Source organism: Glandiceps talaboti, chromosome 2 (genome assembly GCF_964340395.1).
Source record: "Glandiceps talaboti chromosome 2, keGlaTala1.1, whole genome shotgun sequence".
Classification (NCBI taxonomy): domain Eukaryota; kingdom Metazoa; phylum Hemichordata; class Enteropneusta; family Spengelidae; genus Glandiceps; species Glandiceps talaboti.
The window spans coordinates 7,762,013-7,834,101 of record NC_135550.1 but is presented as its reverse complement, the minus strand read 5'-3'; the positions used below and the strand labels follow the sequence as shown (position 1 = coordinate 7,834,101).

The 72,089-nt window shown below is 35.6% G+C and overlaps 3 protein-coding genes across 3 annotated transcripts in view; 2 read left to right on the top strand and 1 right to left on the bottom strand.

Moving 5' to 3' along the window:
- Nucleotides 1-1,640, top strand: part of LOC144453758 (ergosterol biosynthetic protein 28 homolog) — a 3,700-nt gene extending 2,060 nt beyond the window's left edge. The window contains exons 4-5 of the mRNA XM_078145100.1: nt 612-730; nt 1,051-1,640. Of these exons, the coding sequence (XP_078001226.1) occupies nt 612-730; nt 1,051-1,142 (211 nt within the window). The 3' untranslated portion in view covers nt 1,143-1,640. The remainder of the gene's footprint in view (nt 1-611; nt 731-1,050) is intronic.
- Nucleotides 1,641-45,288: 43,648 nt separating this feature from the next.
- Nucleotides 45,289-58,917, bottom strand: LOC144447263 (DNA polymerase epsilon subunit 2-like). Its single transcript, XM_078137180.1, has 11 exons — nt 58,847-58,917; nt 55,056-55,156; nt 53,536-53,689; nt 53,447-53,452; nt 52,841-52,994; nt 52,434-52,696; nt 50,844-51,106; nt 48,815-48,929; nt 48,355-48,541; nt 47,099-47,275; nt 45,289-45,360 (listed from the first exon to the last, which is right to left on the bottom strand). Exons 1-11 carry the CDS (start codon nt 58,909-58,911, stop codon nt 45,289-45,291), a joined length of 1,557 nt encoding a protein of 518 aa, XP_077993306.1. The 5' UTR covers nt 58,912-58,917.
- A 359-nt stretch (nt 58,918-59,276) lies between these two features.
- LOC144447272 (copper chaperone for superoxide dismutase-like) lies at nt 59,277-66,759 on the top strand. The gene is made up of 8 exons (XM_078137192.1): nt 59,277-59,590; nt 60,517-60,589; nt 61,579-61,716; nt 62,509-62,689; nt 62,975-63,035; nt 63,707-63,784; nt 64,235-64,302; nt 65,286-66,759. The coding sequence occupies exons 1-8, from the start codon at nt 59,573-59,575 to the stop codon at nt 65,428-65,430; spliced, it is 762 nt and encodes a 253-aa protein (XP_077993318.1). The 5' UTR covers nt 59,277-59,572; the 3' UTR covers nt 65,431-66,759.
- Nucleotides 66,760-72,089: the final 5,330 nt, after the last annotated feature.

Genomic DNA, 72,089 nt, shown 5'->3' with positions numbered 1-72,089 from the left:
CATACCTGTATACAGATGAACACACAAGCATTCCATGCAGTTCATAAAATCATGATAATGCACAATGTATTTTTTACAAAAATTGTTAATTCAGATCAACGTTTTGGGGGAACCCCCGGTAGCAGAAAGGGGGAATATGGTAAAACTGGCATAGTTTCCAATACATTGTGCTGTAATTTTGGTTGGGAACTCTGGTAAAATGACAGGGGAACTCAGGTAGATTTTACCTATTGACCACCCTTAATATGAAAAATATCAGAGCCTCATGATGCTTGAGATTCTGTGTGGATACTGAAGGTATTTGCACTCATGGTTGTTATGTTTTCGGGTGCAAGTTACTCACTTGGTTCATAAAAATGTAACTGAGAACATCAAAAGCATTTGTTCAGATGTTTAGAGTAATGCTTGGCATACTGCATTCTCACAAGCCAGAGCACATATTTCTGCTGAAGCAACAAGACTCTGGTACGTCTTGTATGATGCCATAAAAGAGGCTGTGGTTGGTGACAATGGCCATACTTCCACTCATGAGTTTTGGGGCTCTGTCATATTACAACATTTTGAAAACTTAACTCCTGCACACACATTCTTTTTTCTGTTTGTTTCTCCAGGATGTACAACCTAACATTGTGTTCGTTTGTTTTGGCACTTGTACACTTCCCAGTGGAAACATTTATCTATGGTAGTTGTACAGTATCTATAGGAGTAATCACACCAATATTGGTATCAGGTAAGGGCACTGACATACAAAAATAGAGGGGGTGGGTGGGGGTGATTTCTCATTATTTTGTTATGTAGCAGAGTGGCATGGGGTGGTAATTTGCTTTTAAATTGAGGACAAAGGTAAAAGAACACCCGTGATGACCATTGGAATGTGTTAGTAGATTCAGTCAGTAATTATTGCATTAAAAAAATAACAAAAAAAACACACACAAAAATCAAGAAAAACTACCAAAAATCGACTGACTAAGGTAGGAGGCTAAAGTGGGAATACAAAGATGGGAAATACTCTGAATATTTTTAAATAATTTTACATACATTATATTACAGGTATTTCTGTGATACTTATGATAATTGGTTATGGCTTTGTGGATTTTGATGACGAGGGCTCAAGGCAAGCAAGGAGAAAAAAAACAGCCTAAACAATCTAAAAATCTGTCACCTACACAGGGAAAGAATCCAAAGAAAATATTTACTTGATAACTTGTCAAGAAAAGACATCTTTTTTTAAAATAGATACTTAATATTATTCATGTTGCTGAAATGAACTTGAAAGATTTTAATTCAAACCAAATGATGAGAAAATTCTTCTTTTTACCACATCAGATGACTGGAACTGTCAATGTAATGGTTATAGTGAACTACAGAATTTTATGTTAGGTCATGCTAGGTCAAAGGTCATGCTAGGTCAACCTAAAACAAGAGGCTGTGGCAATCTTTCTTTAGTAGCAACTGTCAAATATAAATGTACAACCTCACAGTGGTACTCAATACTTGTAAAATCATGAAAATGTTAACCGAACTTGTTCCTGCTAGCCTGTAAGATTGTTGTTCAGCCCATGTTGTTCAACCCTATACAGGCTTCTGTGAGTGCTGGCTGATAGCATGGCATGAAGGTCGTATCTTAAAGACTAGTTTAATGTTATCTTGGAATGTATACCTTTTTACAGTATACTGTCATGGCTAAATGAGCTGAGTGAGTAAATGATATAACTTATAAGCACATTTACACCATATTCTGGTTCAAGTTCCAAAAATTTACATTATTTAAAATGAAATAAGCAGAACTATTTGGATGGACTGAGAATATCATTGAAGCACTCAGAAATTATACTTTTTGTCAACAACCAATTTAGAAGGAAGCAGCCTCAGTATTCAACAGTCATGCCATTGCCCACACTTCACCGTAGTCCAAAATCTGTTTTGAAACAGCACTCCTAGTGGTCATACTAGATGATCTTTCGTTTTCGTGATACCTGGTCTATTGGAAATACTAGTACCTTCTCCTCCATTGTAATGTATGACCAGAGTTCTGTGCAGGCCATGTTCCACCCACATTTCAGACTGATAGGGATATGAAATGATGAATTCTTGCAATTGACATTTATTGTGGTTATGTCATTAACCTATACACTCTTCATATGTTTATCATCATTATGTGTTTCATAACGGATTAAAATATACCCCTTGATCAGGAGCACATTCCACAATAACCATTCCATGGAAAGTAATGAAATTCACTGTAGTGAGTATCACATAATGCTAGATTAATACATGTGCTAGTTTTCAGCTATTGGCAGACTGGGGGCAGTGTTCTACCCCAAAGTAACAAGAATGGGGTGTGGGTAGGGGTTGGGGTGAAAAGGGGAGACAAAATATATTTTTGAAATATTCCAATTTTTTTGTGAGGTACCAAGCTGTAATTAATCAGTTGTGTCAATTATTAGCAACATTTTGAATAAAATACTTGAGAAAGGCTTAGAAAATATACATGCAGTGTGTTATATATAGCTATATTTATATAGTGGTACAAGGTTATTAGCATATATAGCTAGCTCCTTTGCACTGGTGGATTTCGACTAAACGTCCCACTGTAGTCTGGACTCTGTAGTAGTTTGCAGAGGGATGCTAGTCAAAATCTGTCAGTGTGAGGTATCTAGGCTACCAATTATAAAATTGGTTTGTTTAAACATTGAAAGGAAAATTAAGCCATCTCACTACCAGACAGCATAGATATAAACGGATAACTTTCCCCGCTGAACTGAGATGTCCTATACCTTTACTAAACTCTGTACCACATACATTCTTATTCTTATGGACTGTGATTACGTGCTCCACAGTTGAACATGCATATTGGTCTGTTAGGTGAATGTTGTTGCATTTGAGCAAAGAGGATCATCACAGACAATTAATCTGTAGCTTTTGTGTTTGAACGCCCCTCCCCCACATGCACATGCATACAAGAACGTAAAACTTTTCTTAGTGTTAGGGAGCCTTCAGTAATTACGGGGGGAGGGGAATTAGGCTCGTAAAATGTGACCCTCCCCCAACTCTGTCGGTCGTGCTAAAAAGTGGCCCTCCCTAAACTTTTTTTTTCTCTAAAACATGACCCTCCCCCTATTTAAAACATGAGTTAGTCCCAGAATCAATGATAAGGACTTCATCCCACTGCTGCCACCAATGTTGAAAGTTATAAAGGCATTGGATATTTTCCCACTACTACTGCCATGTGGATGTGTGTGTGTGTGTGTGTGTGTGTGTGTGTGTGTGTGTGTGTGTGTGTGTGTGTGTGTGTGTGTGTGTGTGTGTGTGTGTGTGTGTGTGTGTGTGTGTGTGAAGGCACTGCATTAATAAATACCTGCATCCTAACATTGTCAGGAGTGAGGTCAAACATCTCCACAACATTATCTCTAGTATTTTACCCAGCAATGTTCGGCACAATACAAAGAGTTAAAGTAAAAATGAAACCCTGCCTCTAATCCCATTTTCTAAAATATGGCCCTTCCCCGAGAGCCAATTTGTAAAAAGTGCCACCCCACCCCCTGTAAATACTGAAGGCTCCCTAACAGACAAACAACTCTGACGACTTTCCTGTAGAGAGTTAATTTTGTATCGTACAGCAACCTATGGTCATGGACTATATATGTACGTAGAGTGCGCCATCTAGCAAATGATCAATGCAATGACACTGAATATAATTACGAGGAGCCGGGGAAAATTAAGCCCAGTCGCGGTTCCGTAAAAAGTGGCTCTCCCCCGATTCCGTTTATAAAAAGTGGCCAGCCTCCACATTTGATGTGAAAAGGGACTGATAATCAATGGTAAGGAGTCAATCCCATCGCTGCCATCATAATGATGAATTTAAAGAGAAAGAGAGAGAGAGAGAGAGAGAGAGAGAGAGAGAGAGAGAGAGAGAGAGAGAGAGAGAGAGAGAGAGAGAGAGAGAGAGAGAGAGAGAGAGAGAGAGAGAGAGAGAGAGAGAATTCAGATATAGGTGGTCGTATCTTGAGGGTTAGGAGGTGTATCTCAACAGCGCAGTGACCAGGCTATAGCCTTTCAAAAACAAAAAAAAAAGTAATCAAGTCAAATCAAATTTAAATAAAAAGATAACCTTGCAAGTACGTCATTGTCACAAACGCAGAAAGATATACATGTACAATTTAATAACTGCAATAAATATAGCTTTGTTTTATTTGCAACTCTTTCTTATTTATATTATTTTATTTTGTGTACATTACTCAACATTTTTCCTTATTTTACTTTTTTTTCTTATTGGGTTTACATAGCGGAAGACCAAGAGTGACGGAGCGAAACCGCTATATAGTTTATACTGCAGTTATTGTACAATAATACACAGGGGACTGGTAAAAGAGACAGTGTCGGGCATATAAAATGTATTAGACCATGGTCCAAAAAATATACGTCAGGCAATTCATAGCTTACAACGAAATTTCGATTTCCAGAATTTTACTTTTATATTCTTCTAGTAAGAAATTTAAAAGTTGAGTCCTATCTCTTATATATCATGTTATATAAATTCACGTTTTGGTGACGTGCGGCACAAGTGAAGCTTCACGACTACAAGAAGGCCACAATGCTGCCAATTATCACTCCCACCACTCATCTTGCTACTCTTCATTTTCGGCCTACTTAATTGTCTCCGCTCTCTCCGCTCTCGTCACACTTCACACTTCACATTTCACATTTCACATTTCACATTTCACACTTCACATTTCACATTTCACACTGTGCACGTTCATGTTGTGTGACATTTACAGCATCATCATATCATGACCGATAACGACAGCTTTCTATTTTCTATATACATGTAGTAAAACTATCTATGAAGATTACCATTACGAAACTTTCAAGTTCACTTTTGCCCCAAAGTGCAATATAAGCGAAGCACTGATTGTGAAACAGCCAAGCATTTACTCTACATGTACATGTGTGGTAGCTAGGTAATACATGTATATGTAATATGTATATGTATGTATATGTATACATGTATATGTATATGTATGTGTATATTATATTATATTATGTAAAGTTATGTTTGAACTAATATATTAGAGAATTCATGTAAGAAACAGGGATAAGAACAAATATTTACATGTACCACATTTCAGACAAGGCTATATGCCATTGTAGAAAAAGGATTTTTTTCTTCCCTCACAATCCAAAACACAATGACACCCCCCCCCCCCATTCACAATACATGACTGTGGGAAAAAGCTGTTGTACATGGATGTTGTAAAAGCCTATGTTGCACTGCTATTTTTCACATCCATGTTACATTCATGTTGGCATACCAGCTACACATCCGGTCAAATCGAGAACTACACCTAGTGTGTTGGCCAGAGCTGTTACAGGGATATTGTACACATTGCTGGTACAGATCTAGACCCCGTGGCTCCACTGAGATGGTACAGCTATGTGCACAACCCTGTCCTAGGTATGTGAATGTTACAGGGGTGTGCAAGGTTCCCTGTACATACAGGAAGGAGTTTCCCACCTCCCACCTCCCACTCCTGGAATTTCATTTTAAAAGAGTGCTGTGTTGTTTTAACATGCCAAGGTGGTAACACTAACAATACACTCTCCTGAATACAACTGAATTTGAATTCAGTCAGCAAATTTAAATTTACATCGAGAAAAATTCTCAAACTCTATTTGTTGCATGCCATACCATTTAAAATTATTTTATCATCATGAAAAGTTACAGTATTCAAGGTACTAAATCAGGGCAGTATTCGTAGTACTTTGATTTGATGGTAGTGTTTTGGTTTGTTTCAGTATTTGCCAATAGTTAATTAGTTTAACAAGAATCTTATAAGTTGAGGTGCCGCCTACGGCTGCGGTGGTAGAGACACATATATATACCTAGGAATTTGGCATTTATGGCTAGTTTCTGTACTTGCAATGTAGAATTCTTTTAACTCAAATCCTGGAAGAAATGTTTCTCTGTCTTGAGATGGGCGTACGCAACATCGTCGTAAACCACAGCCTCTTTTACGGCACCGTCCAAGCCGCACCACCAACATTGTCGCGGAAGAAATAACAGCTCTGGTTTTACTATTTACATACAGGATATGTCGTCAGTCGTTTTTCAAAACATTGGAATTACTATAATTTCACTAATATTATAGAGTGGCGGCTGTCATTCTACTTGGTGGAGGGTCTATGAACGGATGTCATTCCACTGTTTACATACTGTTATTCGTGTTGTCATTCCTTTTAGGGTCACCCCCTTTTAAACTATATAAGACCCCACTCAAAATGTAATTCCAAAGTACATGTCCAGAACGTACATGCACGTACTTCCGGGCAGGCGTTCTTGTTCTTAATCTTCATTGCAGTTTGCATGACCATATTGTAAGGTGTGTTGCGAGACCAACTTTACTGAAGCTATAAGCCTACAACAATAATAACTACACCTACCCCACTACTGTACAAATAAAAGTATGATGAGGTTTTCGCGAAGTGTTCTGCATCTATTAATCTCGTGTTCTCGTCGTCGCAACGACCTCTGCTATCTGCAGGTTGGTAGCCATATTATCTTTTTGTTGTTAAAATGAATGCAATCTTACGACCGTACCCTTAAATTTGCTGTACAGTCTGCTTTCATTTGACTTTTGTTCTCTCTATACTAATAGGACGCGTGACACGTAACTAGTATTGCGTGTCGGTGAGTCATGAGAGCCTTCAGTAATTACAAGGGGTTGGGTTGGGTTGGAGAACTTGGAGGTCACATTTTACAAATCGGTCCTGGGGGAGAGCCGTGTTTTAGAAAATGGACATTTGGGGAGGGTCACATTTTACTTTGACCCTTTAAAAAAAGATATCTAACTCTACATTATTGTGTGATTTTGGCATGATCCCGCCACCGCCACTGGTTCCAAATCCTACTATTACCACATCCCACCACTGCCACCATTGTTAAGTAATATAATAAGATATCAATGAATTGTAGTGAATTAAGTGTTAGTTGTGGTGTGAGGAGAGGGGTGGGTCTTACAGTGTAAAGGGGGACCAGCATGGCAAGATATAGGGGATAATGTGGTGGAGGGGAGATGTTGAACTAGGTCCGGAGGTCCCCTCCTTGTCATTACTGGATGCTCCCTTTCTGCAATATTGCAGCTTTATTTTTTTTGTTCGAGTTTTTTTTTTTATTGTTCCAGGGTTTCCACTCCAAAAACATTTTTTACTGCAAACCCTGGAACGATAAAAAGTTCAAACACAAAAAAATAAGGCTACAATCTGTTTGTTAGTTCGTACTGTTAGTTGCTATTTTAGTCATGGCCAATCCATGTCAGTTTAATAAAATAACACATAGCAATAACTGCTCCTACTAATATAATTATATTAATTTGCTCAGTACAATACAATACAATACAATACAATGCAATACAACGACATGATTAGATACAAGAAATGTAAATGGTCAGTTTGAGGTTTGACCTCCGACGACTATATGCAGAGTTTAAACAAGTGATTAACCGTCTATACTACCTGCCATCTATATACTCAGTCTGGCTGGTTGAGTGCATGCACGGAAAATCATGGGTAGTTTTAGATGGCAGGTATAAGTGCCATCTATATGCTACCCTTCCATCTGTACTACCTTAGTCTGTTTACGTGTTTATGTCACGAACCAATATTTGAATATTTAGTATATCGATAATTTCGTCCTCTTGACTAAAATATATCAAATTCACTTTTAATTTGAGCTACCAGACAAATAGTTTTAACCCTGGCTCTAATCGGTTGAATGACGAGTAAACTAGGCATTGTCATATTGTGATCAGTTGAGTGTAAAAATAATCTTTTTGCTTTGATTAATGAGATCACATGGGCTTCGTCTACGATAAGTTAGAATTTCCCTCACGATATCATTTTCCGTTAATTATCACCGATTACGTCATCGTTTACCTATATCCAATCGCATAGAAGATATTATGACATCATTGTTTAATAATAGAAATGTGGTTAATAAAGGCCTGGAAGGATTTAGATGAGAAAAGGGATACCATAGTCCAGACATGCGCATTGGACAGTTACTAAACTAGAAAGATTAGCATACATAAAATTGTGCTGAACTAGGTACAGTAGAAAAGTGACGTGTGTTTATAACGCAATCATATGAAAAAGAAAACCTCAACAATTTGTGTCTGTGACTCTAAATTTAACAAACAAGCAACTGACTAAAATGTTCAAGTAATTTTATCTGTGATGTAGGAAATCATCGAGTCATATTTTTGACAAATAATGGTGCGTGATTGATCAACTGCATGAGTAAAACATGCACGGAATTGTAATGATACATGTATACATTAGCCAAACTTTGATCATTGCAATATAATGCACATTGCCTTTGCTAAAATGGTGGAAATGCACTTTCTTTAATCGTGTAACCATGTGAGGATGGATGATATTACCACCCTTACAACCCATGTGAAATGCAAAAAATGTGACCGCCCCATAGTCAGTTGTGCTAAAAAGTGTCCCTCCCACAATTTTCTTTCTCTAAAATATGACCACCCCTTGTTTAAATATTTCACTGAATAAACAAATTAATACCGCCTCCCCATGGCGTAGTTTTTAGGGCTCAAGATTAGTTGTCCTGGGTTCGAATTCCACTAGAGACAGGGAATTGTTCTGTAGTCAGATCCCTCCACATTGATAGTTTTTTTAGAAGGCATTTATTGTTTCCCACTAGTACCACCACCACCACCACCACCACCACCACCACCACCACCACCACCACCACCATCACAGTGAGTTTGTGGTAGCAGTAGCAGTAGGATTTGGAATTGTGGCTGTGGTGGGATGATGCCAAAATCACAAAATAATGCAAAGTTAGATAAAAGAAAAATGAGTCAAAGGAAAACGTGACCCTTCTCTAATTTCAATTTTCTAAACATTTTCTAAATTATGGCCCTCCCCCGAGTACCGACTTGTAAAAAGTGAGTCCCTAATTCCCCCGGCCCAGGCTTATCCGCATGCTCCCTCATCAGTAAATGTCCCTTCGCAGACGCCTAGCGTTTTGCATTCAAGCTTAAAATTATATCACGTGTGAAGGATCTAGGCTCGAGTTGGCTTGGACTAGACTATGATTAGTTACAAGTCAGTAGCTTAGTATCTAGCCATTTAGAGATTTTGACTATGGTCTCCTATCACGACTAGTAATTTCCGTACCGGTTGTTTATTATAACCTAGAATTAGATTACAATTTCCAACAGTGACGTTCAACCCACCGCAGATACACGTACGTACATATGCATATGTCCATCTTGGAATTTATCCCATTGTGCTCGATCGGCTACTCCTGCAAACTGAAACATTCATAATGTCTATCTAATCACGTTTACATTGTGCAGTTCCATCTTCGAGATTTTGCTATCACCTGATGACGCTATTGACATCATCTCTCGGGGGTAACTTAAAAATAATCGATAAGAATTTGCAGCCCCTATCTGTCTGTATATAGTGTCATTATTAAAAAAACAAACTGCATGGCAAGTGATAGCCGTGCACGTGTGATGAGATGATAGTCGAAATCCCCATTTGACCAGTTACTAGGCTACACAGTAGCATCGGTAGAACGTTTTAGATAGTACATTCAGCCTCTGTACATAATGTTTTCTTTTCCATTCTAGAAACGAAACCTGAATGCCCTTGCGTTGCTGCCCTCATGGAAAGATGAGTTCAATGCACAATTAGACAAATGTATGCTATCGAATGTACAGATGATAAAAGCATATAACCCAGCAGGCAGTACGGGTGGCCATGCTATGGACAGTGAATTTAATTTTGCCAAATACACACGGCACTGTGAAGAGATGGTCCACAGAAATAATATTGATCTTATCTTGTCATTTAGAGACCCATCGTCACTGGTCCACGCAGCATTATGTGATAAATTTCCTCACATTCCAGGTCCAGGCTTTCTATCCACATTATTAACATACAATAAGTATTTGACTCGCAAATTCTTAGACCCAGATCCAAATCCCATCAAATACACATATCTAGATGTTGACAACTGTTCCCAAGACACACTTGTCAATGCTCTGCAATATATTGGTGTACCCGCATTCATTAAACCATGCACTGGAACTGCATCATTTGGTGTTGCCAAGGTAACATCTCTAGGTGATTTAGCCAGGCAAATGGACGTGTACAAGACAGTATCAACAAAATGGCTGCCGCCATATTTGGATGGTAAAATAGACCCACAACAATACCCAGAGGCTTTCCAAAATGGTGCACTGTTGGAAGAATATGTAGATGCTACTGCAACCGTTGGCATTGATGGGTTGATTGCCAATGGCCAAATAATCCAGTGGCCCATACATGACATTTCGTACTGGAACAAAAGACCCTCTTGCCCAAAGGGTTTTATTATACCTAGTGCCTTGGAGAAATATGTACTCCAAAACATCAAGCAGAGATACAAGGAAATAGTAGAAAGAATGGTCGACTATGGTTACAACAATGCTTTTCTGGCTGTTGAATTCTTCATCTTGAAGACAGGGGAATGTAAATTGATGGAAATAAATGCTAGAATGTTTTCACCCATTATAAAAATATACCGACAGAGTTTAAAGAATGGTGATCCGGTTTGTGCTCTTACTGACCTAGCCAAGGGAGAAACTGTCAAAACGCCAACATACACTGGTCTGTATGGTCTGCATGGCTTGGTAACCACTTTTGAATCGGGTAAAATGAATGACTTATTGGACCTAAATGATCCTGATTTCGGAGAAGTTGTAAGACCATGGTATTCTAAGGATTGCTATATCCCTCCACCGTATGGTGATGAGGGAACGACGATTGCTACTGTGGATTTGATAGCACCAACTTATTCAGGTATTTAAAACCTCAGTATTCACACCCAGGGCAGAAAAGCACACAAAAAAACAAAAACATACATTGTTGTTTAAGACTTATATCTGTCACAGTATCCTTTGTGTTTTACTGACTACTTTCATCAGCTAGTCTGCTGCAGACACGCAGAGATTGTATGGAGACTGACTGTGAAACGATGAAAGGCATGGCGTGGGGAACACGCTCAGACTTGTTCGAATCAGGAGTGCCCAATTCAGTAAATGATGGAGGATTTTTGCTTTTCACAAGGGTTGTAAGGGTGGTAATATCATCCATCCTCACATGGTTACACGATTAAAGAAGTGCATTTCCACCATTTTAGCATAGGCAATGTGCATTATATTGCAATGATTTTGGCTAATGTATACATGTATCATTACAATTCCATGCATGTTTTACTCATGCAGTTGATCAATCACGCACCATTATTTGTCAAAAATATAACTCGATGATTTCCCACATCACAGATAGAATTACTTGAACATTTTAGTCAGTTGCTTGTTTGTTAAATTTAGAGTCACAGACACAAATTGTTGAGGTTTTCTTTTTCATATGATTGCGTTATAAACACACGTCACTTTTCTACTGTACCTAGTTCAGCACAATTTTATGTATGCTGATCTTTCTAGTTTAGTAACTGTCCAATGCGCATGTCTGGACTATGGTATCCCTTTTCTCATCTAAATCCTTTCAGGCCTTTATTATCCACATTTCTATTATTAAACAATGATGTCATAATATCTTCTATGCGATTGGATATAGGTAAACGATGACGTAATCGGTGATAATTATCGGAAAATGATATCGTGAGCGAAATTCTAACTTATCGTAGACGAAGCCCATGTGATCTCATTAATCAAAGCAAAAAGATTATTTTTACACTCAACTGATCACAATGTGACAATGCCGAGTTTACTCGTCATTCAACCGATTAGAGCCAGGGTTAAAACTATTTGTCTGGTAGCTCAAATTAAAAGTGAATTTGATATATTTTAGACTAGACAAGAGGACGAACTTGTCGATATAGTAAATATTCATATATTGGTTCGTGACATAATCACTTCATCCATACATGCATATAGGCAGACCAAATGAAAAACTGTAATCAAATTTCCATATAGCTGAAATGATCATTTTCAGCACACACAATATATTGAACTAAGTAGATAAAGTGATGTGCAATCATACGAAAAAGAAGAACCACACAATTTCTTGACTAAAAATATTCATCAGCTTCGTAGATCAAATGATTGCCAAAGGTCATAACACACAAGCAGTTAAAAGTTGTTTTTTTAAGCATTGATGAGCTTTCGATCTGTCTTGGTCGACGATCCTCATCAGAGTGATCAATTCCATAGTTACAGCTGACAAATTCTTGACTATGTCTCTATCGTTTAATCTGATATTATGACTGTGTATTTCTTCCATTCTAATACAGGTGTACTGGATCGCTACCATGAAGTAATACAAACAGTTTTGAAGAAACCTTGAAGGGCGTTTCATCCGACTTCCTTGAGACAAGAATGGACCTAAAGATCTGTGGCGATGAAGTAATAGTTTACCGGACATAAGAATCCTGAGACTAGGAAAATCTAAGTTTACGCTGCTTTTAATATGCAAAATCACTCACCATCAAAACAGTAAACAATGTTTCAAGTATCATTTGATAGTGGTGATTTCAAAATGACTAATTAAAACATGATATCTATTACCAATATATCTATGTAGAAGTTAAATGAAATTTTGATAAATGAAATTTAGAGGGAATTGCATTGTATCAAAATGATTTCACATTGTACATTATTTAATCGTGGTATTAATTCACTTTGTACGTGAATCTAAAGGAAAGTGTAAGCTTAACTAGTACCATCGAAGGATGTGTTTTCTAAATATAAACGACATTCGTAAAAAAAATTGTCATAAAATTATCCACTCACAAAACCGCTTAAATTCAACAGTGGTTGTTCAAACAGCGTCTTTCTAATTGATTGAATGATAGAGTGATGGATGTAACAATACTGGAACATTAACGATACATATGCACACAACAATGTAACTTATGCCAAATGAATTATAAAGAAAGCTAAATTTTTTATCAGTTAATTATACGAAATTGTAGCCTCATGTAAAGTAAATGGTACACTCTTTAGGTAGTTACAGCTGTCGTACCGTAGAGGACTGTTGAGTGGAGACTGTAATTTTTTATTTATTTCCGTAAGATCGATTAGTTCGTAAGTACATGCAGTAATTATATCCGATATTTTGAACTGCCAATGGTATATCCTATAACGACAAGCTTGCCCAAAAATGTGCCCTTTGTCGTAATCAGTGTATATATGAACAACAGAATTTGAAGTTCGAAGCTTGCATTCTTTAGTCATTGCCTAATTACCGAAAATAAGTAATTATGCAACCGAGTTAGTTAATATTAAAGCTGCGTCAAAAAGCTTTGTGGGGCGTTTGCGCTTTATCAATTCTTGTCCAAGCAGGTTTGTTCCCCCCCTGTCCTTTGCCCCCTGGCTCACTGACCCCTGCCCCTTTAAACTCCCCGGCCCGTTGCCCCTCGGTCATTTTGTCTCCCGTCAGTTGAGTCGAAAGTACCTCAAGAAATGTTAAGTTTAGTTTTATCTCACTATTCATTCTTGAATTACATAGATAATAAATTCTGAAGCTTAATAACAAAGGACGAAATACTTTCATTCAATTTTAATAATACTCGAAAACAATGTAAATGATAATTCACATAGGTCCTTAATTGTTGTAGAGACTTATAATATTTATATGACAACAGTAAATGACAATAGTTATCGCATAATACAAATGTCAGAAATTATTGCGAATTAGAAACGACTGTACTCAGTGTTCTGTTTGTTAAAAGGAAATGTTGTGTTCGATGTCATGGATACTGGGTTGGGTAAAAGACTATAGTGCTAATTTGATTTCATAGAGCAAGTGACGAGTTTACATTAAAAAGGATAAAAATATCGGTTTGCTCCTTGTCTCTTGGTTAAATTAAAGGAACCACAGTGGACCGTGATAAATTCCTTTAAAACAAACAATGGGCTCTCTTAGCAATACGAACCACAATGGCATAGTGTTAGCTCTCGGAGTAAAAATGACACCTTTTTGTCGAAAATGTTCACTAAATTTGTACTACTAGACTAAATAACGTATTAGCTACTCTTATGATCATTTCAACTTGACGATGTGGACTATGTTGATATATTTGGGGGGGGGGGGCAAGCGAACAAAATGTCCAGGGGGCAATGGGCCGGGGCCGGGCAAAATGCCAGGGGGCAAATGGTTGGCGGCAACGTGTTTCTGCATTAAATGCATATAATTTGGTATCTACGTATACATTGATGATAACAATGCGTATGTGTCTATAAATTAAGATGCAGCGTTTAGAGTTGAGACATTTGCATAATGAACGAGTTTCGGTTACTATAGGCAATATTTTAGGAATGCGAGCTTCAAATGTCATAATAACTGGTACATGCATTGGTTAAAACATTGCCTGATTATAGTTCTTGCCCTACTATTACTAAACAATACATGTACTAAATTCCGTTTGAATTGAACCAGCTGTAGCCTGTTATGAGAACATGATGACAGACAAACAGACAGACCCGTACTCAGAGACAGGCACAGACAGACAGACAGACAAACAGACAGACAAACAGACCCATATACTCAGAGACAGGCACAGACAGACAGACAGACAGACAGACAGACAGACAGACAGACAGACAGACAGACAGACAGATACACACACTCATAACTTTCCTTACGGAAGGTAATCACTGCCAAATAGTATTACATGGCGACTTATATAAATTCACTAGCAAGTGAGGTGTAATGTCACCTCACAAACTGACAAGCTATCTACAGTGTCTGCACCATCGCTAGCAGTATATTGAGAGAAATCACTTGATTCTTAATTCGAATATGAATATGGACATAAATTTAGTAGAGTACTTGTACACGGTTTCATTTTAAAAAGTTAGATGGCCATGGTATCATGCTATGGTTTATACTTCCATGGTTCTATTGACGTACCTGACTGACGGACCCTGCCAATCATACATGTATACAGACAGGCCTCTAAGACTGGTGTCAGAATTTACGACAGGGGGCCTGGGCAGAAAATATTTTGGTAAATAAACTTTGCAGCCCCCTCCCCCTTTGCACTCTCAAAAAATGTCATGGTCTCACAAGACTTTTCGTAGCCCCCCCCCCCCGGCTACACATATTCAATATGTGTAATTATACAGCCCAACCTCCCCGCCCCACTTGCAACATTCTAGAGATGCACAGTTGTATAGTACACTACATTAAAATAACAGTTGGAAATTAACTTCAGTGTCCATACATAACAACGTGATATTTCTTTACAAACAGATGTGGTCTTTGCAAAAAAGGTCTCACATTGGGCTGTAACCTGTACATAAAAATACTTAGCCAGCAGGGTTTCTCTTTCAATCTTGATTTTGGGGAGGAACAGCACTTTGCATTTTTCCCATGATAGCTAGTGGGGAGGGTGTGGGATGGGGTGTTCCCCTCCCACGGTGAGCAGTTTTTTTTTGAAAACAAGAACGTGTAGGAGGCCATTTAGTGGCATGAAATTTCAAACCACACAATTATCGAAAGCCATAAAGTACTTGAAAATTGTCTGCAATACCCCAATTTTACATTATTTTACACTATATGACTATACCCTGGCCATTTAATGTATAAAGAGATTTTTTGGCAGACACACATTCACTTGGCTATTGGTGGTGCCATCATAAAATGTATGGTAGGGAGACAGAGAGACAGAGAAAGACAGAGAGATAGGCAGACAGACAGAGGGAGGGAAGAGAGATTAAGGCATACACAAACACATTAGCATGGCTGTCAACCACCTCATCACTGAATATAGCAAGACATTTTCAAATTTACCCAGTAAACGATCGCTCCTGAGATTTAATTTGGTTAAAATCAAACAATAGACTTTGTGTGTTACTTATGGGCCACCATACTAATGAATGAAGGATGTACAGTTGCAGGTATTTCATGAAGGATTATGTACAATGCGATTACCCCGGCCATTTTACAGAATGTGATAATTGTTATTTGTTAACTCAGTACGATAATAAGTGTGCTAATGGCTGATAAGGACACAAATAGTCTCATTTGCAAATGTCAAGATGTGCATCTTATATGTGAAGTGTTGATTATAGTCTTAAATTGACGCATTTAAACAGGAAATGATTCGAAAGATTGTTTGTGGTGGCACACCTGTTAAGGAAATTTATTTTCAAACTTCATTCTTGAATCATCACATCCAAAAAAACCTAGTAGAATTATTCACACCCCCCCCCACACACACACACACACACACACACACACACACATATATATATATATATATATATATATATATATATATATATATATATATATATATATATATATATATATATATATATATATATATATATATGCACACACGTACGCGCGCGCTGTGTGTGTTTTGAACAATGTAAATTGGTCTAAAGGTTTATTAGTGGTCGGTCGATAAGCAGTACAGAAACAGGTTGAAATCCTGATTGCCGTTGATGTCACTGTTTTTGGGCGCGAACTCAGATAGTTATCGTATATACAGCTACAAAAATACTTTTATCCACACTGTTCACGAAGTTATTGTACCCAACAAAATATTTGCAAAAAAGTTCCAGTTGCTGCTTTAAGATTTTAAAAGTTTAGAGATGTACAGAATGGTATAGCTAAAATCGTCAATCTATCTTTCACGAATTTTCATTTTCCATGGAATAGAAATCTCAACATGTAAGAGGCGGAATCTCCATATTAGCTGTCACTAATATATGAACAGGTGTCAAAGGAAACTCGATTTTACACGGGGGGGGGGGCCATGATAAATTATGTGTGTCTCTAAACAAGTGTTTGTTATTTAAATTTGAAAATAAAACAAATCCGGGTAATTCGGAATGAATTTTAATATTTTACCCATAAGCAATAAAAAGCATAACGCTATTCTATATGCTCCCATATCTGACATCACAGCGAAGATTCTCATTGCTCAGAAAGAGACTGATATAGGAGGTAAGTACACCAATTCTTTGTGAATGCATAGCTCTTAGATTGGTTTACTGAGACTAAACTTTCAACAACAACAAAACACTTTTCCAATGCATTAGTTTTGAATAGGAGTGGATCGGTAAACAAGCTGGAGAATTAGTTTCCGATCAGAAAAGGCAGCAATGTATTTTTTAAAATACCAGTAATCAGATACTGCACGTAGTGACATGTTGCACGTGTAGAAGTGTAGCAAAGTCGCGTGTTGAAATAGGGATTGCATAGGAGAGGTAAAATGTTGGTACGGACCACAAAAATCAATTTGATGATATATATTATACCATATAGGGTGATTGACAGTCGATTGACAGGTGAATGAAAATTGCATTCAACATAAATGTACATTCTTTTTAAATTTGGGTACACTGATATTGTTTTTTTTTTAATGATCGCACTTGCGCAAAGCATCAGTGATCAATAGCTCTGTCTTGTACACATCACTTCGGAAATGTAGCTGTAACAAAAATGTTAATACCGGGTAATATTACCATCTAAACATTTGATGAGATATTTTGGATCTGATAGTGTGAGATCCCATTCAATATCACCTCCAAGAGCATGGGGATAAACACTACCATGATTTGGAGCCATTTGACGAGTTAATTTATATGCGAAGGTATTACCATATATATTGTACATCAGATCCACACTGTACTTTTCTAAAATTTTCAGCTAACAATCCATACAGTGTATTATTATTCCTATCCTTAATGTGTTTATATATATATATCTATATCTATATGTTTCTATAAATTGAGACCCTGTTAAATCAAACAACTCCTTACCTTGAAACTTAAGAACTACGCTTGAAAATAGATTCTTTGACACATTTTGTACTAGAGTATTAGTATTTTGCCAGCGATTCCTTTGACGTTAATATCAAATGTTAAATCTAAACTATTAGGTACTAAAAGCATTCCACTACTTAATTTTGGATACCTTACATAAAGTACTTCCCCAGGTTGGGCTGTATTTGGATCAAGTGTAATTCTATATAGAATTCTTTCACTTTAAAGCCGTTTTATTAGTATAACTCCTTTGAATATGGCATTTATATATTATACATACATTTTTTCCATTGTTGGTCTTCAAATACTCAAATTTAACATATGTGTAAAGCAATCCAAAGATATTCGATATAACACTTTCATCTATGTTCAGAATAAACGCTACAACAGATGCTATTATACCAGGTTAAGCTGGTAAAACTTCCTAATGATTTTAACCATTCAGAAACACGTTTTAAAGATGATATGGCTGTATTATACGCTTTACTAGCTAGTCCATTATTTGGTGTATTATAATTACCTCCTGTAGCAGTTGTTGGATTACTTTTAATACCCATTGTGACGGCAATACTAGTAATAACAAGTCCAATACTAGTGGCTAATGATACAATTGTCACTCGTTGTCTTTTGAAAAGTAAGTTGTGGATCCTTTAATATTTCTTTCAATGGTTTTATTTCAGCTAATTTATATTTCAAAGATAACAACCTCGTTTTGATATATCTGATTTTCTATTCTAGCTTCCTCTTCTACTAAATATTTCGGTAATTCTTCTACATTCTCCCTCTCATTAATTTCCTCTAATTTTGTGTATGACTGACTTGTTTTCAAGCTGGTACCATTGCACTTTGATTGACATATTGTTGTAATTCCGATAATGGTTGAGCATCTATGAATGATAATTCAATTACTGATGTAGCAAGGTTTTCTTCATTTGATAAATTTCCAAGTTCATTATCTATATCATCAAAATCTTCTAATTCTATATTTTCATTTCAATAAAATCTGTACAATAAGATTAGAAAAACATATATGATAATATCTGTGTTGACAATATTATACCAATCATTGTATATTCATGTATTGAATCATTAACTTTACCTGAAATATCATGTCTCTCTCTCTCTCTCTCTCTCTCTCTCTCTCTCTCTCTCTCTCTCTCTCTCTCTCTCTCTCTCTCTCTCTCTCTCTCTCTCTCTCTCTCTCTCTCTCTCTCTCTCTCTCTTTCTCTCTGTGTGTGTCTGTGGAGACGTTTTTGAACATTCAAACCTCACTTTGCAAAATTGTACATAGAATTACATTTAATTATTAGGCCGTCAATAGCCAAGCAAATGTGTGTGTCTGCAAAAATATAAGTTAAAATGTACGTAATATAGCCATACAGTTGCATAATAATGTATTGAAATTAGGGTATTGAAGCTAGTTTTTAAGTAGTCTATGGTTCTCGATAGTGTGTATGGTTTGACATTTTATGCCATTTAAATGACCTCCTACATGCCCTTATTTTTTTTTAAAAAGTGCTTACTGTGGAAGGGGGAACATCCCCTCACAGCCTCCCCATTACCTATCATGGGGGATGCTGTTTCTGCCCAGAATCAAGAGTGAAAGAGAAAACTCTGCTAGCTATTATCTCCAAGTATAGGTTACAGCCAAACCTTTTTCGCAAAGCCCACACATATTTGTAAAGAAATTGTTATGTATAGGCGCTGAAGTTGATGTCCACTTGTAAAGTAGAGCGGCGCGGGGGGGGGGGGGTACTGTGTAAATGCAAATTCAAATATGTTTGGCGGGAAGGGGGAGGGGGCTACTAGGGGGGAAGACTGCAAAAAAATTTCGACCAAAATAATTTCTCCCCTGCCCCCTCCCCCCCCCCCCTCGCCACCGTCAATTCTGATCCCAGACTTAAATTTCAGCTCAATCTGCTCAGTAGTTTTGGAATTAAAGAATTTTGACCAAAGAAATATATGTTAGACCTAATTTGCATATTACTGATGGAATCACTATGTCATGAACAAAGCTTAATTTACACACCCCCCACCAAATTTAAGACCAATCTACCCAGTGATTTTTGAGTTTGACCCACATCGCATACCTGTAATGCGATCATTTTCCTTTGATCAATTTCCCAACTGGACACCAAAAGTAATGTTCCCATCAAATACTAAGGCAATTGGTCTGGCGGTTTTTGAGTTTAAGTTGCACACACACACACACACACACACACACACACACACACACACACACACACACACACACACACACAACACAACACACACAGGCAGAAGGACAGACATCGCACCATGCCTATAGCACTACTGAACCTTAGCAGTTCAGTTGTGCTTAAAACAAAACAAAACAATTTAATAATCAATATGAACAATTTTAACAGGCAAACAGATTTTATAGTATAAATTATGTTGCCTTGGTGTTTCACTCATATGATCGATAACTTTTACAAACAGAGAGACAACTTTCAATGCAAAAGAATCGCATATATTAGGTGTTGCACACAGTGGGTATGTAGAAGTTGACAATCGAGTGAACGTGTTGGATTCTCAGTAGGAAAGTAAACAATTGAAACCATGAAAATCATAAAGTCCATGTGAAATGTTAATATCAATTGGAAAGTAAACAATTGAAGCCATTACGATCATCAAGTCAATGTGTAATGTTAATATCAATTGGAAAGTAAACAATTGAAGCCATTACGATCATCAAGTCAATGTGTAATGTTAATATCAATTGGAAAGTAAACAATTGAAGCCATTACGATCATCAAGTCAATGTGTAATGTTAATATCAGTTGGAAAGTAAACAATTGAAGCCATTATGATCATCAAGTCAATGTGTAATGAGTTCAACAGAAGTCTGTTTCTACTGCACTGTTATAAAGAATAACAATGCTTTATCACTTTTCAATGTGATTAGGCAAATGATACTGCTGTGTTTGTTGTGTCTCTGTCATTGTTGAAACGTGCCGATCTTTGTGTCAAAAATGTCATGTCCCATGAGTTAAACACAAGCCAACATCATTTCTACTGTATTGGTTAAATCCAAATTTGATATTGCAGTCTCAACATTAAATACTGCTGAAACGCATTGCTGCCTTTTTGATCCACCACCCATTCAAGTTCAAAACAAGTTCTCTAAGTTAGTGAGAGGGTTATCAAATTGTAGAGCTCGACGTTCTACGTGACCATCTTGCACAGTTTAATGCTTGTAGTTCAAGACACTTACAAACTGTATATCGGATGCTATTTTTGGGTTTGCCACTCGACTTCACGTGAAGTTGTCAAATATTCACCTGTGGCTCATATTTATATTAGTCCATGCACTCATATTTGGAACATTATGACGTAAAACTAACACTGATTTCAATTCTCGGTGCCTGAAATAGAATATTACTGCCTAGGCACATAATAAAAATAACAAACATTTGATTTCTTAGTCGACACCATAACTTCCGTTCCACACGCCTCACGTGCATTCCTATAGGGGCGCGAACAGGCGCGGGTGAGAATAAGTTGACCTTTTTGTTATATTTTGACCCTCTAGCATAAGGTAAAATTCTATTGCAGGTACCAAGAATATATTATATAAAAATATGAAATGACAAATTCAGTCTGTAAATGAAGGTGAAATTTGTTTGATTCTCAATAAATATTTGCTCATAATGTACGTACAATCGTGGTATTTGACATGTCCCGATGTTGACGGATGACCAGTACAGTTCTAAAGATACACCTCGTTGATATGCCATAATTTTATGATGAAATGAAATACAAATTCATTTTGTAGTTTTAGACCCATTGGTATATCAAAGTCACAAATTTCCACCCATTTATTTTAAAGTCCATGCTGTACAGTAATATGTGCATTGACCAGTGAATGTGGATAAAAGTTACGAAAATTGCGAAATCACCATAGAATGTTAGGGAAGGAATCATTTTGAACATAACAGAGAACATTTCGGTGGAGCTGGGTTAAAGTGAGTTTTTGAGCTGTCCTTATTCTCCATACATGCAACAGATTCGGACGTATCTTAATGTCATAATACAGATTTTAAATAAAACGATTGTTTGTTTTCAATTTCACTTAACAGGAAGTAGAAGAGCATGGCTACACCGACTTACTGGTGTATGTTTATCATTGTTCCGATGACAACCGTGCTTACATTCCAAACAACCCCCGCCTCCGTTTTCCCTTCAAGTTCTTATGACTACGGAGAGCCTAATATATCTGGCATTTGCTTCAGTGAAGAAAATCATCGTCGACTTGACTCCTGCATGTCTGTGTCTGGTCACCCCATCTGCAATGCTACAATATTGGATAAACCTGATGGGAATTGGGTTTGTCACTGTGATGCTAATTGCTTAGTGATGGGAGACTGTTGCTATGACTACACAGATGTATGCTTAGAGACGACAACAACTGCTCATCTTCCAGCTACTGATGCAGGTGGAAAGAGCATGTATGCCCCGTCCGATGCATGTGTATTCACCGATGTGGGAAATGTCTTGATGAGACAGAGTTGTCCTGAAAAATGGAATGATTACCACACCAGGGGACTTTGTACTAGCCCAATTACTGATGAAGGTATGTATGTATGTATGTATGTATGTATGTATGTATGTATGTATGTATGTATGTATGTATGTATGTATGTATGTATGTGCGTGCATGCGTGCATGTATACATATACGTACGTATATATACGGATGTACGTATGAGTGCATGTGGATAAAGATGTAGGTAGATAGGAAGGAGGGTGTTTGTGTGTGTGCCTGTCTGTCCGTCTGTCCGTCTGTCCGTCTGTCTGTCTGTCTGTCTGTCTGTCTATCCATCCATCCATCCATCCATCCATCCATCTATTCACCATCCACCCATGATGCTTCACCTCATCAGTAAATGCATTGTGTGCCAACCTAAAATATTGTATCATACACGCTACCCTAATACAGCGCACTATGATGTAGCCATGCTCCAAGACATTGGTGCCTTGTGTAAACGGAATTGAATAGTCTATATGAATTATAACACCATTCTTTGTAAAAACAAGTGCCTCTTCGACATCCAACTATTCAACCATCCGATGACATTTAACCTATGATTCACTCTTCGTACCATAGGCTCCTGTAACAGCCATAATCTACAACCCTCTTTACCCAACTAGCTAGATAAACTACTACCTGCCACCCTAACATAGAGTCGATGAACGACCTTATATACAATTTTGTCAACCTAACCTAGGATCTTAACAACCTAACGTACAATCCCCCTATCTTAACCTACAATTACCCAACGTACACTCCTCTCACCCTAACCTAGAATTCCAGCAACCCATCATACGACCATCTCATCCTAACGTAGAATCATAAGAACCTAACATACCATCCTCTCATCCTAACCTAGAATTCTAACAACCTCTCATCCTAACCAAGTATTCTAACAACCTAACCTACTATGCTCTCATCGTAAATTAGAATTGTAACAACCCATAATACGATCGTCTTATCCTAATCTAGAATTCTAACAACTTTACATACACAAATTTCACTATTGTCAACAACTTTGCAATCTATCAACTTGAAACCAAATATAAACAATTACTAATTCGTGTTTGGTTTTGTTTTGTTTCGTTTACAGAATATTCCCTGAGAGTTGTACCTGTGACTGGTCCAGATGGTATAATGTATCGTAATGTATTCTGTGCAACATGTAATGGTCTGACTGAATCAGATATAGAAATTTGGAAGGTGATTTTGCAGTGTCCAATGAATTTTATACGTGACAACCACCCACACGTTGAAATTGAAAATCTAGATTTTTGGCAGACTGTAGAGTTGGCAAAGTTGGCTCATAATTCTACAGAGTGTAGTATGACGCCAATTCAGAGAGTAATCTCTACCTCTATTTTAAGGTACTGTAGCAATTTCATTGACACATGTGCCTCATCAATTTACAATGGTTCACAAGAAGGGCTATTCAAACGTCACACAAGAATGTGTAAGTCACATTTTTCGTTGGTTTCACATGGTTCCCCGTTTAGTACAAACATTGATATTTACAAAAATATGTATTGTGCTCATTGCAATGACGTATACAAACTGACATGTGGAGCTCAACTTACTCTAATACGTAGAGAAGTATATTCCCTGTCGATTCTTTTCGATTTACCGACATTACATGAAACAAATGTTGAAATGTCAGCTTTTCGTTTCCGAAGAAAGCAATCTCTACATGTGGTATGTCCTGTACAAAGCTTTTTTGATCCAATGTTAAAGAAATGCATCGGCCTTAGAGGAATTCGGCAAAATATTCAAAGGAAAACGGGGAATATTATATTTGATTCCAATACCACCAAATCCAATCAATCTGTTCAGTCTACTTTCAATTCCACCGGTAACTTATTCCCTGCGTGTAATACAAGTCAATTGTTACGTCTCAATACTTCGGAGTACAATGTCAAAGGTGGTACACTGGTGTATCGCTATAGAGGTTCCACGTATGAATCTAGCGACTTTTATATTTCTGTAACCAATGCTGTTGCGTACGTCTGTGGTAATGCCATGTCTGAATATCCAGTAGTTCGAATTGAAAGATGGTTGATTTGGTTAACAATTGCCTGTTCTTCGTTATCCGTTGTTTGTCTTTCTGCACATATAATCATTTACTGTCTTTCCAAGAAAATGCATATTTTCCCGAAGAAACTTCTTCTAAATCTAGTTATATCATTGTTAATTGCACAAAGTCTATTCCTATCTGGAATGGGAATCAATGAATTTCCACAACTTTGTTTTGCACTAGCTGCTTGTCTTCATTACACCTGGTTGGCATCTTTCTGTTGGATGGCAATAATAATGTTTGATATGTGTCGAACCTTTCTTTCTGTCACAAAGTTGTTACACGTTAATCAGGGAAGGAAGATATTCTTTACTTATCTTATGTGTGGTTGGGGTCTACCTGCTATTGTTGTAGGATTACTAGTTGCTATAGATACATGTAAATGCACTGGCCTTAGAATCGATTACGGAGCAGATGGAGTATGCTGGATTCGTAACCAAGTGGCACTGCTTGTATTCTTTGTCACTCCAATAACCACAATCCTTATTTTCAACACTGTGTGTGGCGTTCTAGTCGTCATAGCCATCAAAGGTAGTTCGACTGGTGTTCAGAACAGCAGTGTCGGGGGGTGGCGAAAACTAACCATTCTGAGTTTAAAATTGTCTATTGTGATGGGCCTATCTTGGAGTCTAGCTTTGGTTGAAAGTTTCATCGATGACGTTGTTCTGAGTGTCTTCGTCATAGTGTTCAACTCTCTACAAGGAACGTTTGTATTTATTGCTTTTATGGTAGATAATCTTCTATCAACTCACTGTGCTACAAAGGGACACAGTAAACCACAAAATACACCTCAGCGACGTCATGGTCAAAATCTATTCCTTGAACAACAATTGTAAAGTAAACCAGGTTATTAAAGTGGCCATATGGATGAGGATTGGGTATTTATATTAGAATTTTAAATAATTCATTAAACAATTTTATCATGGCTTCCTACTTGGAAAATCAATGTGAAACAACATATGCCAAGTCTTTGTTTGTAACTCAATACTTTGCAAAAAGCTAAAACATACGTAAAAAGTTTGTTATTGTACGTACAATAACAAAGATTTTACACGTTTATTAAGCTTTTGCAATTTATTGAGTTACAAACAAGGATTTGGCATACGTTCTTTCACATTGATTTTCCAAGTAGGAAGCCATGATTAAATTGTTTTATGAATTAAAATTCAAAAATAAATATCAAATCCTCATCCATATGGCCACTTTAATAATAATTGTCTTTTCTCAGAAACATTGATGATTATGAAATCTTAAATATAAATATTTGCATGGCTTGGATATGATAAATATAATCTAATATAACATAGAACTGATTTGAATTTCATTAAGTTATAAAAAAACCAGTTGAAAATCGAACAAATAAATAATTAAGAGAACTCTGGTAGTCAAAGGAGATATAACCACTAAAATGTGTTAATTACTTGATAAAGACATTGTATCTGTTAATTAGCTGTAGGTAGTGCAGTGCAAGTCCTCAAATTTTGAGCGAAAGCATACACTTGAATCTGTCACCATGCTTAAACTGTACTAGTTGTCACTGGAGAATCATTTTTTCGATCAGAAAACCAAAATATATATTTGCTGAAAATTGTTAAAAATACGAATAATTAGTCATTGGTCGATATTATACATATCATGAAATCTAAGAGAAAATATATTTGTATGTCTTGGATAGGATAAATATAACAAACAATCTGAATTTGTTGAAAATCTAAGAATAACTAATTAAGAGAACTCTGGTAGTCAAATGAGATATATTCACAAACATTTGTCAATGACTTAATGAAGATATTGTATCTGTTAATTGGTGGTGAATATTATCTGTAGGTAGTGTAGTGACAAGTTTAAATGTTGAGCGAAAGCATAGACTTGAGTCTGTCACCATGTTAAAATGTTCCTAGCTGTCGCTGGAGAATCATTCTTCGATCAGAAAACCAAAGTATATAGGCTGAAAATTGTTAAAATACGAAAAATTAGTGTTTGTACAACCAATGATCGATATTATTCATAAGCAGTACAGAAACAGCTTGAAGCCGTGATTGCCGTTGAGGGGGCTGTTTTTGGGGTTCGGACCCCCAATCGATTTGATTTGATTATCGCGAATACAACAAAAATATATATCCCAACAAGTACGTCAGTATGTCAATCAAGCAACATTTGATTGGATGTTGACTGTGTAGATTGCAATGCGCCTTAGTTTGAGCAAGCATATTGGTAGGTAATTGTCACGGTAGATGTATAACTACTGGGTTAGTGGTCAGTGTGTGATCCAAATAGATTTTTGACGCCCGTCTATGCCTCACACTGCAATATATCGTTGTTCGATTGTGTGTAATGAGAAACCCGCAGCTACCAAGGGTGATGTGTATGTCTTTGGTTGACCATGGTGTATAAATTTAAAGTAGTAAGTAGTATCATACCACTGTCTATGATTTTTGCAATATTCCTCTCACTAAGCACCTGTTGTTGACAGTAGTACTAACATACAACGTATATATTATGGTATGGTTATGGTAGCAGTGTGTGGACATTCATATTAGGTGATCATGAAGTACATATAGTGTGATAGTGATGGTTATGGTAGCAGTATATGGACAATCACATTAGCTGAAGTACATGTAGTTGTGATAGTGATGGTTATGGTAGCAGTATGTGGACATTCATATTAGTTGAAGTACATGTAGTTGTGATAGTGATGGTGATGGTAGCAGTATATGGACATTCATATTAGGTGAAGTACATGTAGTTGTGATAGTGATGGTGATGGTATCAGTATGTGGACATTCATATTAGGTGAAGTACATGTAGTTGTGATAGTGATGGTGATGGTATCAGTATGTGGACATTCATATTAGCTGAAGTACATGTAGTTGTGATAGTGATGGTGATGGTATCAGTATGTGGACATTCATATTAGCTGAAGTACATGTAGTTGTGATAGTGATGGTGATGGTATCAGTATGTGGACATTCATATTAGGTGAAGTACATGTAGTCGTGATAATGATGGTGATGGTAGCAGTATGTGGACATTCATATTAGCTGAAGTACATGTAGTTGTGATAGTGATGGTTATTGTAGCAGTATATGGACATTCATATTAGTTGAAGTACATGTAGTTGTGGTAGTGGTGGTTATGGTAGCAGTATGTAGACATTCATATTAGGTGAAGTACATGTAGTCGTGATAGTGATGGTTATGGTAGCAGTATGTGGACATTCATATTAGCTGATGTACATGTAGTTGTGGTAGTGATGGTGATGGTAGCAGTATATGGACATTCATATTAGTTGAAGTACATGTAGTTGTGATAGTGATGGTTATTGTAGCAGTATGTGGACATTCATATTAGCTGAAGTACATGTAGTTGTGATAGTGATGGTTATGGTAGCACTATGTGTACATTCATATTAGTTGAAGTACATGTAGTTGTGGTAGTGATGGTTATTGTAGCAGTATGTGGACATTCATATTAGGTGAAGTACATGTAGTTGTGATAGTGATGGTTATGGTAGCAGTATGTGGACATTCATATTAGGTGAAGTACATGTAGTTGTGATGGTGATGGTGGTAGCAGTATGTGGACATTCATATTAGTTGAAGTACATGTAGTTGTGGTAGTGATGGTGATGGTAGCAGTATGTGGACATTCATATTAGGTGAAGTACATGTAGTTGTGATAGTGATGGTTATGGTAGCAATATATGGACATTCATATTAGCTGAAGTATATGTAGTTGTGATAGTGATGGGGATCGATGGTAGCAGTATGAACAATCATACTAGGTGAAGTACATGTAGTTGTGATAGTGATGGTTATGGTAGCAGTATATGGACATTCATATTAGTTGAAGTACATGTAGTTGGTTATCTTAACGATAGTGATGGTGATTGTAGCAGTATGTGGACATTCATATAAGCTGAAGTACATGTAGTTGTGGTAGTGATGGTTATTATAGCAGTATGCGGACATTCATATTAGGTGAAGTACATGTAGTGTGGTAGTGATGGTGATGGTGATGGTGATGGTAGCAGTATAGACATTCATATTAGCTGAAGTACATGTAGTTGTGATAGTGATGGTTATGGTAGCACAGTATGTGGACATTCATATTTAGCTGAAGTACAGGTAGTGTGGTAGTGATGGTGATGGTATTGGGGGTATTGGTGATGTGATAGTGGTATTAGTACTGATTCGGGTAGAGGTATTTTAAGTCCGAGCATTCATTGTGCAATGCATAACAATGTTACCTTTATATTTTGCATTGTCTTATAAACACATTATTTCAGTTTTCATGAATTCATGTGCGTTTCAAGAATAGTGATATACGAGAGTCGAATGTCTAAAATTTCTAATTTAGAATTTGTAATTTGAAAATTTAGAAGAAAAATGACAGCACAAGACAAAAGAGCAAAACGAAGACACCTTGTTCGGGTTTTGAGGTGCTTTGTTCGACAGGTGTAAGGAACAATATCTACTATGTGAATTATATATTTATCAAAATGCCTAAGATTTATGTGTTATAGATATCATTGTTGTGAGCAATAAATATATCTTACTTCACCTGATAATAATGATATCTCGCTTTCTGTGGTTTATGAATTGGCACATTGTATGATTTTTACCTTCCCTAAGGGGAAGTGATATAACACACACACACACACACACACACACACACACACACACTCTCTCTCTCTCTCTCTCTCTCTCTCCCCCCTCAATCTCTCTGTCTGTCTCTGTCTGTCTGTCTGTAGTCTCTCTCTCTCTCTCTCTCTCTCTCTCTCTCTCTCTCTCTCTCTCTCTCTCTCTCTCTCTCTCTCTCTCTCTCTCTCTCTCTCTTTCTCTCCACGATATCTCAAAACAACAGTTTCGATTGTAATGACACTTGCTACACATCTTCCATATGGTAATGACCAGAAATGGTTAGAGTTTGGTAACTGGATGATCACCAATTAGTCATTTGCATAGTAGATGATGTTTAGTAACAAGTTATATATTCGAATTTAGGGGTACAAAACAGATTGCATTAAAGTAAAACCGTATTTATAGAATGATAACTAAAATAGTTCAAACACCCCCTCCCAACCACAAACTAAAAGAATTTATTGTTTATGGTACATTGAATATTGCTTTCACCCTTAAATAAGTTTTTTAAATGAAAAAAAAAATGAAAATGAAAATGAATAAAAATATCAAAATGTTTTGTTCATAAGTACCAGTAAAAGTGAGTATGCAAATGAGTGTGCAATATATTATTGTTCACCCAATCACGTGATCGTACACAATATGAGTTTTACAGAATTTTGCTGTTTCGAATAAATACAATCCCCATGACGCATGAGTGCCAGAGTGGATGTCGCTCGATCAATACATATAAATTGGGTACCTTGTAGGATAGAGGCTGCTCTGCGAATGCTCCAATCATATGTGCTAACAGGGACTGCAATGGTTTGTATGCTAACCAGGAAGTTGAGGAAGTGTTAAGGGCCGTCGTACTGCTATCGGTCCATGCCAGGAGAAAATTGTAAACTTTGCTTTGAGCACAGTGAGGAAAAGATCTGAATAAGAAGTACCATTATTACCATTAACTGATGACTCTAATCAGATCAATTTCTCATTAAATTAATTAAACCAAGATTACCCCATTAAAAAAAATTGTTGAAGTCAATAACCCATCAAGATGACACTAATGAAATATATAACAGGTAATAGTGCAGTGTAACAACCAGAGGGGGACCTCGAATGTTAACGTAACCCTCCTCCAATGTTCTCTCTCTCTCTCTCTCTCTCTCTCTCTCTCTCTCTCTCTCTCTCTCTCTCTCTCTCTCTCTCTCTCTCTCTCTCTCTCTCTCTCTCTCTCTCTCTCTCCCTCCTCCGTACACGGGATCGACTTGGACTTGAAAGGGAATTAGCTCAGACTACACACAGTGTCCATGGTTCATTTAGAAGTAGCCACGGAGCAGATCGCAGCTCCTAGTCAAGGCCTAGATGTTGCCTTCAGCTCGCTCACTTCCAAGGAATGAATCCATAATTTATTTCAACATTAAATTCTTATGAACACAAAATATACAATACTCAAATGATTGGGTGATAAAATAATCAGCACCGTAAATGAATAAAACGGAAGTGTTGCTGATGCCTTAATTCAATGCAAATAATGTTGACAAATATGCAAGATAGCCAAATATAAATGTGATCACGTCATTGTTCTTCCAACTGTCTGTAATTAATCTTATTTGAACTGTTGATCTTATTACTTGTCTGTGCACATACACATGACGTACACATGAAAATATATAGCACACAGTAAGGTGAAATTTACGCGCTATCAGATATCGGGAGAAATTTACACACCAACGTTTTTTCCTGGCTCTGGCTTTGGAGTGCGGCTGAGACCGAACTCAGGGCTTTGATAAATAATGAATAATTTCCAGTTATACAACATACATCGTCTCTATACAGTTTATCCTTTTACTTTTACTACAATACTGGCTGATCTTAAGTTTTGATACACATGTCAATATACTGACACACGGAAAAAGATGGGCTATGAAAGTAACGCATGCGCACATGTTAAAGTTAGTGAAAATGTGCATGCTATCATCAGCTCAATTTTACACACATAGTAAAAAGATTCCCTGTCAAATTTGCACGCATTTGCATACGTACATCATTTGCCTTATGTGTTTGTCGTTTATTTTTATGATGCACCATTTATAGTCCATGGGCCAGAGGAGGTTACCGTGCACCCGCCACAAACCTCCAACATAAGTATTTTTGTTCATTGGAGTCTACTGAATGAGAAACAAAATGTTAACAGTGAAAAGTTTGGGATGCACTACCTGTTTGGCCTCGATTTCAAATTACATGTGCGTCACGGAATGGTGTCGAAAGGTTGAGGGTAGGGGTAACACATTGTCTTCCATACGACACATGCAAGCCCGGACTTTCTTATCCAATATATATTTAGAAAAGCTTAGGAAATTTCCTTTCTAATGATATAAAGTTTGCCATACACATGCCAAGAAATAAAAATTTTGGAGGCTTTAAGTTGCCGATTTTTGAAAAATCGACAATTTTTCCGCAAAATTACATGATCTGATACACATAAAGGGTATTTGTTTATTAAGTTGCATGAGCTGAACAAGAAAAAGTAGGTTAACGTTGAATATTTGAGGGTTATTAATGATTCCCCCCCCCATTAAAACCAATATAAGCTATTATTTTGAAATACCGACGTTAGGGGGTGGGGGTAGGGGTAAACTATCTTCTGTGCTCAGCATCTTAGGAGCATACTAATACACTTTTCTGATTGCATATATCTTTACAGGAAATATACTTTCTCTTAATAAATAGCTTGTAATGTTGATATACATGCTAAAAATGTCAGATTTCAGGAAAATATCCAAAGATTGTAGAAGATGAACAGGTTAGGGGTAAGTATGTGCTTAGTACACAACACCTACATATGTAATCAATACAGTAGTATGATTTTGCAGTTGCTAGAATATGTTTCATAACAAAATAAATGTGTTTAATTTGAATATCTAGCACATTATGCAAAAATTAATGCCAAAAATATCTTTAGACTTTAAATCGCCGATTTGAAAAATCAATAATTTTTCCGCAAAAAGACATAAACTTTCCATTCTTTTTTACATAACATGATCTGATACATACACATACGTGTGGGGGTTTTATTCAGTTGAATGACCTGAATAAGAAAAAGTAGGTTAACACTGAATATTTAGGAATTAGGAATATTAGGAATGTGTAAACTCGTGGTGGGATAGAAGGAAGTTCAACACACACATGCCATATCCCGGGTATGTAGGGGATCACGAAAGCCGAGTGAAGTCGAGGATGGCAAGCTTTCCTGTGCTGAGAATAGGAGGCGTGGCGTGCATTTCAACATTTTTGACAACTAATTTTCATTGGGACTTGACGAATCACAGATATAGAGCTAAATTTCTTGCATAAATCATGACATTGCATGACTATACCCCTTACGGAAGGCATTCAGATTAAATCAGGTTGACAACTAACTTTCATTGGGACTTGAAAAATCACAGATATAGAGCTAAATTTCTTGCATAATCATGAAATTGCAAGACTATATGCTATATGCCTTACGGAAGGCATTCAGTTTAATCTGGTTAACTTCTGTAAGGAAGTTTATATAATAGAGATGACGTCTGTGTGTGTGTGTGTGTGTGTGTGTGTGTGTGTGTCTGTATCACCATTTCCGAAAAAACGGCTGCATCAATTCAAACAATTTGATAGACATGTTCCGTAGGGTAATGGCAAGAACTGATTAGATTTTGGGAAACATCCCACGAATATTAATGAGCAATTTACGTAATTAATGGTTTTCGGTAAGGGAGCGATAACTTTTTTATGGCGGGGGGGAGACAATAAATCGGGGGGGGGGGGGCACCTTAATTTGGGACTCAAAGAAGGGAGGTCATCATTTTCGAAATCATCAACCACCCTCCTGTACTTTGAAACTTACTGAAACCCCTAGATTTACAATTATATTAACTCCATTTCTAATATTGTACTTAACAATTAGCTGAATTAATCTATAATGGTAATAGTTCACTCAATCTAAGAGATATCCTAGAACTTTTGGTTACTAAAGCAAGAATATTTTGCATGTCTATGAACAGATAATCATACTTCTCATAGGGTTCCTGTCTAAAGAGCTATATACATGTGAAGCAATGGATTTGGGATAGCAATTTAGCAGATACACTTAAAGTTACTGTAAATGTAAGAAGTAAAATGAACTATGCAGTATGCTGTATTGTGCTTTGAGAATCTAGAGTGTCTTTTGCAAGCACAAGAAGAATATTTCTTGTAAACAGATGTCCGAGGGGGGGGGGGGTTCACTATTTGTCAGAGGTGGGAGTTGGACTGTTTTGTGGATGAATCACGGGGGGGGGGGAGGGTAACTATTTTTAAGTACAACACAAAGAAGAAGTCACCGGCCCACCCCGGTCGTAAAAACTGATCGCTCCCTAATGTACGTTGCCCATCACACATGTCGCATACATGTGTGCCAAGGAAATTAAAGGCTGCCCTCAGCGGTCGTTAGCTGGTTAGTCTTGCAAATGTCAAGGTGAGCATTCATGACAAACTTGTCAGTGATATTCAAAGCATTGGGTAAGTAATCGTACAGCTATGCATGTTTTGATGATGGCTTTGAGGGGAAAAAGTTTGGGCCTCAGAAAGTAAAAATCCTGTTATGCAAATAAATTTTCTGCTCTGGAAAAAAGTTTGGGCCTCAAAAAATTTTTTTTATCTGTAAAAAGAAAAGTTTTGGCCTCAAGAAGTAAAAATCTTGTTATGCCAAAAAAAATTCTCCTCTAGAAAAAAAGAGTTTTGGCCTCAAAAATTTCTTTTTTGATCTGGGGGAAAAAAAGTTTTTGAATCAAAAAAAAAATTTTGATCTGGAAAAAAACATTTTGGCCTCAAGAAGTAAAAATCTTGTTATGCAAATAAATTTTCTGCTTTGTAAAAAGGAAGTTTTGTCTTACAAATTTGAACTTTTTGCTTTGATATTTCTATTTTGAACCAAAAAATAATGTTTTGTCCTATGTACTGAATATTTTGCTTTCAAAAAATTAATTATTTCTTCCACAAATGTATTGTTCCTATGTCATCTCTGGGCCACCATAATAAATTAACTTTAAACAATAATTTGTATGTACAATACTTAATTTGTTTTTCATGTTTCATCTTCAAATGAGTATACTGCAAATCTGATGCACTCTCAACCATCATGATTGAATGTCCTTTCATATGTAACTGCATAGTGCAATACATGGCAAACTTTCATTGTACATTATTTTTCTACATTGTCACCAATCTTTGGCAAACAATACCATATTAACCAAAATTTTGTTTTTAACTGAAAAACTTGTCAAATCTGATAATGCCATTTATTATCTTTGAAAAATTTTCATAACTATTTGTAATTACACAGATAGGTCATTGTGCTCTAAAGGTTCAATGACCAAAATCAATCAAATAAACAAACATACATACATACATACATACATACATACATACATACATACATACATACATACATACATAGATACATACATAGATACATACATACATACACACACACACATACATACATACATACATACATACATACATACATACATGCATAGTACATACATACATACACACACACACACACATGCATGCATGCATGCATACATACATACATACATACATACATACATACATACATACATACAAACATACATACATACATACATTCATTCATTCATTGAAAATGATGCACACACATACACAATTTAGTTTGATTAGAAATTGGTTGGATGTCAAATTCTTACAACTTTCATATAATTAATTCAACTTTTATAGAAATAAACAAAGAGTAACAATCCAAGATGCTTTGTTTGAAGCCATGATCTCAATATCTAACACTCTTTTCTTTCTTATTTTCTTTTCTATTTTGGTATGTCATGGATTCGCCTTGACTAACTGAGGATATCCAGGTGGGGAGGAAGACAATTGTAACAGACATTCATACATTCATTTATTACCCTTACAAACCAACACTTACATCCTTACTGATACAACAGACATTCAAACACATTACATCAACTTTACTAACAAACACTGATATCGGAGTTAATACACTTGTGCAACATTCACTCATATACTCACCAACCCTTCAAACAAACACTAACACATTTACTCCAGAATGAGAAATCCCACTGATGGGAATTAGTTGAGTCTATTGTAAGCAATAGAATCAACTGATCAGATTTAATCAACTGGCAAAAAATAGGCTAAGGCAGAAAATCAAAGGCAAAAACACTTCAAATTCAATACCAAACCACAGGCCTTTTAAATTTAAATTAATTTATTTTCACTGCAAACATAACATAATTAATAACAATACAAAAAGTTAAGTAACTATCACTAATAAGAAAATGCTCTCCTACATGGTGTGACAACCATAGAAATAGTTCACTTTGAACTACTCCATGGTCCTGACAAATATGGGAAGTAACTAAATACAAACGGTACATATAAATAATAAATAACTAATCATACTATAGTATACACATTTCAAATTTCTTATAGTTTGGCACACCTTATAGTTTGGCACACCTTGTTTTAGTACCGAGTGATCGCCGCCTCGATCACTCGGAACGAAACAAACGTCACAGCACGATGAACAGAGGTAAATAAGGACATCTAGCAGCTTTCACCACGTCGGATTTTAATCAGATCGGGCACGTCATTGAGTGTATGGTGTAGAAAACCATATCGGTATTGAAACATGACGGTGTCAAGAGTATACTACTAGTATGTAACTAGGTTAATGACTTTAACACCCGCATACCAACCAACAACTTTGCCGTGCCTTTGTACACGACATTGTACACACTTGGAAGATTTGGAAGCTGGCCTACATCATAACTTCTTCTACCAATACTCTTATTTTGTCAAATATGTTGGTACCACTCTTTAAGAGCTTTCCACGCGATGTTCCGCATCTGATCTCCCGTTTTCAACGTCAGAATGCCATCTGTTTTCTCAAGGTTTGTATCCTGTACTTGATCGACCCAAGTTCCCTAGTACAAGTATAGTCAAACAATTACATTCCCGCTAATACTGGCGCACCTCAAGTCTGCATTCTGAGCACCTCAAGTCTACATTCTATGTATACCAATGATTACCAAAATACTGATCCTAGTAGTTTGCTTTTTAAATTTTCTGATGCTGCCATACTTGCTCTCTTGAATGATGCAGATTATGTGAATGCGTATAGAAATTCAGTCGCACATTTTTCTGAGTGGTGTACTACAAATTTCATTGACTTACGTCGAAACGCAGTGCCTGATAGCCCCACTGTGACTAGGGACCGGTCAGCAACAACCAAATGGCAGGATATTTTGGTCAAATAACATCTGGTAGGCAAGTTAGTAAACGTTCAAAACATTTATGCAAATACCCTATCAACCATGACCATGCCCATAGTAACAGCCAAATGATCACATATATTGCGAAGATAACAACGGGATTAATAGACAATTGAATAAACATTCAAAAGTGTATGCAAATGTACCTAGCAAGAAGACCACGCCCATAGCAACAGCCAAATGATCACATTTATTGCAAAGATAATATCAGACATTCACACACAAGTGAACAAAAACATTGAAAAATGTATGCAAATATATCTAGCAACATGACCACGCCCATAGCAACAGCCAAATGATCATATTTATTGCAAAGATAATATCAGAAATTCACACACAAGTGAACAAAAACATTGAAAAATGTATGCAAATATATCTAGCAACATGACTACGCCCATAGCAATAGGTCAGTGACTTTTTGTCGGCCTGATTTAAGAATCCACTGCCACCCAAACCCCCCACCCCACCCCCAGGCTGGAGAAACTGACCAGTCGCTTAATGGTGAGCCCGTTGAACATGTGGCATGGTGTCTTACAATTATCTTGGTTTGACCCTTGACAATAACAAACTTTTATTTACACTTCATACTACAGCTATACAAAAACCAACAACGTTTAAATCTGCTTCGCCGGTTGCGCTCTTTCAATATAGATGCTGAACTGCTTATCTTATATATTTTTTTAATTACTCTATCGTATTATTATGTAACATAATGTTGTTCCCTCTGCTCTCTTTCGTTAATCAAATCAAACTTCTGAATATCTCTTTTACTGCTGCTAAAATTGTGGGCCTGCCTACTCTTGCTCTTTCCGACCTTACAGTTCGTGCAGCACTGCACAAGTGTGATTGCTGTTGACAATCCACATTTTGATATTCTCCCATCTGGGCGAAGCTACCGTTGTCTAAATGCTCCAAAGTGTGTGATTTTTTTGTGTTTCGCCTGGCTCTTAAAACTAAGATTAGTTTTTGCCAAGAGAAATTTGTCTTTCATTACAAAATCTTGTTTTTCGTAATTTAAAAAACGTCTGATGGATTTTCCAACTGCAATGATATTTTAGCCAGCAATTCATGTTCAACAAGTCCTCGAGAAGACAAAGTTTACATTACTTCTTTGTAACAGCTACAATTGATTTTCTCGTTAAGTTTTGACTCTTAAGGTGAAGTCAGGACAACTAAAAAGATACTACAGACAGGTCATATCTAATATAGGGATAGATACTTGTCTGTGTCTATATTATTCTTGAACTACAAATGGGGGATTGTTTCACCATTCAGTGGGATATGAGCACCAACATGTATGTATGTATGTATGTATGTATGTATGTATGCAGGGCCGTAGCCCGACCAAATTGCCAAGGGGGGCAGAACTTTGTCTTGGTGCTAATTTACATAAATTTGCATGTAAGTTACATAATATATATTTTAGCATACGCAATTAAATATCATATGTAAGGTCAGAAAAAATAAAAAACGCTGGTCAACGGGTAACCTAACCCATCACATTTTTTCACAATGCTTGACAAGGATAAAACCATATATAATGATAGCAAAATATTTCAGGTCGAGTTCAGATAGAACTTATTCAGTCATCTTGATACTATCTCATGCAATTTGTCTGCATAGCTACAGTTAGGAAATGTACACAATTTACGGTTAAACAAATGGTGTAGTTCCTCTCACCCTCTCTTCTCAAAAAATGTTAAGCCCCGCCATTTGAAACTCAAGCATTATTTTAGCCACCCCTTCTGTCACCTACACTACAGTGGAGATAAAAAATCATATGGTACAATGATGCATTGGAAGGAGACAACTCCAAAGGTGAAAAAAATGAAAATAAGAGTGTAGGAGGCCATTTAGAAGCATAAAATATCAAACTATAGACATAATGAAATACCAGAATTGAAACAATTATGCAATGCATTACATATTATTTGGAAGTGTATTTTGTTGTGGCAAAGCTGAAAGATATTATGCGGATGTGCACATGGTAAATGACTTCTCCTGAAGTTTAATTTGGTTCCAAAAAATCCCGAATAAAGAGCAAAATATTTCAAGACTTTCAGACTTTTGATGGCCCAATGGTCGTAAACTTTTTAGTGCACATTGGATATTTAATCTCAATTCATGAAGTCATTTACCATGTGCACTTCTGCAAAATATCTTTCAGCTTTGCCTCAACAAAATACACTTCATAGCCAGATAACATGTAGTGCATAGTATAAATGTCTAAATTCTGGTATTTTAATACCATATTCAAGCATTGTAAGACTTTAAACTGTATGTGGTCTGATATCTAATGCCGCTAAATGGCCTCCTACATTGTCTTATCCCCCCAATAAAATCGTCTTTGGAGGTGTCTCCTTCCAATCAGTAGCAATCAAGGTGATAATTGTCTTTCTCTCAAAACAAGATGGCATGTGGCTGGCTAAGTGCCTCCTTGTATAGGTAAGAGCTCATTATGAGACATCTGCTTATGCACGTGAAGTCCACATCCTTTGTAAAGTACAGTCGTTTGGACTGTTAATATAGTTGGTTATCACTGTTATTTTAATACATCATTGTACCATATAATTTTATATCTCCACTGTAGTGTAGGTGACAGAAGGGGTGGCTAAAATAACTCTGGAGTTTCATTTGGCAGAGGGAGAGGGTCAGAGGAGCTACAAAATTTGTCTAACCATAAATTGTGTACATTTCCTAACTGTAGCACCGATGGAAATATATTGCCATACAGACAAATTGCATGAGCCAAAATCAAAATGACTGAATAAGTACTGTATAAACTCAACTTGAAATGTTTTGCCATCATTATGTATGGCTTGTTTTAACATCCTTGTCCAACATTGTAAAAATTGGGTTGTTTTTTTCGACCTATCTACCCAATGTGATGGGTTAGGTTGCCTGTTGAACAGCTTTTTAAAAAATTTCTGGCCGAGCACAATATGCATGAAATGGCTTGATTTTGATAATTGTTCCCCAAGGGCAAGGTTGAAGAAGAAGGTCTTAAAAGAAAGCTTACACTGATAATATGGGTGTAGACAATATGAGTTATGCAGTAAATCACGATTATTTTAATATGACCACCATTTAGTAAAAAAGGATATGAGCACCAACAAGTAATGCTTGTGTATTTTATTTCTCATCTTCTATATTACCCGGGTATAAACATGATTGATAAGAAATTGTCATTGAATATTAAAATATTAAAATGAACCTGCAATGCACAAGAAATCAATAATTAACTCTGATGGTCAAGGTCAAATTCTGAAAAGAAAGCATGTTCATGAAACTATGGGACAGACTCTTAAATGGAGTGTATGTATTACAGCTTTCGAATTGTACACTAAACAGTGTCCCATATGTCATCTTTGTGCCAGGTTTGAATAAAATCAGTTATTGCATGTCAGAGAAATTACGTATTATAATTGCATTGCTATCGGGCCCTTTGGGGTGCAGAAAATAGAATTTTTTATATCTTTAAATGTTGTTATGATCTTTATGTGTTTATGATTGCATGGCTAAAGTTTCTCTCCCCCCAAAAAGATTCTGGTAAGTCAGTAGTTTCTTGAACTGGAATTTACATACTAGTTCTTTAAAGAACACTACTTTGTATCATAGCAAACTATTAAGTAATGGACAAGTTTCATGTTTTTTGTTAATTTTAATGGCTGTGTTGTTTATGCATGAAAACCATTTAATTATTATTTTAATTTCACTCCGTCCAACATGTTGACAAATGTCATTTGTTGTTTTACCCTCTAGAAACGAGGCCTCAATGTCCTTGCACTATTGCCAACATGGAAAGATGAGCGGAATGCACGATTGGAGAAATCTGTTCAATCAGATGTGCACATTATAAAGGCATACAATCCAGTAGGCAGTAAAGGTGATTCTGCTATGGACAGCGAGTTTGATTTCATCAAATACACACAGCACTGTGAAGAGATGGTCCACAGAAATAATATTGATCTTATCTTGTCATTTAGAGACCCGTCGTCACTGGTCCACGCAGCATTATGTGATAAATTTCCTCACATTCCAGGTCCGGGGTTTCTGTCCACATTTTTAACGTACAACAAGTATTTGACTCGCAAATTCTTAGACCCAGATCCAAACCCAATCAAATACACATATCTAGATGTTGACAACTGTTCCCAAGACACACTTGTCAAAGCTCTGCAGTATGTTGGTGTACCCGCATTCATTAAACCATGCACTGGAACTGCATCATTTGGTGTTGCCAAGGTAACATCTCTTGGTGATTTAGCCAGGCAAATGGGCATGTACAAGACAGTATCAACAAAATGGCTGCCACCATATTTGGATGGTAAAATAGACCCACAACAATACCCAGAGGCTTTCCAAAATGGTGCACTGTTGGAAGAATATGTAGATGCTGCTGCAACCATTGGTGTTGATGGGTTGATTGCAAATGATGAAATCATCCAGTGGCCCACACAAGATGTTGTGTACTGGAAAACGCGACCGTCTTGTCCGATGGGATTTATCATGCCAAGTATCTTAGACAAAGATATACTCGAAAATGTCAATCAGAGATACAAGGAAATTGCAGAAAGAATGGTACACTATGGTTACAACAATAATTTTCTTGCTGTTGAATTCTTCATCCTGAAGACTGGTCAATGCAAAGTAATGGAGATTACTTCAAGAATGTTTTCAACTTGTATGGATATGTACCGACAGTGTTTTCAGAATGGTGATCCAATTTGTGCTCTAACTGACCTAGCCAAGGGAGAAACTGTCAAATCTCCCACCACTAATGGCCTGTATGGGATGTATTCCTTGATTACCACCAATAAATCTGGTAAAATGGAGGACCTATTGGACCTGAGTGATCCTGAACTTGGGAATATTGTAAGACCCTGGTATTATCGGAATGACAATGTTCCGCCACCATATGGTGAGGAAGGCACGACTATTGCAACAGTGGATTTGACAGCGCCAACTTATTCAGGTATTTATATATTGTATTGTAGCAAAGATGGTTATAAAGGGGAACGCCATTCCAGGAAGTAAAGGCTTTTTCATAAACTATGGGTTCTGGAGTGTCATTTCATGATTAAGAGATGTTTTACATTGAAGCGAATAGTCACTTTTGAGTCACGAATATTCATACTTTCAACTATGAATATATTATTTCTACATTGGCCTATAGCAAATATACCCCCATAAAAGGCACAAGATCAACTTGATGTTTCTCTGAAATCGCAAATAACTGTAGGTGATGAAAAATCATGAAATGACCCTCCAGAACCCATAGTTTATGAAAATGTTTCTATTTCCACGAGTGGTGTCCCCTTTAACTTCCATACAAAGAGAAGGGGTTCAGAAATGGTTTTAAAGTAATATATATCAATAACTTGTTTTTTTAAATATAATTTGTAAAAACAATTGTTATCCAAATGATTAACTCGGGAATACAGAAACTTGTGTAACTAGTAGAAGTGATGTTTGTTTTGAATCATAGAAATCTAGACAAATACAAATGACCAACATTCTTTCTATTCTTATACAGGTGTATTTGATCGCTACCATGAAGTAATAAGAAAAGTTATGAGACTTCCTGGAGACTCAAAACAAGATGGCCCTAAAGATCTGTGCAGATGAAGATTATTATAAGAGACATAATAATTCTAGGGAATCCAACTGGCAATCATGAATAGTTTACACATCATTCAATATGAGTAGGTTTTATTATAAATAGACACCAAGAAGGCCATCAATTTAATATGTTGTCGTATAAACATTACAGAATCAAGCCATTAGCTAAGGAAGTGGGGTTTCTTATCTTACTTATCCCTGAATGTTTGTTGGCAATATTTAGAAATATGATAAAGCACTATTACATAACACATCAGGCAAAGCTAAGCTCAATATCTAAGTGTGAAGCCCCTAATGTCATATCAGTTGTTATCAGTTTTACTGACCCATTATCAGTGACATTGCAAATAGCTTTAGAGACGCAAACAATTTTTATGACACCCGACTTGCTGGCTCACCAAGTCGGGAAAGTTGCACTTGAACTGCTAATGCAAAGAATCCGTCATGGAGTCTTATACCTGAAGAAAAAAGTTTTCGAGATATCTTGTCCACAGAGACAGACAGACAGACAGACAGACAAAAGTATAACATCACCCTTCTCATGGGAGGTAACCAGTTGTACAAGTGTTAATGTAAATACAGAATCTACATAATGGTCGTGCTACCTCACAAGACATGACATCTACCTCAAATTTTTGTGGTGTTCCAAATATGGTTCAAAACTGTCAAAATCACTATTTTCCACCTGATTTTGCATAAATTATGCTTGTTTAGGGTATAATGATAATATTTTTTTATTATTCAGTTGGAATATACTAGAGACCTCTGGGTTTTGTCACTACTAATCTAGTGACTCCTAGTGACATTGTCCTTTGGTCACGTCCTTGCCTGAATAGAACAAATATTGGGCAATATCTCAGAATATGTACTTCACATTTTATATATCAACTGTGTAAATCATATTTTAAATTGTACTTTCTTTTAATAATCCATTTCGTCCTGTTTGATCCTTTGGTATTTTACTCTTTTGGTGCTACCAACTGAGCTAGAAAGTGAAATAATACCAGATAAAGCAGTAGTCCCGAGCATTACAATTTGAACCAATACACGCATCATAATTTATTATGATGGAGGCATTTGACTGCAAACTATCAGTCTTGTTAACTTTATGATAGATGTAACTTTTTTATTATTTTTAAGGCTCTTACAGATCTCAGGTTTATCAGTAAACTTGTTTTGAATTTTGATTATGTACTAAGTTCAATTTAATTTCATCCAATTATAATGCACAAGTAGAAATATTAAAAATACTGATCTTCACATCATAAACTTATGTGATACTGTATGTTGTTTATTTACAATATGTACAAATATTCTTTAAAATGATTATATAGTATCATAATCTGTTCCATGGAAGCAAATAGTTATCAATATTCATGGAGTAAATGGCAAATTGAATAATTATGCAAATCAAGATAACTAATATGCAAAAATATAGTAGTTGTCTCGACATGCCTTTGATCAGAATGTTGTTTTACCAGTTGTGGACAATTGAAACTGTCTTTGAAGGTGCCAAGAAGTCTCCTCCTTATCACACTATCACACCTAGGCACTTGCTAATGATTTTTGTATCAATACATTTTAGTTTGATGGTGTGATATGGAGAAGGGTTTCAACACCTTCAAAGCTACTTTTAATTGTCCACTACTGAAACAATGACGTTTTAAAGAGCAACATCTGTAGACAACCACTGCAAGGGTTGTATTTTATTGATATGGTACATTCCTGTCTTGTTTAGCATGTACTTGTCAAGATAAGAGGGAAGATACCAGACATCATTAATTAATCTGCAAATTAAGATGAACATGAATGGCTTTCCCTCCAAACTAAAGCAATACTGTTCTCACAAAACTGTCCACCTTCTCTAGTTTCATTCAAGCAAATGTTTATCAAGATACAAATACATAAATACTTTTGTTAAGTAATATGCAAATTATGTTAATCAGTATGCATGCATTTGCACCATCAACTTATCAGACCTTTCAGTCATCTAATACAGCCCCTGTACCATATTATATTTAAATCAAGTCTCATTTTCTTGAGATAATAAGTGATGACAGAGACTGACAGAGAGACATCACGATCACCTTAGCTTCTCAATGTGGGAGCTAGCTATTTTGTCCCATTGCCCAGCTATTCCTAAGTAGTTGTACCAAGGAACACAAAAAACTCATAGACCTTAGCCTTTCAACTTAAGGACGATAATTTAGTCTGCAGGGTTAAAAATCATTTTGATTGTAAACATACATCTATCCTCCTACAGTTGGAGTACAAGGATTTTTATTTTTACATAGTATTTACACTTCTAGAAGCTTGCAGGAGTTATTTGTGAAAATTGCAAAGAAGGGAAGACAAGCATCAGATTTCAACGATGACACAATATATCATGAATATCATACATCTGTATATTGTTGGGATTTAAAATTTGTCCTTTTCTCTGGTACTTTACCATGGAAAACATCTTATCTTCATTTGGTTCAATCTGTAATTTTACTGAAAAGGAAAACAAAATTTGTAAGTAAGGAATAAATGTCATTTTATGACTAAATCATACATCACAGCCATAGATATATTTCTTCTGTAGGCTAGTTCCAAGACGGTTGAGTCATGACGGTCAAATGAGCTGGCCACCCCTGTGGTTGTTGTTAGCACCCCAATGGCAGAGGTGTGCCCACACTTCGTAATCCTCTCCTAATCTTGAATAGTTAAATGAGTTGGCCCTTATAACATGTGTATCTTCATTAGTAAACATAGCAAATAGGTCCTTGGAAATATAACTGTTTGAAAGAGGTTACCATCAATTGTTTAGCAACAGACACTGTACTATAAATTACAACAGAACTTGGATGTCCCATGGATGTGTGCATATATCAAACCCTCCAAATGTGATGTTTTAGTGTGCTATAAAATCTGTACAATCAGCCAGCTTTGAATCTGCAAGTAGGAGATTCCGATTCGAGCCGAGTCGCGGTCATTTGTTTAGACTGGGTGAAGGCTTTGGACATGCACAATGTTTAAACCATGTTGTTAAAAAAAATGTTCAGAAAAGTTACCTGATGACTAATTATTACATTTCCTTGGGCTGATTTTGTGGCTCAAAATGTTAATGATGCCCTTAACTGTGAGTCAGGCAGTGTGGATATATTTGTCAAGAAAACCAGTCCTTGGCTGTCAACAAATCATGATACTGTTGGGAATGGGAGGTGTATTATTTGGTAAATCAATTGCTTCTTCTTATTCTACAATGACTCTACTTACCTGTCCTCAACTTGTTTGTTTGATGGGTAGTAAACTTTGAAACCAAAATCACTCCTTGGAAATGAGCCCTGTGAATAATAAGTAACAAAACTCTTCAAATAATGACAGCTTAATTCACAAATTTAACCACCTTTGACTGTATTGCACATTTGTTTCTGGACAAATCAGGCAATGACAACGTACTTGATAAAGACAATGCTGATTTATTTATAGAATAATATTATTTGACTTCTACTTCGACTGGGCAAAATCACATGGTAATTATAGGGAACACACTGCATCTGTGTGTGTGTGTGTGTGTGTGTGTCTATGTATGTATGTATGTATGTATGTATGTAACCAAACTTCCTTTCATTGTACACATTTATGAAAAGAATTGAGAATTACATGCTAATCAATACAATATGATGCCATACATTGCATGCTAGATTTATCAAACTTAAACTTAGGATTACCTTGATAAAGGTTTTGTTTAAGGCCAGAAAAAATAAAAGAGCTGTTCAACAGGAACCTAATCCATCACATTGAGTAGGTAGGTCATTTTTTAAAACAATACTGGACAAGGATGTTAAAACAAGTCATGCATAATGATGGCAAAACATTTCAAGTTGAGTTTATACAGTACTTATTCAGTCATTTTGATTTTGTCTCTTGCAATTTGTCTGTATGGCAATAGATTTCCATCGGTGCTACAGTTAGGAAATGTACACAATTTACGGTTAGACAAATTTTGTAGCTCCTCTGACCCTCTCCTCTGCCAAATGAAACTCCAGAGTTATTTTAGCTACCCCTTCTGTCACCTACACTACAGTGGAGATAATAAAATTATATGGTACAATAATGTATTACAATAACAGTGATAACCAACTATAATAACAGTCCAAACTACTGTACTTTACAAAGGATGTCACGTGCGTACGCAGATGTCTCATAATGAGCTCTTACCTATACAAGGAGGCACTTAGCCTGCCACTTTCCATATTGTTTTGGGAGAAAGACAATTATCACCTTGATTGCTACTGATCGGAAGGAGACCCCTTCAAATATGAAAACATTTTTGAAAAAAAGACAAAGTAGGAGGCCATTTAGAGGCATAAAATATTAAACCATAGACATAATTTAAAGTCTTACAATGCTTGAATATGGTATTAAAATACCAGAATTGAAAGACAAATATACTATGCACGGCGTTTGAAATTAACTTTTCTCCTTGGTATCCTAGTGGGCTACCACTTTCAGAAAGTGGTAGCCAAAGGATGTGACCAGTAGTCCTATATTCCTAAACTGAAAACAGGAGTTCCTCTATTGGAAATATGTATGTTATTAAAATACTTCCATCCTACATCTTCCATTAAATCATCACATAATCAGTGGTAACCTGAGTGGGCTACCAGTTGCAAATTATGGTAGCCCTGTGACAAGAATCGGTAGTCTGTGGACACAGGACTACTGTTAATTCTGAGCCCTTTACGCAGTACATATTATCTGGCTATGAAGTGTATTTTGTTGTGGCAAAGCTGAAAGATATTTTGCAGATGTGCACTTGGTAAATGACATGAATTTCATTTGGTTCAAAAAATTCACGAACAAAGAGCAAAACGTTTCAAGACTTTCAGACTGTTGATGGCCCAAAGACTGCTCAGCAGTAGGTTGGGCCAGTTGAACAGCTTTTTAAAAAAATTTTCTGGCCTAAACCAAATACCCACTTCAATACAATATTCATATTAGTTAACACTGTCATTAGAACTTGCATTGTACTGTAGTAGCACAAAAGAGGTCATAGACACATGCAGGTTTTATACTTACTGTATTTGTGCAGACACAGTTGACACTGTCGATAGTAAAGGAATCGTATTTATCAGCAAACACTATGAGATCTGGCAATGGATAGACTTGAAGTGCATTATCAAAGGACCAGTATGTTGGTGATACATGTAATGGTAAGGGACACAAATGTGCTTGAGATACTATGGTCTTCACAAACTGAAATAGATAGAAGAAAAAACACATATTGCAAATACAGGAAATTGGAATAGGAGATAATCTTGATAATTTGAAAACAGTTGAACAATATTTTACTTAGCCTGTTGACAGTCGCTCGCGCCTTTTTTTCCTACGTTTTATCTAAACTCCGATCCGGCGCAACACTAGTCTAATCGCAAACTGATATCGAGGGCCTCGGACCTTCGGCCCTCGATATCAGTTTTCGATTATACTAGTGTTGCGCCGGATCGGATTTTAGATAAAACGTAGGAAAAAAAAAGGCGCGAGCGACTGTCGACAGTCTATATTTTACTATAAAAATGCACAAAAAGATTAGAACTTTTCTTGAAATAAAAATTCATCTATGTTGGTAATCCAATGGATTACATTAATATTGTGAAAAAATCAGGTAACAATTTTGAAACTTGTATTTGGAACAAGAGCTTAATGTAATACATCAGATTAGAAGTTTGTTTACAACTGGTACATTACAGGTAAATGATTCTATGTGAAACAGTCACAATAACTGTATGGATTACGACAATTTTTTGTGGTAGGTCTGATGATGGATGTTTACAGTATATATATATATATATATATATATATATATATATATATATATATATATATATATATATATATATATATATATATATATATATATATATATATATATATATATATGTATGTATATATATATATATATATATATGTATATATATATATATATATATATATATATATATATATATATATATATATATATATATATATATATATATATATATATATATATATATATATATATATATATATATATATATATATATATATATTATCAGTCTCTCTCATTTTTATAAGTTTGTGGCTTACATGAATTTTCTTAATCTTGTTTTTCCCCAACTTGTAGTTTTTTGTGTACAAAGAAATATCCCCTGGTAGAAAGATGATTAAACGCCTCCAATTGAACAAATCTGAATTCGAAAGAAACTGCATCACTCTTGTCATCATCAGATATGACATTTTGATGGTTAACTTTGCATTTACACAATCTCACTGCAACTGTTCTTTGTACTCACATTAGCTGGTATTTCAGAACTTGAACTTGGAAACTTAACACAATTACGGCACATTTTATTCACAATGTCTTCTCTAAAAACAACAATCTCCTGAGTACAGTATTGGATTCTACATGGGTTGGATGTGAAAATGGCAGATGGAACTTTTCGACGGAATTCTTCAGTAATACAGTTAGGTATAGGTGGCCTGTAATCGAAAAAGAACTGGTGATATTACACAAGACAGACAACAAAGGTAAGTTTGATATTATGGGGTGCCTCTACATTGTACTATGACAGTATTATCTGAAACAGCAAATTTTGTGATGTTACAACTGTATTCATGGGATGCTCACATGCTCATTTGCACATTGCTGGGGGGAATCATCATATGAGCACCCACAACAGTTTATCTTTCAGTCTAGCACACATACCAATACAAATATATTATAAGTCATGATAGCTCTTCCATAATACTAACCTCGGAAGGATCGTGCCAGGCCCAGGATCTTGTGCTCCTGGTACAAAGATAAATTTGGAATTTTCAACAAGATTTGGGAACTCATTGATAAGTATGGCAAATTCCTGCAAGGACTCTGCAAAAAAAAAAAAATACAATTACAGTATGTGAGTGACTGCTCTTTGTTTAAGCATTAGCAAGGTAAGGCATAAAAGTGGCAAAGTAATCTGTAGATAGGCATTGATGTGTGCTACAGTGAAGTGTAGTAACAAATTACTGATACTGTACAAAGTCTTAAATCAATGTCCTGGACTTACAAAATTTGATTCTATATACTCAGTTACCATGTAATGTTTTCACATGTTGACTTTCATATGGCATTTACAAATGTACATGATTCTACAGACTCACTTTGTAATGTTTTCACATGTTGACTTTCATATGGTATTTGCATGATTCTAAACTCATTTTGTAATGTTTTCACATGTTGACTTTCATATGGCATTTGCATAATTCTACAGACTCACTTTGTAATGTTTTCACATGTTGACTTTCATATGGCATTTGCATGATTCTACAGACTCACCTTGAAATGTTTTCACATGTTGACTTTCATATGGTATTTGCATGATTCTAAAGACTCATTTTGTAATGTTTTTACATGTTGACTTTCATGTGGTATTTGCATGATTCTACACTCACTTTGTAATGTTTTCACATGTTGACTTTCATATGGTATTTGCATGATTCTACAGACTCACTTTGTAATGTTTTCACATGTTGACTTTCATATCATGCATATGGTATTTGCATGATTCTAAAGACTCACTTTGTAATGTTTTCACATGTTGACTTTCATATGGTATTTGCATGATTCTACACTCACTTTGTAATGTTTTCACATGTTGACTTTCATATGGTATTTGCATGATTCTACAGACTCACTTTGTAATGTTTTCACAAGTTGACTTTCATATGGTATTTGCATGATTCTACACTCACTTTGTAATGTTTTCACATGTTGACTTTCATATGGTATTTGCATGATTCTACAGACTCACTTTGTAATGTTTTCACATGTTGACTTTCATATGGTATTTGCATGATTCTACACTCACTTTGTAATGTTTTCACATGTTGACTTTCATATGGTATTTGCATGATTCTACACTCACTTTGTAATGTTTTCACATGTTGACTTTCATATGGTATTTGCATGATTCTACAGACTCACTTTGTAATGTTTTCACATGTTGACTTTCATATGGTATTTGCATGATTCTACACTCACTTTGTAATGTTTTCACATGTTGACTTTCATATGGTATTTGCATGATTCTAAAGACTCAATTTGTAATGTTTTCACATGTTGACTTTCATATGGTATTTGCATGATTCTACAGACTCACTTTGTAATGTTTTCACATGTTGACTTTCATATGGTATTTGCATGATTCTACACTCACTTTGTAATGTTTTCACATGTTGACTTTCATATGGTATTTGCATGATTCTACAGACTCACTTTGTAATGTTTTCACATGTTGACTTTCATATAGTATTTGCATGATTCTAAAGACTCACTTTGTAATGTTTTCACATGTTGACTTTCATATGGTATTTGCATGATTCTAAAGACTCAATTTGTAATGTTTTCACATGTTGACTTTCATATGGTATTTGCATGATTCTACACTCACTTTGTAATGTTTTCACATGTTGACTTTCATATGGTATTTGCATGATTCTAAAGACTCACTTTGTAATGTTTTCACATGTTGACTTTCATATGGTATTTGCATGATTCTACACTCACTTTGTAATGTTTTCACATGTTGACTTTCATATGGTATTTGCATGATTCTACACTCACTTTGTAATGTTTTCATATGTTGACTTTCATATGGCATTTGCATGATTCTACAGACTCACTCTGTAATGTTTTCACATGTTGACTTTCATATGGCATTTGCATGATTCTACAGACTCACTTTGTAATGTTTTCACATGTTGACTTTCATATGGTATTTGCATGATTCTACAGACTCACCTTGAAATGTTTTCACATGTTGACTTCCATATGGTGTTGAAGTAAAGTTTCCACAAAAAATGAATGCAACTGGTGGGACCTCAGCAAAACCAGACAGCATTGTATGTAGTTTTTGCCTGACAGTCAACTGATCCAACCACACATCAGACAGAAATACAAACATGGCGTCTTCATTTTCACTTTCTATAGATTTCAGTTTGGTTGATGACTTGACACTGATGGATGATGGGCCTCCAAAGAAATTGAGATTACCAAAGTATGCTCTGTAAATGAGTTTACAAATAAAGCATTCCATTAGGCCTAAAAACAAAAATGGTTTGGTTCCGGTTACCCGACACCACCTACTTTTTCACTGCCAACCCTAAACTTCTTTTTACGTATTCGAGAAAACTTGAATTATAAAATTGTGAAAATTGTGTAGTCTCGCCAGAAATAATGGATGCAGAAACTGACATCAACTTAAAAAGACAATATAAAACTGTTCTTCCAATCTGTAATGGCTGTACATCTGATGGGAAGAAACAAATAACACAGACCGATGGAAAACATAACTACCTGAACTAGACACTCACACATTAAAAAAACATTTTTTTTAAATAAAATAAAAAATCTACCTACATGTACAGGAACCACACACAATTTTTTTACATGAAAAACATCTTTTTAAAAAAAAATAAAATAAAAAATCTATACCGACATGTACAGGAACCACACACAATTTTTTTTATTAGGCCTTAGAATAATTTATGAAAATATTGCATTTGTATGAATTTGTGTACCAATTCTTCTTCATTCCCTCTTTTAATTACTTCAACCTTTCATATAGTCTAATGCTATCCTACATCGAATCTCAAAATCTCTCTTTACATCAGATTCTGAGATGAAATTTTGATTTCAACCATAGCCACCCACAGTCATTAACATCATGTCTTCATTAATCATTCACAGAATTCTACCCAATGATAAGTTAGTGTTTATTGGGGCAGTTACGTGATGTCCAAATATGGTATATTTGTCAGCTCAGGATGCTACTTATACATTGTTTACATCATTCTAATAGTTGGGGTTTACTAATTTACATGAACAACTTTTGGTTCATGATTTCTCATTCTGCCAGATAGGGTTAGAGATGACTGGATACCATGTTGACATCCAGACTGCCTTTCATAGGGTTTTCCAGTATAACTGAATTCTCATAGCATTTTACTATGCAAATGTCTACAAAATAGTAGAGTTAAAGTATTTGAGTGTCTTTGTGTGCATGCATGAGTGTTGACATCGAGGGTTCTTATGAATCTCCAGACCCAAACTGTTGTCATTTGTCTTAGCAAAAAACAAATCTGATCAATGACCAACTGTTGGTTGTTTGAGGGCGCTTTCCTCCCATCTGTTCAGAAATGTTGTTTCTATTTGCTTGTTCAAATACACCCATCTCATACCTGTAGTCCATAAAACCCCATTCTATCTTGCGAACCCTCCCCACACAGTTGTCTTTCGCAATTCCACACCCGTCCATGTTGTAGATTTGAACATCTCAGGAATATCCTAATAATGTAAAACATTTTGTGTATGACAGAGCAGTGATCTTACCTTGTTGTATCCGATGGTTCTGGAGGTGGGAAACCAAATGCATTGATGTGAAATACCTCATCCTCATACCAGCCTTCCGCCAGCACAAAACAATTTTCCGTAAACAGGCCAGTGTGAAATTTAGCATGTGATAAATCCAACTGTACAGCACCAGTTGGGTCCTCTAAGTAGTATTTGGCTTCTTTCAACTGAGTCAGCATCCCCAATACAATAATATCACCTAGCTTTGATGTACTTCCAAGTAAAAACTCCACTGGTTTCAACTAAGGATAAAAATTGAGAGAATTTTGTCCAATCAGAATGAATCTTGTAAATGCTTCAAAACATAGCTTCCAATGTTTACATGTACATATATACATGTATGGTAAAAAGATTATCAAAAGATAAACATTTCAAGTCCTTTTTACCTTGAATTTCTTGGCTTGTTCCTGGGATGCTCCCGGTGCAGCTGGGGTAAATAGATTGTGCCTAGATGTTCGCTGATATAGCACGGCATACCGCTCTTTATAGAGTAAAGCTTTAGCATCAGCGTCGGCATGGAGACTAGGTGTGGTAGTTGACCTAAAAACATGTCAAAGGTCAGATTACACATCACAGACAATTTCATAGAAACATCTTCATATTGAAGGTGTAATCATACCGATATTCTCCAGAGATTAAAAACTACATGTCAAGTGATTGACTAATTCGCATGAACTATGCATGTCCTGTTAAAGGGAGGTGGTTTGCTGTCATATCAGCCACATTTCTTTTCGTGATGCCGCAGCTGATATTTTTTGTTCAAGGCAGACATTTTGTACGCGATACAGTGTAACGGGTTCTTTGATTGTGCCGGTACAATGATTGGTACACCGGTACAATGCATAGTATTTTAACAGCTATGATGACCTTTGAACTCTTACTTTTGCAATTCATTGGTTTAAATTTGAGTTTGATTCTAAAATTGCTCAAATCTCAAATCATTAACTTTCTATTATTTTTGTTAAGAGAAAATTGGGTTTGTTTTCCCAAACTTCAAGCTTTGTCCTTTATGATTTAATCATACGATATGAAATAAAAATAACTATCAAAACATCTAAATTTTGAAAAGATTCTGACTTACTGCATAAATTTCTTTCTGTGTTGGTTGTATGTGAAATGTGGTATACTGAAAGCATCAATCACATTAAAGACTAAGTTGTTACTCTCCTCGTTGTGAGCATTACATTCTTTGATAGCAGTCACTACCATACTCCTATCTATCATGGATGAGGTCACTGAAATCAAAACATATGCAATCACTTGAGAAAGATATACATGTAGGGAATGACAACATGATGGCTGATACTGCAATGGTATTATGTCTTCAAGCATTCCAAATAGTGATTTCGCTACAACATGGTACAATTTGCTCAGTCCTAAGTGTTAACACATTTATTCATTACTGATATTGGAAGAGAGCCTTGGTAAAGAGAGGGTTGGGCATGGACTGGGAAGTGACAGAGAACATTGGTAAGGAGAGGGTTGGACAGGGACAGAGGGAGTGACTGGCAGGGTTAACCCGCTTATATAAAATAGATAACATGGTACATTTTGCTTAATAGTAAGTGTTGACATTTATTTTGCCAGTTTTACATCCTTTTATCTTTATTTCACCATTTTTTTTATTTTTTTATTTTTACTTCTTTGTATACATTTGTATATTGTTTATCTCGACATTAGGGAAGAAGAGCCTTAAGCTCAAGGCTTGAGTTTAAATAAGTAATATAATAATAATTTATTCAATTCATAACTGATATTGGATTAGAATCTTGGAAGGAGGGAGGAGAAATGGGGCAGGGGAGAAAGGTGGTGAGAGTGGGATATGAACACTGAAATAGTTTGCAATACATTTAGCAGTAAATTTAGTTATGCAAGTGGGAATCCTGGAAATACACAGGAGGAATTCATTAAATACTATTCAGGAGAGGGGCATCTGATAAAATAAGATGATAAAACCCCCTCCCCCTAAAATGAACATTCACAAGTGTGACATCACACGTTGACATTTGTAAATACGATGTAAACCATGTACCAGTCACACCACTGTGATTGATGCTATATAAAAACATGGTAAACATGAAGTTCCAACATTATGAACCTGTTCACTGAGATGATGATCAACACATCAAAATACTACCTAGCACTGTATCTCACATTAGAAGTACATTTAAATTTTATCAATTCATCAACATCTCATGAGTAAATACAGAAGCTTTTATCATTGAAGGTGTGAAAATTTAAAATTTTTGTTAAAAGCGCTGTTTGCAAGCAAGGGTCATAGTTGAGTATCATAGTGTAAAGACAGCAAACAAATTTTCGTGTTGTTCTCACTGTACTGTCGTATTAGTGACTACCAATAATCAAAACATGCCTAACCACGACTGTAATGCTCTTTTTCAGAACACATGGAATTCTTTTACACACATTTTGTTCATGGCTTTGCACACTGCCATACAATCAGTGTCTTGCCATAACCAAGTTTTAGTCCTCACTTTTTCCAATCTTGGGCACACTCTTGTGACTCTTATGTGCAAAATGGCCAGAACTTCAATAACTGGAATATTGTGTGTTTTGATACATAAAGTTGACAGCCACACTTACATTGTTGTTTTTGTACCAAGTCTATTATTCTATCTAGCCAATCTTCTCTCTCTACTTCACCAACAGGTGTCAATGCTTCCATCAGAAATTTACTGGCATCACTGAAAAGATAAATAATCAGCAATTTACTGACATGTCATCACTGAAAAGATAACACAATCCACTGAGAAGCAGAACCACACAACTAAAGATAGGTTAAATAAAATAACCTAAGGAGGGGATACATAACAAAAGAAAGTATTCCATTGTATTGATTTCATATTAAACTTTAAAACAAATACTAAATTATTGGAAATGTAGAAACAAAAACATACATTATAATTGTGGCTGCTTATATGATCAGTGCCTGTACCTATCAGTCTGTCTATGTTTCTACCTATGCCATGTGGAAATGAAGATTAAGACACTACAAAAAAGTACATGTATGCATAGCCCCTACTTCCGTGTAGGGTCTATGAATTGATGAATGTAACAGTAAGGTAGAACTAATATAGACACAAGCACTAATGCTCTTGGTGATGCATGCATATGTAATTTGCACCTTGATTGTTTGCATACCCAGAATTCCCAACTCCAGTACAGAACTGGTCTGTTGGCTGATCATTAGACTGTTGACAGTCGCTTGCACCTTTTTTCCCCACGTATTATTTAATCTTAAGTCGTTGCTATGCTCCGATCTGGCACAATACTACTATAATCGCATATTGTAGCAAGGTTTGGCCCTCGATATCAGTATGCGATTATAGTAGTGTTGCGCCGGATTGGAGTGCGGTGACAACTTAAGTTTAGATAAAACATAGGAAAAAAGGCGCAAGCGACTGTCGACAGTCTAGCTGATCATCTTCATAATTTGATTTTCCAGATGTTTAGAGAAGTCACGTGATGCATAGGTAGTGAAAGTGACTTTACTGGACATCAACTAAAGCAACTAGGATGAAATCAGCATCACTTTTTAACATTAGGATACTTATACTGAGTATTTCCATTTTTAAAAAAAAGTTGTTTGGTTCCGGCATGGATGTATTAATACATCCATGGTTCTGGTTACCCAACACCCACCTAGTTTTTCATGCCAACTCTAAACTTTTGTTTACCTCTTTGAGAACAATAATAATAAAATTGCGAAAATCGTGAAGTCTCGCAAGAAATACTATGAGGGTGCCGGAAACTGACAATATAAAACTATTCTTCCAATCTGTGCAATGGCTGTATATCTGATAGTAATAAATAAACAACAGACAGACCATTTGGAAAACCTGAACTAGACACTCACACATGAAAAAAAAAATATAATAAAATAAAAAATCTACCTACCCCACCTATTTTAAAATTGAATGTATATCGGAACCACACAATTTTGTTTTATGCCTCAACATAGCTAGCGCCTAGCCATGGGACTTGTATTGTTTCGTGGATACATTTTGTTTAATATATTGATACTTTCTGAGATAGATATTTTCACAGATACTTGAATCAATCGTGTGTAAAAATTATCATCATAGACCATGGTTCTGGTTACCCAACACCCACCTAGTTTTTCATGCCAACTCTAAACTTTTGTTTACCTCTTTGAGAACAATAATAATAAAATGTTTGATTATATTGTCAAATTCCGCAATATAATCAAACATGACATCACCACTGCTAAGACACAATTCTATGAAGACGTCATTACTGAAAACCTACACAATGCTAGCAAAGTCTGGAAAAGGATTAATGATCTATTAAATCCTCGTTGCACTACTCTCCCAGCTCACGACGACCTGTTACCTCTTGCCAATAACTTCAACCAGTACTTTGCCAATGTAGGTACACGCATTCAAGAAGAAATAAACACTGTTGAACCTTTACTAGATCACATCAAAATGCCACAGACTAGTTTTCAACTTTCTAAGGTCACAGAACAACAAGTAACCTCTGCCTTATCGGCATTGCCATCCAATAAGTCTTCATCACCGAATGATATTAACTGTAAGTTAATCAAACTGTCAATTCCAGCTATTGTTCCTTCATTGACATGTATATTTAACAAGTCTATTTCTCAGGGTATTGTACCAACTGATTGGAAAAAAGCTACAATTATTCCAATTTATAAAAAGGGCAAGCGTGATAAACAAGATGTTTCCAATTACCGCCCTATTTCTCTACTCCCCACTCTCTCAAAAGTTCTTGAACGTTTAGTCTGCAATCAACTTATTAGTTACTTAGATTCAAATAATATCCTCCATCCAACTTTTTCTGGTTTCCGTCCAAAACATTCGACAGCTACATTATTACAGCGTATGTGTGATGATATACTTGATAACATGTTCAATAGGAAAATTTCATCTCTTCTTATGTTAGACCTTTCAAAGGCGTTTGATTCAGTCAATCACACTATCCTTCTCAGTAAACTTCAACGTTACAACTTTCATCCATCTGCAGTTCAGTGGTTCAGAAGTTACCTATCAGGTAGAACTCAAAGTGTAAAAGTTGGCAACATATCTTCAAATTGTATTCAGGTCAAAACTGGAGTACCTCAAGGCAGTGTCTGTGGACCTTTATTATTTGCACTATATATTAATGACCTTCCTACTTGGCTTCACTCAAACACTCCAATTTATGGTTTTGCAGATGACATCAATATTCTGAAAAACAGTACCATTGCCGATATTGATGTACTTCACAATGACTTAAAATACGAAATTAATCGTTTAACTACATGGTTCCATGCAAATACTTTGAAACCAAATATCTCTAAATATCAGTATATGTTCTTCGGTACACGTCAACAACTAAAGAAAATACCAAATCACATTAATTCTCTGTCCTTTCAAGATATTACTATCAAAGCTACTAAGTCTGCTACCTGCTTAGGCTTGAAACTGGACCCTGAACTCAGTTGGTCAAACCATGTGTCTTATCTCCGTAGGGCATGTGGTTTCCGTCTAACAAGACTGGCACGTGTTAGGCGTTGTATACCGGAAAAAGTCAGAAAGAATGTAATAGCTGCTACTGTCTTCTCCCTTTTAGACTACTGTGACACAGTCTTTTCTAATTGTAATCTCACTTTGAAAAGTAGTCTTCAAGGTATCATAAATTTTGCTGTACGAATTCAATGTGGCCTTAAAAAATCAGACCATGTAACACTTGCCAGAAATTCTCTAAATTGGCCAACTATTCAGGAAAGACACGATCAACACTTCAAAAATATTGTCAGTAAATGTATAAGCAAAAAAGTACCACTCTATTTATCTGATCTTGTCACCAAAAACTCAACAATACACCAATACAATACTCGGACCAAATACCACATTCCAAAGGCACACAGTCGTTCTTTCAAATACCGCTCATGTATTTCCGCAAATACGACTACTTAGTAAACACTTAGTTTTTAATGTCTTAAACCGTTTTTAACTTCATAATTCTAGCATCTCTCGTGTTTTACTTTTTATAACTTTTATTTTATCTTTGTACTCTGCCCTGTAAATTTTGTTACTCTCCCATATTTTTAAATTATGTGTCTTTGTATTTTAACGTATGTTTTGTATTTTTATATTCAATGCATGAAAATCCATTTATGGATGCATTGACCTAGAGTAATAAATCAAATCAAATCAAATCAAATATGCTCTTCAACAATAAAATATTTTATAACTATGCCTGTAGATATATGTGTACATGTTTTGTTTACGTTTTGTAAGGTTGTAGGTTGTCATCCAACTGAACATTTCAAGTTCACTTATCATGAGCGCTACACCGGGAAATACGTGTACCCACTATATTCTGTTAGTCAATATATTTGTCCTTACCTTTTTAAAGTCATTCCATGCATTCTGAAGGATGTCACGATCGACGATTTCAACTTCGCAGCCATGTTTGATTTCCCGCCAAAGTTAAACTATTCCAGAATCAGAATCAGATTCACTCTTGTACGTACAGTGACGGATATATATTTTGATAACCTATTCTTATGCCATTCCTGATCTACAATTGCATGAATATTGATATCCTATAATTTGTAAAGTGTATAGTTATTTTTAGACTTTCTTCTTTCATCGATTTCCCATGGGAAAAAAAACAAGATCAACAAAATATCATACGAGGTAATGATTACTGTTACGAATGCGGTTCTCAATCAGTACGTCTCAGTGTCACCTGACAGCAATTACAGCCTGGCCTGACCTTTATGCCGAATCGTTCGAACGATCACATGACCAACATTTGTAATAATGTTTTCCCCGTGAGTACAGAGTGCAGGTAGTTCAATAGTTGGCTACGTGTACCGATGTTGGCTATTCTCTGCAAAAGCGTGTTTGTGTTGAGCACCTTCCTAAATATCTAGCAGTAGCACCGAGTGATTGCCAGGACAATATACCGGTAGTGTCAACACTTTCACCAGACACGACTTGCTTGTGCCGAAGTTGTGGACCATAGTATATTCAGAACAGTCAAAATTTCAAGTGCTGACTAGCATTGACGTGACTTTGCATTTCCGTACTCTGTGTGGGTCGTATTAAAAGATAGCTCGTGAAAACATGGCCACTGCGACAAAGGTGAGAAATACAAATTAGATATGCGTATCAGCTAAAATGGTTTACGACAGTGATTGACGAAAACCATGGGGACATCCATATCCATGCTCAGATGCTGAAACACACAGGTGATGTAGGTCAAATGTTGTGGGTTCACCTTTCCATACAAGTATATGTATAACACGCGAGTGTCATTTCGCCCAGTTTGAATTGAATGTGTTAGGTTTTAGGACGTAGTCACTTCAAGTTTAATTATATTGTTCTGCTATTTAAACAGCAATAATTGTAGGGTTATAACTTATAGTTTCTGATTTTGAGTGCATCTTTTTGTATAAAATTCCTGGAACGATAAAACACTCAAAAAAAAAAAAAATAAATAAAAACCCAAAATAAAAAATCAATATTGCAGCTTTTATTTTTGCATGATGTGAATTCACAACTTTTTTAGTGTTGAATTTTCTGGTCTGTTTTTATTTTTATTCACAAACTTATAATATCAAAATTTTGGTATTTATATTGTCTCACCACACACACTCAGACACTGTTGATGATTTAGGACAAATACATAGCTAAATAAATAAATAAATACATATCATAACAGTCTGTAATATATATCCAGACTATTCTTATCTGTGTGGCTCAAATAAATGCCCATTATTCCAACCTATTGTTGGCCATTTCAATCCCAAAGTTGGTTTAAGCTATGCAGTACTACAGGCTACAATACTCAATGGATTGGATGTACTCTCCCAACTCACTGGCTCAGACAGTGATGCCATATATCTTACAATCTAAACAAAATTCTACTGAATGTACTGCTGCTAAGTGTGATCACTGACTGTAATACAAAGTTATCCTGTTTTTTCTTGTCTTGTACTATTATACACGTTTTCTATGTGATTTAGATTTATGTTAATTGTTTTGTGTATATTTTCATCTAACAATAGATGGACGTTGCAGTGCAGATGACATGTCAGAGTTGTGTTGAAGATATTAAAAAAAGATTGGACAGTATAAAAGGTGAGAAAATGGAAATAAATGCATCAGTTTTTTCAAACTTTCAGCTAGTAGTAGTACTTTAATCAAAAACTTTTCTTCCCCCAAAATAATATTTTCCTCGTATTTAGCTGCCAACCAACTGTGGTATATTAATCGTAATACTTGCAACCCAACCCAATTCTTTTTTATTTTAGAAAGTCCCCTTGGCAGTAAATGTGAAATTAAAATATATATGTACAGTCATGTATACAGTATTTTGTGCTAAGACTTAGACCTGGGGACTCTGATAACATGAAGGAGGAAATATGGTGAACCGGCATAGTTTCTTTATACATTATACCATAATTTTAGTTGTGAACACCAGTAAAATGACAGTGTAGATTTCACCTGCTCACTGCCCTTTAAGTTACAAAAACACTAATGTATAGATTTTGAAAGAATTAGATAGTTATCCATATGCAAATTTCTGCAAGCGTCAAACATTTATTTATCGTAACTACGTAAGGTACTATGTGTATGTAATTCAGCAAAGTCTTTTTGTAAAGTATTTTAAATTGTCTTCTTTTGTTGCACTAGTCACTTTATTGATGTCGTTGTCGCCATTTGTATATTTCATTTAATATTTCAATATATGAATTTGTGATTACCCTGTCTTGAATTGATTAGCAATTGTAATGTTATTGCAATTCAACCAGTAGGCTGCTGTGTACTATATACATAAACCAATAAATAAATAAACAAATAAATAAATAAATAAATAAAAGGTGAAAAGACATTGTTCTAATTTCCAGAATATTGCCCAAGGATATGTGTTATTTACATTTTTTCAGACATGAATTAGACATGCAAATCTTGTAAATACATCCCATGACTTTTACAAGACAATATCAATGATTACTACAAAAAGTTTTGATCCAACATATGTCCAAAATTGATATTACCTCAATCATGAATAAATGGTCATATTAATCAAGCAATGAATTAATTGATTTATATTGATATAATTACAGATATCAAGGTACTGAATATCAGTCTAGCAAATGAACAAGTTGTCATAGAAACCACACTATCCACTTCCCAAGTAGTTGACATATTGGAAAGTACTGGTAGAAAAGCTGTTATTCTAGGTCAAGGGTCATCAACCACAGGTAATATGCAAATGTTTACATTTACATATGAAAGAGACTTAACAGTAAAACAGGAAGTCAGAGTACTGAAACATGTAAAGACAATTGATGTGTATTTGTCTTGTCAATACAACAGTTTTATTGTAATCTAAAGTTATTGATTATTATTTTGTGTACTATTTTCATGCTAATAGTTTTGGTCGTATTTTGTTTGGTTATTTTGATAGAGTAGCTTTAAATTCTATTTTTATTTCATCAAAAGTCTTGACTTTGATTTCTACTAATCACATACTATCCATTGTGAAAACAAAACCAGTTAATTGGTGGGCTATGTAATTGTTATATATGGTGTACACACACACACACACACACACACACACACACACTCACACAGTCACACACACATGTGTATATATATGTATCTATAGACTGAATCCAAGGAATTAGATCACAAGTCATAACTCAGAGTTGCTTGATTTTGCAACTTTCAGACTAGTTCATCGATATATATATATATATATATATATATATATATATATATATATATATATATATATATATATATATATATATATATATATATATATATATATATATATATATATATATATATATATATACTACAGTATGTCTCATTTCTATCTAAAATAGCAGTTTTTGATAGACAAGTTGAAGTCATACAATATTACTTCTGATTTTCCTAACTGGATATCTAAAACACATACTACCATGCAATCTACATATAGTACAAAAACATGTAATGAAGGAGAAGTTAAATCTGTTATATATTCATGATGAGTTCCTTTCTTTTAGGTCAATCTCACCTGGGTGCGGCTGTGTCAATGTTAGAGGTAGGACCAGTCAAAGGTGTGATAAGATTCTTACAATCAGATCGTAATAAATGCATCATAGAAGGTACTCTGGATGGTTTATCACCTGGATCACATCCTCTCAATATTCATGAACTTGGAGATATATCTCAAGGCTGTGAGAGGTAGGCTGTGTTTTTAATCCACACTCATAATTTGGAATCTCCATATGTGTGTCAGATGCCTGGTTTGTATCACATGCGAATTGTCATGACTGTTGTGGAGATTTTTTTGGAACAGCAGACTTGTGAAATGTAATTTGAAATGTTTGCTGAGTTCATCCAAAATCAATGAGAGAAACTGATGAGAAATGTTAATTTTGTAAAAGCTTATTTTGTTTGCAAACTCAAGAAATTACAGCCCCAGTGTAGTAATATGGTTGTCTCTCTTTCCATCTTTTCTACTTACAGTTGTGGTGATGTCTTTAATCCTTATGAAGTGCCTCATGGACCTCCAGCTGGTCAAAGAAAGGTAAGAAACATTTTCATTTTGCTGATGGTGTCTGATGTTGACCGGGTGTGGGATGGGGGGGGGGGGGGGGGGGGGGGCTGAAGATGTTTGCAAGTTTTCCCATTTGAGATATTTCCAACACAGCAACCTTGATTGGCCCAGTTGACCAGATAGTGTGAAATAACAGCCAATGACATTGGGTATTTCCATATAGAATATTATGGTCACCATGGTGACAGGATGAGTATCTAGTTATTACTTTCATCACATATGATGTATTGCAAGACCACACTCCCATCCCCAGTCAGCATGTAATGGTACTTACAGCTATACATCAGTGACTATTACAATAGAAGTGAATTACAATGCTGTCAAATTATCACCAATGGAGAAGAAGTTTTGTTCTTTGATATTTTCCTCTGTTTGCTTCCAAACTTGCCAAATGCTGTATTTTGCAAAAAAAATCAGATTGTCCATCACCAAAAACCAATTTCATGACGCAACCACAAATATTGTTTCGTCTCACTCAGGGAATCAAATTTCAGAAAGTTTCCTGATACTTTTAAGTATCACAAGTGTGTCATTAGATCACAGAGTATAGTACTTCATTAATAAGTTGTAGAGGTAATGATGTAAACAACTTGAGTCTCCTCTTTTATGATCTCATCTCATTTTGTAACATCCTGTTTTAGGTTGTTGGTAACTTGGGAAATGTGTTAGCTGATGACAGTGGGAGGGCAGTATTTAGAAAGGAGGATAAGTTAGTGAAGGTATGGTAATTTTACTCATTTGTATCCGGAACAATATATTCATACGTTTGTCAATCATTTACTGCAATTTTTTTGTGAAGAACAATACATAGATTGGTGTGATAACTAAATGTGACCTTTAGATAAATAATAGAGGGAATAATGCAAGCATATTTATGTTTTGCGCTCAAAGATTTTTATCCCTTTGCTCCACATTATTTCGGTGGATAAAACATTTTGACTACACAATTTGTTTAGCCACTTTTGTAAGGTAATGTATTGATTCATACATACATATAGTTACTAAACACATTTGCTCTTTAATTACATTTTCTTTGAATATTTGCTTTATTTCTGTACTTGAAATTTTTTGTTTGTATACTAGTTTGTAATAATACTTGTTGAAATTAACTTGAAAAAGCTGAAAAATGATATCCTAAATATGTTGATAAGATAAGTATTAATTAACAGGTTTGGGATATCATTGGTCGTTCAACAATTATTCATCAACCAGTGGATGGCAGTGAGTCAGGACCAGGGTAAGTGTAGTTCATATTCCTACAAAATAAAGGTTATGACAGAACCCCATGATGGGCGAGAGCAAGCATGGCATACTTGGGGTATTTGCTTGAGTGCTTTCAGTGTTCTCTATGGCAGTACTTGCGAGTGAAAGTGCAGAAGAAAACACTGCAAGCACGAGGGTAATAAACCCCGAGTACCCCACACTGTCACTCACACGGCATGGGGTTCTGTTATTATTACATTAAGTTTATCCAAAACAACAAATTTCCGTAAAAATGATACAATGTGATCACGCTTTGTTGTGTACAATGAATGATCAAATCTTCATTTGCATATTATTTGCATGCAGGTATGCAGTAATGTTTTCCATATTGCACTACAGTGCAAATATACATAGCATGTGCACATGCCGGTGCAAGTAATCTCTGGTACATATGTAATAATTCACAGCCTAAACTTGGTAACTAAAAAAGCTTAATTTCTGCAAAACTTATAAATAATTTTTGTGGTAAAGCCAGCAAACAGACAGTTTGACAAAGCCTGTCGACCTGACCTAAACGTTACTCGTAAATAATAAGAACCCTTGGTCATGGCACAGGAACGTATTATTACTATGTTTTACTGACCTGATGATTGTGTTTAAGGACTTATGAAATAAGTTTTCAAAACTTCATGGAGTCAAGCTATTGTCTAACTTTGTCTAATCAAAAGAACACCAGAATATGTATTTTTACATGGCTTAGGGCCATGTATCTGCAGTAAACGAATACTAGATTAGTTTTATGTAAATATTTACTGTACATTACAGAAAACATGTTCAATTCCAACACATAACTTTAAGCAAGCTAGTGAACACATTATATCTTGTATCTTGGCAAACAACTCAGCAGAACCTTTTTAAAAGTGCATCTTGTAGGTTATCCTACAAGATTTGTTAAGCAAATTTGAGTATAAAAAATGGATAATTTCATAAGACAAGTATTTCTTATTTTTCATTTAGCTTGGCATGTGGAATTATTGCCAGAGCAGCAGGCTTATTTCAAAATACCAAAAAGTTTTGTAGCTGTGATGGAATTACTATCTGGGAGGAGAGAGATGTGCCATTGGCAGGATTAGGTCGACAACAGCCACATGCATCACTCTGAAAAATGTACAAGAAACAGTACAGAACAATACAACCTGCAAAATGTATACTGGATGCAAACAGAATTACGTCAACTGCAAACTATGGAAATACATTAACAGAAACTGGTCTTAAATTTGTAATAACAGTCTGATGCAAAATGTTCTTATGTTAGGTTAAGTCAGATTCTGGTCATAATAGTAGTTCAAATTTTAGCAGCAATTATTTGTTCAATGATTAGGAACAACATAGAATCACAAAGTATGGTACATGTAGTACGGAAGTATTGCCCACACATACACAAAAAGTCTCAGTAATAACATCCTGTTGCCAAATTTACTGATACTAGGTTATAACCTTGGTTTCTATAACTCGATGGAATTACATCCTAAATATAGGGTGTCAGGTTTTAAAGGTTAAATTGATCAGAATCATGGCTAAAAAAACCTAAGTGGCAGTCAATTATTGCTGAAATAATCATGGTATTACAAATTAGAATTACCAAGTATTGGAGATGCATGGACTGCTAGACAAATACATCATAATGAATAGCATTTAATTGCAAAATGTACTGTGCTATATTAAGACAGCATCTGATTGGTAGAAAAACTAAGCTGCAAAATAATTACAAATTTATACGTAAGTGTTAAGACCTAACTCTCATCAATACTTCTCTACATGTTTACAAAATTAATCATCCAAGAATGGCCAGCACTATTTTTTTTTTGGTCAAAGCCAATTTATATATGAAGAGTGTAGTGCATTGTCTGTAAACACGATGTCAGAGATAAGTTAACCTCTTGACCTTATTGAACTTTGAACTCTGACCAATACAGTACAGAACAAGCTCTAATGAGGAAAACTGTAATATATATTTGTGTACGGTACATGCACTGGTGCATGTTATATGCTCCTGATTTTGTTAAACAAATGAAACAAACAGATTAAACAAAGTTTGTTATTTTACAGATATCATACTGGTCTAATACTGTAGTGTCGTAAGTATAAATTTATAACATAACATTTCAATCCAGGATATCAACAAATTACACAGAAATGAAAATCTTGCCCACCAAATGTTGTGGCGATGGCATTCTTGCAAGCCAGGGCACATTTATCTGCTGACGCAAGACATATCTGTGTGGGGGTGTCTGTTATTCACTGTTGTAAAGAGGCTAGTGGCTTATAATGATATGATGTGTAGATGGTAGAATTTATACTTCTTTTAAGATTGGTATTACGCTTAGGTACTGAATAATTGGTATTGCTTTGGAACATGTTAATATATTTTGTGCAAATGCTAATGTCGCACAGTTATTTTTAATGAACATTAGTGAATCAAGGTACTTTTTTTTCAATTTCTGAATAAATTGAGTTCGGGATTAATACATGCACAGAGTGGATATGTGTATGTTTTATTTCTTCGTTATAGTAAGATGTTTTGAGCAGACTATAGGGTTGCTTACATGATCTTAGTCATATTTTTAGCTGATAAAGTACACATTCAAAGTACCTTGGTCAAAACAAATGGATATGACATGGAAATGATCATGAATATAACATCACAAAATGTTTTATAAGCCTTTGAGCTTGTACCCTTAACTTGGGTATGACCATGAGAGTGTGTGTGTTTATGTATGTGTGCATGTGTGTGTGCGTGCATGCGTGTGCATGTATGTATATATATATATATATATATATATATATATATATATATATATATATATATAATATATATATATATATATATATATATATATATATATATATATATATATATATATATATATATATATAGGAAGTCAGTGGTAAGATTTGTCCGTAGTACAGTGCTCGATACGTCTGCACGCAGAGCGGAGTATATGTTGAGGGTAGAAGAAAATCAAGTCAGGTTTTTCGTCTCTACAAGCCTGTTTCGTGAGTAAATCACTCGTCAGGAGATGTGGGCAACATCAACATCTCCTGACGAGTGATTTACTCACGAAACAGGCTTGTAGAGACGAAAAACCCGACTTGATTTTCTTCTACCCTCAACACATATATATATATATATATATATATATATATATATATATATATATATATATATATATATATATATATATATATATATATATATATATATATATATATATATATATATATATATATATATATAGTAAATAGTATCAAACTCGTAGAATAGAGTGCTCGATGCTTGGGTAAGCAGGGCGGGAATAATCAAAGTAGGTTGGTTGGAACTTGAGGTGCTTGGTTGTAACTCCGAGTTTCACGCTCAATGCGTTCATCAGACAAGTGATAGTAATCAGTGATAGTAATCAGCAGTTTAGGATCAGTTCACCAACATGCATGCAATACCTGGTTTTAAGTTGATTGGCATTACTCGTCAAACCAAAAAGTGGTTAGCACGGTACCCGAGTGTTAGTGCTGCTATCGGCTCTTTCAGAACATAGCAAAGAAGATGTAAGGACATCAATTTGTAAATTTTCTGTCCAATCAAATGTTTTGTGGATAAACATTGTGGTTTGTATAATGTTTGTCATGAATCTACATAACTGTTGACATGTATGTATGTATGTATGTATGTATGTAGGTAGGTAGGTAGGTACGTATATGTAGGTATGTACATGTAGGTATGTATTCATGTAGGTGTGTGTGTGTGTGGTGGGGGGGGGGGTGTTTTTACCTTCCGTAAGGGGAGGTATATAGTAGGGATGTAAAGTGTGTCTGTCTGTCTGTCTGTGTCATCGTTTTCTCAAAAACGGCTGGCTCAATTCCAACGGTAATGGCTAGAACTGATTAGATTTGGGTAAATATTCCATATTAATGAGCTATTTACATAATCAATGATATTAGGTTTAAAAAAGGGGTAAAATTACAGTTTAGAAAACAGATACAAATCATAAATAGTTGTCCCAGATTGTGAGGACATTAGTTTTTCTTTACAATTGAAACCTTTAATCCTCAAAAAAATGAAATATTTCAGTCATGTAGTTATATAATCTGGAAGGCTACTGTCCAGCAACTAAACCGTCTGCAAGTCGAGCGTGTTTCTGAAGGTAACATTTAAAGTAGTTTTCCATGCAAAATAATTGGAATAACTGAGAAAAGCCTATAGCCTATATATTTTGAACTGTGATCCCTACAACTGCGTGTCTCCTTAAAATGACAGTATTCTGTCAAACACTATAATTAACGTGTCGTAGTTTTCAATCGTATGTAAGAAGTGTCGTCCTCCCGCTCAGACTCCAGACACAGTTCAGCTGTGTTGATATGTATGTAACTAATATTATTCCAAGATAGGCTAAAAAGTTAAACAAGAAAAGAAATACTATTTAGGTCCTAAACTACAGTTTAGTTTGATGTCATTTTGTGACGAGGTATCGTATGACGGATGCGACCCAAAATCTTATAAAGGTAACCTCAGACAACGTTGTTTAGCACCAAAATATTATTTCTTTTCTTGTTTTAATTTTTAGCCAATCTTTGAATAACATTAGTTACGTAAACAATGTATAATACAATTAAGCGATATGTGTAAGTTGAGAACACCAAAACAGCCGCGCTGAAGAATTATTACTTGTACGTTCTAAAGGGTCTAGGGACGCCAAAGTTCATGTATAGTATCACGTGTTACGTGTGATTTATTGTTATAACAGTGTTACGGTGGATGAAAACCTCGCCCTTGTAAACTCATAAATCAATCACTAAAAGTTAAATTCGTGTACATAACCTTTGAGATGTTACCATAATTATTATGATAATACTTTATTTTTAATGGTGCATCATGAAAGCGAATGAAATCATACACCGCGTACGACGAGTCTTTCGGTAAGTCCTCGTCGACAATATCAAATGTCCATATAAAACAAACATGTTAATTTGCATTTGTTTTTATATCAGTTAATGAAATTGACATGACTTCATGAGACTGGTCTCATCAATTAAGTATACGCAATGATCGGTGGTGTGATAATTACATGCGCAATGTGCCAGCTACGAGTAGCGATATTGTTGGTCGCAAACGTGATGCAATCTGGTGAATTACATATAGGCGACCTACAGAGTGTCGTGTGCACGGTGTAACGTTCTGAGATTTTACTTTGGTGAAAGTAGATACCGCAAGGATAAATCAGGCATTATACAATTTAAAGAAAAAAATTATACCATAGAAAGTATATGGACTCTGGACGTGATTCAAAGCTTGACATACAGTGATAACGTTTCAATGAAGCAAATCAAATGGGCAAAATATTGGAAGACGAACCCAGCAAGGCGTGCAGTTTACCGTGGCTTGAATGTTGTGGCTGAGAATTCAAACGAATGTTCCATCAAACTATGTCAAACATTTCAACAAAGGTCACGCGAAAGCCTGCCCAATGTACGTATCATAGACAGTGTGTGGAATCTGTGTTTTAGAATTCTTCAATTGGGTCGCATCACAATTAATCAAAGGTCACACATATGTTAACTTCATACGTTGAATGAAATTGTAACTTTTTATTGGAATGTAGTCCAATAATTATCAGTGAAGACAAACTAATCTATATCACAATGGTAGTTTTAATCTTAAATTTAATTGTTAACGAAGAAAAGCCACATATTGGAGTTGCTTTCTTGTCCACTACCGTGTCATCCAACCCTCCATCCAATCAACTTCCCTAGCAGACGAGCAAGGAAAATATATACTCGCCGGTTTTTTTTGTGTTTTTTTTCAATTTTGCACACGTGCTCCCTTTTGATTTGGTAAAAAGTTACAAAAACACTCTTTTTGTTAAAATAGTTATGGCGAGAGAGTGTTGCTAGAAAAATGACATCATTTCAACGCATGCGCAATACGTACCATTTTCAAGAGGAAAAGTCCGACCGTTCAAGACTAGACTAGTAGAACTGTACTTTCATCAGTAACAGCCGATCAAATCTCAACGTATTGACAAGTCTGAATCATATCGTCTTACCGCACAGATGTGGACTAACGAACATCTTGTGAATATTATTAATAACCCAGCCTGTTTATTCGTCGTGTTGGTAATGATACGTGACAGACGAGAATGGAGGATGTGGAATTTACAGTAGACATTAAACATCTATGGCATGTACTATCTTACACGTATAGTTATTTGACCAATGTTACACTTACATATTACAGTCTTAGTCTAGTCATTAGAGGATTAACAGCTAGATTTGTACGTATGACAAAATTTGGAACATGGCATCCGCTTAGCTAGGAAATAAAGTATTCCTGACATTGTCTGAATATAAAATAAGATCGGCCCATACAGAGGACATGTTGTATCCTGGCAAAAAAAATCCAAAAACGTAAATACTTTTTTGCGTCTATTTTAAGTTTGTCGGAGTATGCAACATGTGAAATATGCATTAAAAGAAACGACCCTTTATATAGAAGATACTAAATGTGTATTTGTGTGATTTTCGATTGTAGTAAATTCTAGGCTGATCATAGTGACAGGGCAAAAAAAGCTTACATGATGTATGATGGAAGTGTAAATGGAGATACTGCACGCAACTCTATCATGTTACGGGTCTCCTGTTCGTATGCGAACAATACTATAGTCTGCAGAGACCTGTTATGACAATATTGTCTGATGGGGATTACAGTATGTATCTCTTGAAAGATCAATCAACGATTTGTACAGTACGCTTAGGTGAGTAGAGTACACATTGGTTTGGTGAAAAGTTGTATAAATATTAAAGAAGATAAAGTAAACACTCGAAGGTTTGATTTACGTCCTTTTTTAGTGTCACAACTTTTATTCATGTGCGATGAATTTGCCAGGCTTGAGTGCATGATTTTCAATCATTTCGGCATAAGAAAACAATTTTACTTGTACATCATCGTAAATATTTTATAGCAATACTATGTTTGAGGTCAAATATCCAAAAGCCTTCAAAATGTATGTACATATCTGACATGATTGTACTTGATTCAAGAGTAGAAGAAAACAGCTACGTCTTTTCAATTACTCCCTTGTCACCATTTTACTTTCTACAAAACATCATGTAACAAAATGACTTCAACTTAGGTCAATTATCAACACTTTATAGAAAGATCTGGGTTAACACTAGATTTTATGCCAAGCTGTACACTAAAGTGCCATTTGTGTTGAACATTAATTGTGACACGAGCCAATTTCAACCAAACCTGGCACAAATGTCAGATACTGTAGTTCAATATGGATATCACTTTATTTCTTTACCTTCATTATAGTTTAGATGAATGGCCACCCTCTTTGTCATAACATTATGAATTAGTTATTTCAAATGTAGTAAGTTGAAATGTTGGGAAGTATGTCTTCGACGAAGACTTGTAATCTATGTGACACTTTAAAACTTATCTATGTATCAATTTTATCTTAAAAGTGTTTGGCTTCAAAGAGGCAAAGGCATTACGTAAGGGCCCGGGATAATAAGTGTTATGCTATTGTACTGCAGTGTCTATGTAATATGCAAATTGTTTCACATTTCACATCCACGCAATGGAATTTGGTTATTCAAAAAATGTTTATTGGCACTTGAACAAAAACATACGTGCAAAGTATTGATTGCTACCTATTTATCAACGATAGAAAACACGTTCTGTTGCATTAACGTCTTTTCTGTTATCTCCTGGGATGTAAAAATTCCACACTACTATATAAATACTATCTAGTCAGCAATGGT

Coding starts and splice junctions, on each gene's coding strand:
- LOC144447272 (XM_078137192.1), top strand. Junction 60,590..61,578: donor AAGATTGGACAGTATAAAAG/GTGAGAAAATGG, acceptor ATATAATTACAG/ATATCAAGGTACTGAATATC. Junction 64,303..65,285: donor GGCAGTGAGTCAGGACCAGG/GTAAGTGTAGTT, acceptor TTTTTCATTTAG/CTTGGCATGTGGAATTATTG.
- LOC144447263 (XM_078137180.1), bottom strand. CDS start 58,911: ATGGCTGCGAAGTTGAAATCGTCGATCGTGACATCCTTCAGAATGCAT. Junction 48,930..50,843: donor ACATGTGAAAACATTTCAAG/GTGAGTCTGTAG, acceptor TTTTTTTTGCAG/AGTCCTTGCAGGAATTTGCC. Junction 45,361..47,098: donor ACTGTGTCTGCACAAATACA/GTAAGTATAAAA, acceptor TATTATTCACAG/GGCTCATTTCCAAGGAGTGA.